This window comes from Akebia trifoliata, chromosome 7 (genome assembly GCF_017979445.1).
Source record: "Akebia trifoliata isolate Shusen 1 chromosome 7, ASM1797944v1, whole genome shotgun sequence".
NCBI lineage: Eukaryota > Viridiplantae > Streptophyta > Magnoliopsida > Ranunculales > Lardizabalaceae > Akebia > Akebia trifoliata.
In genome coordinates this window covers 3,521,134-3,593,222 of record NC_141381.1, presented here as the reverse complement: position 1 = coordinate 3,593,222, position 72,089 = coordinate 3,521,134, and the positions used below count along the sequence as shown (strand labels likewise).

Sequence of the window (72,089 nt, the reverse complement as noted above, 5' to 3'; positions counted from 1 at the left end):
TTTGATAACATAATGTATCAATTCTAAATCAATCATGTCTTGATTTAATAGGGGATTGGTCCAATAAAATGTGAGAAATATATAAAATCAAATAATAAAATTCAATGGTTGTCTTGCCCCAATGTTTATCCCCGAATAAGGAGGGATGTAGATTCAATCTCACACATATCTCGAGGAAATTTTAATTTTATTTAATTTTCCCTTCTCTTTTTTTAAGAATACCCCTTCAACTTTATTAGATTTTCTCTTCTACCCTTTTCCAATCATATTCTTCCAAATTTATTCTCTTTTCTCTAGTCCCTATTTTTTAATGATACCCCCTTAATTTGATTGCTTTTACACTTATATTATGAGGAAATATCAGGTGTGTCAACAGTTTGAAACACACAGGTGTTTCAAACGTCGACCACAACATGAATGGGCCACATGTTATATTAACAACAGTTTCCTCGATTGTTTGATGCAGGCTAGCCACTTCAAAGTTTATATCTTGAGTCATGATAAACTAACTACAAAAACCATATTTATCTTGACATGGCATGTTTATAGAACCATAGATTTTTTCCTCTAGATATAAAAGAAAAAAAATGAGTATTGATATTCTAACAAGTATGTGTGTGTATGTTTTCTCGGTATACACAAATGCATATTTTTTATGGGGATTTGCATTTGTGCGCACTAAGGAAACAATTCTATGATTTCGTGTTCGTAACATGTCAGTCGAGTATTGATCAAGTGAAAACTTTCAAGTTAGAAAATAATTATTAAAAAAAAATGTATGATCATGTGCACATTCCATGTTGATAGAGTATCATTTTTAAGTTAGTTTATCATTATTCTTAGAGACAGGATTACATGCACCAAAACTCCTCCCACAACTCAACACATGCCAAATAAGTCACAATCCAAAGAATTAATGCCTAAAAATTAATAGTAATTTAAGTTGAAAAAAGTCATCGAAATTCACTTTTTGGCGAAAAAATTTATGGTTTGGTATGTATTCTGAAGAAAAAGATTTATGATTCCGTGCATATGCCGCTTAAGTGGGTGATTTTTTCAAATCCGTTTATTGTGACTTGTACCTAAAATCTCTCTTTTTTAAATTTCCCTAAAATATGACTTACTTGTCATGTGTTGAGTGTGTGGGAGGAGAATTGCAATCCTCCACCTCGGGCACATGGGATCCGAACCTTAGTAACTCAAGCTGCCGCCTACTCAATTAGGTCACCCCGGTTTCACGGTTTAGGGGTGGATTCGGCATCTCAATTATTAAAAGCGCGTTTTTATCTTAAACCCCTCAAATATTTCTAAAACACTAATTGAGACCCCCCAAATCTTGAAATGGATCACAAGTCATCCGTTATTGTGTTCATGTAATATAAGACTTGCAACTATTAATCTTAAACCCCTCAAATATATCTATTATACTATTGAGGCCCCCAAATCTTTAAAATGGATTACACGTCATCCGTTTTGTGTCCATGACCGATGACTCCATGTGATCTAAGACTTCTTCTGGAAGTATCTATTGTAACCAGCCATATAAAACATTAACGTTATTGTCTCAAACTATTTCAAGATCTTTTTAGGCCCACAAATCAATCCACTAGTTTTTCCTAATCATTTTTTTAAAGTTTTTTTTTTTAGCTTATGACCTATTTAATTAAATTATAGGTTTACCGATTATGATCAAATAGCAATAAAAGAAATGGATGAATTAGATTGTCAAGTTGACTTGATATTGATATTAATCAACAAATCATAAAAACTAGGTTTATATATATACACACATACATGCTCTAGAGACGCTCTCGACATGAATACATTTTGGGATTCGATGCTCTCGTGCTTTTCATTCCCACTCTGGTCACTAAGACTGGGACTCTTCTTCCTATATCCTTGATTCACCTAACAAAGTTTTAGGAGTGGTGACTAGACAGTTGAATCTAACTTTAGATTTATAACATGGTTAATATGATTTTAGTCACACAAGTGTCACAAAGTCTTTGTAAGATGTATAAAGAAAGATTTTATTGGCACACCAACTTTTAATGGGTGAATCTCTATTTCATGTGCTAAATATGATCAAATTCCAAGTTCGTTGCACTGTTCATTTTAATTATCAAAACATGCATTTGTCATTTGTATAACCTACGAACTTTCAAGTTCATCACTTTTAATATCTACGAATTCGTAGATATACCAACAAATTCATTGATTATACAAGTGACAAATTCACTCGAAATGCATGTTTTGGGAATTAAAATGAACAATGTACCGAAATCAAAATTGGATATAAGTTACGCACATTTTGGGAAAAATCCCTTTAATAATTGTCTACCACACACACACACAAACAAACATATATATATATAGTAATAGATTCGGACCTATCACATCTATCATTTTAAGTACTAGTCCAATCCCATAGTATATATTTTTCTTGATTCAATTGGTGATCTGAAAAATCAACATTTACATAACAATCACAATCCAAGTCCATTCCTTTTAGTTAAACCATATGTAAAATAAAACATACATGATCGACATTAATAAATAATAAAACAAAATGAATTGTAGAAGCTTTTATTTTGGAAAATTAATTTTTTTTGTTTGATTACATTGGCAGGAAATCCCAAAGATATATATACCCTAAGTGTAAATTTTCAAAAATTGAAGAAACGATATTAACTTCACAAAATATTTAGTTTGGATCATCACTAGAAGAATGATAATTGTCTAATATGATTAAATTCAAGATAATATATTTCTCAATCGTTAACTTATTCTTAACACGAAAGGCAAACCTAAAGTTTTCTTGCATGGAACCAAACTATAGTCAATTAGTAATGTCAATAATTTTTTTGCTACACTTTTTCTAATAGAGAAATGTTGGAGTGACTTTGCAAGATACTACGTTCAACACTAAGCTGGCATGGTTGTGCTTAGAACCATTGATGTTTTTCGCTTGATTCTCGAGGAAAAAAATATGTATGGTTCTAAGCACAATTCAACGTTAGCTCAGTGTTGAACACAATGTCCTACGAAATCATTGTAGAACTATTCTTTCTAATAAGATTAGAAATGATTGTAAGATTAATTTATTTTTTTTGAAAAAAATAAGGTATCATCGAGAAGAGAATTAAAAATTATAATAACTAAAAGACATACAAAAAAAAATTCTTAAAAAAATATTTCTAACTTCAGCTCCTATCGAGGTGGAGTCGTCATGTGTGCTGGATGGAATGACAAGGGAATTGTGAGTTTAATCCCAAACCAGACAGAGGAACATTCAGAACAAAGCTATAAGGACAAACCATATCCTACAAAATTTAACATATTTTAAAGTCATGCGAATTTTGACCCAAAGTAGACAATATTGTACTAGTGTGGATCTGTGACGTTAAAAACAATATCATAGTTAATGACGACTCATCCTATTGAATGTGGAGAATGTTACAATCCTGTTGGTGTATGTCACGCCCCCGATTTAGGATTTAGATTTTTTCAAATCTCGAGGGTAGAACGAAAAAATAAAAAAAATCTAAATCAAGATCTTCAAAGCCTAAATATGATATGTATTTCTTCCAAATAATTTCAATGGAATTTTTTCTAAAAATTGAACTTATGAAAAAAATTTACTTATAAAAGTATACATGTATAATCAAAATCTATATATCCATTACATTTCAACCACTATATCATAACGAATATACATTATTTAAAAAAAAATAACTATAATTATAACCCAAATCTAAATAGATTAACTATACATCTCATATCGATTAATAGTTGTCCACGTCATAAACATTAACTCTCACTCTCTAGACATATACATACAAAAATACACAACACACATAATGTTATTATATATAAGAAAGTTCAAAACTACACAAAATAGTTCTACTAAATTTCAATCTCATCTCACATATAATATAAATGGTGTTCATTATCCTGATCTTACGATCCCTCTATATAATAATGTTCTCCATCAAGAATAGGCATCTCGATACTAGGACATTTGTAATGTTTTATTTGTCGGATAAGTAATAGGGAAGTTACTAAATAGTAAACTCACATTTCAAGTTAATAGTCTTAATATAAATGGATAAACAAGTTAGTATATTATAAATAATACAGGTTTTTAAATAAATAAACAAAACGAATAATAGTTAAATCAAGTTAATCTTTAATAAAACAGTAACAAAATATCTCCATCTCATTATAAAACAAAACAAATATAAACATGTCATAAAAATATCAATCCTAGTAGTGTATTTGATAAAAATGACAAGTTACATGACTGATACAAAACTATTGATATGCATATCGATGCTCTAGTACTTAAACAGTGTAGAACTCACCGTTAGTTCCTGATTTTATAGTTGGTCTGACAATTTATCATAATTGGTGAATCATGTTTTTCGGCTCAGGTTGGGTGTTGATCTCTAACAAATATCAATCGTTTGATTACTATAAACTATAAATAATCATTTGACAAACCAGCTTCATTACACCTGTGTGGTATGCATGTGTCCTCAATCAATCTTGTCAACTATAAATCATTTTTACAGTATAATTTATTATTTTTCAATAGAAATAAGATAAGAATTTTCTGAATAATAGGTATAATGATATTCTCAAGTAGTATCTCATACTATCAGAGAGAATTTCAAATCCCTATTTTTCCTCAATACAAACACATATCCCATTCTCGATTCCAACCAATCGAGATTCCTATTTTCGATTATGATCAATCGAGACTTTCATTCTCGATTTCAAATTTAAACTTAGACATTTTTGTAATAGATAATCATCGAATTTAAATACATTTTCAAAACATTGCATCTTAATAATTTTTTAAATAAACACTCTACGAAAATTAATTTGTTAAATAAATTGATTTTCTGGCTACACTCAACCAAATTCACTTATTTATATTTTTCGATATTTAAATATTAGATAAAAGATATAAAACGAATTATTCTACAATTCGATACATGAATTTTGAATTTAAATCATAATAAATTTGAAAGTAACTATCAAAATTGAAATAAAATAAATTTTATTGAAAAATATATTGCAAATTTAAAATTATAAGTTTTTTTACTTTCGCAACGGGATTTTACGTGTTTCTACGACATTAAAATGATTTTTCTAGCTAATTTTCTCGATGATTCAACCAAATAATCTAATGACTAAGTAGATCTCGACATTTTGGATATTTTATTCTTCAGTGTCGCATCTAAATTCACGTCCGAAATATGTTTAAATATCTATCAAAGATAACGTACACGAACCTACTATTAAAACCCACTTGTCTCTGTTTTTTTTTTCTATTTCTATCTTTGTTTCTCTCTCACAGTATGAATGAATATTAGCTTATATTATAATATAGAATAATATATTATATTACGTTATAATATATAAAATTAATACACCTAAGTATCTAATCTGTTAACACATTATAGCATATAATATATTATAATATAATATAATAATATTTATATTTATATTAATTACACCTTACCCCTTTAATACTTCAATAATGTTAAATCTATCCCTCTTATATAAATAATTATAATTAAATCAGATTTTATAAAAATACTTTATTTTAATATTTTATTAATATAAAAAATAATTAAATATATTATTTTTTATATATATATATATATTGTTATGTTCGTTACATTAGACCATTCGACCCTTGTGTCTCAAATTTTCAAAATTTCTCACCGATTTTTCTCTATTGATCAAAATACCTTTTATGCCCTAAGTTTTCTTGATAAAATTAATATTTTCATAACTTATCATATTAAATTCGGATTTAAATATGCTGACAGTCTAAACCATGATAACGTTCGTTTGATCAAAAGAACTTCTTATAAAATTTTGAGTTTTATCTACTTTGACTAAATGTTCTAATTCTTCGATCATAATCATGATAAGATCTTTCAAATTGTACATTTCATTTAGTAAAATTTTCTTCTAGAAATTATTATTTTAAATCAATAATATCACAATTTATGTTTGACAATTGTTTATTTTAAAACTTAATAGGAAAATAGGTCAAAACAGTTGACTTAATTTCTTGATATACATAATAAATTTCATGGCTACAATGCGTTTAACCAGGCTAGAGAAAAGACTACTAAGGCTTGAGATGGGGAGTCGAAGTAGAGCCATCTTGTGTGATGAATGGAATGAAAGGGGGAGTTGTGAGTTTAATCTCACATTAGATAGGAGAGCATTTAGAATATGGGCTATAATGACAAATTAGACCATACATGATACAACGTATTTTAAGTTGTGTGGGTTTCAACCCAAAATGGAAAATATTGTATTATTGAGGGCTTAAAGTGTTGCTTAGTCACATTAAAGAAATTATTTACAATTGCCCTCGTCTCATTGACAAGTTTTCTTGTTTTGAAAGCGTTGCACGCCTGATGTCCGCTTTGACAATACAACACTCATCCCCTTCAACTTCATCGACGTTGATGTTATTCAATTTTTCATAACCAAAAGAAAAAAAAAATTAAGACCAATAATCACTCCTACAATGAAATAATGGATTCTTTTCATCCTTAAGATACATGTTTTTTTAGACACTTAGATATGCCCATTCACGTTTTGGTCAATATTAGAAATAATCTTAGATATATTTTCAAATTAATGAAATATGTACACCAGAGTTTGCATATATACTATGACATGGGCATCATCTTTGGGGTTAAGGGGGTAAAAGACAAACACGATAAAATTGAAAGAATATTATTAGAAATGGGGGAGAGGGAGGAAAGATAATAGAGTAAGTTTAACCTTGCTATGTAAGATTCCAAATCTTACTAAGGGTCATTGAGCTCACCTTGTGGGATCCAGAAACCTGATTTGATGCCACAATAATGTATAATACGAAATCTATTATCTTTAAAAAAAAAATTGAAAAATGTCAATTTTCACCATTAAATTTTAATTTTATATTTGAAAGTTTGGTGGGAGTTTAGTAGCAATCTATTGTCAAAACCTTGGATCAAGCCCAAAAAAAAAAAAAAAAAATTATTTGATCTTACTTTTTCATGATATTTTGGGGGCTATGGTGTTGGATTGCCAATTTGGTAATCCATTTGAGCTCAATGACCCTAAGTAAGATTTCAAATATTACTAAGTTAATAAGGTAAGTGTTAATCAAAATAGTATAGGAGGTGGGGTATCTAAAAAGAGGAGAAGATGAAATGAAATATATAAAGTTGAACGTGTATTCTTGGAAAGACAATAAAAAGTTTTCAACAAGATACATTATTTATGTGGGGAATGAAAAACGAGAGGGGGGAGGAATCGACCCGTGTTATTATTAACTGAAGTTTGCCTGTAACCCCGAGGGGTTGGCTCAATGGGAATTTCGGATTGATAAGCGATTAATGCTTGTAGGTAGTGAATTCGATACCCAGCATGAGCATTAATTCCTTAGGAGCCACCTGCGAGGACACACCCACACTTACTTGATGAGTGTGATGTGCAGGCGTTACACATGCCCTGAGAGTTGTTCTTGGACAAAATCATGGTATGTGGACTAGGCAAAGTCCAACTATGGGCCCAATCCATTGTTTACAGGGATACCAGTTATAAAATAAAAATAAAAATTTGGCCGTGCCTATGATAGGGACATCCTCTTTGGGGTTAAGGGAATAAAAGAAGAAAAATAATAAAAATAGAGGGCAAAATAATAAAGAAAGGTAGTATTGAAAAGAATAATAATTTTTTGACACCTCTTCTAACATAGGCCCCCATCTCAAAATCGTAGATCATTTCCTCGGGATACGTAGAATCATAAATCTTTTTTGTGTATCTCGAAGTAAATGATGTACAGTTCTATGATGGAGGTGTAGGGGGAATAAGTCAAAGGGGAGGGGAGGGGCGTTAGATTATCACAACTCTATTGAAAAATGGTATAAGAAGAAAGAGAATAAAGAATGAGACAACTTTTAATTGTTATGAGATAAAATGGTAATCTCAAAGAAGAAGAAGAGTAAAGGTAAAAAGGTAAAACCTATCTTCAAAATGCATGGTTTTAAATCAATAAAAGATAATCAAATGAAATTTTTGGGCTTAGTCGAATGATGGAGTAAGTATTCTTAGGGATGATTGGAAGTGTGTAGGAACCATAGATGATTTTTCACTTGTATCTCGTTGAAAAGCATTTATGGTTCCTACACCCTTTCACGACAGAAACGTGTGATATGAGGTACAAACTAGAGGTCACTTCAGCACTAAAGAAGTTAAATTTGCAGTGTCGTCTAAACTATTTATTAAAGATCATTTGTTAGGAATTATCCTAAAGATTAATGCTGGAGTGATCTCAGTGGGAGACACACAGGTAACATCTTAATGTGGTGGCATATGCATATCCATAGATGCAATTTCTCCGAAATAAAAGTAAAATGCATCTACGAACATGCACACGCCACCACGTGAAGGTGTCCCCATATGTCCCTGGCTGAGGTCACTATTAACACGACTCTTATCTAAATATCTCCAGGAAGAATACAACGAAAAAAAATGAGGATTATTTAAGTGGTCACATCTGACACTAAAGTATTCCTTAATTATGTTATATTATCTTTTGTTGCTTTTTCCAAAACACAATAGTGTTTTGTGGCCTTTTTGGGACCTCCTTTTGATGGATGTGGAACCCCACTGTGGAAAATAGGTTTGATATATGTGCTCTTCTCCATCTTTGGGTCTAGACAGGACAAATACAAAGTACACCACACACGTGTGCGCACATTGGCCTAGGCTTTAAATGTGAAGACAGGCCACGGGCCTACACGTGGGTTTTGTGGATGCAACCCTAGTTGACCATTGGGTAGGTCACAAATCTTTATAAATAGAGATTCCCTTCTTTCTTCAACACAGTACAGTAATTTAAAAACAGTAATTTTCTTTAAAAAAAAAACTTCAATTAACGGACCAACTTTTACTTGTAATACAAAAATCTTTTCATAAATGTTGATTTAATTTCAAAAGGAATGATGTGTTGTAAACAAGAATTCGTGTGGCAATAGATTCTCTTAAAAAACACTTTTCAATTTTTTTTTTTAAATTAATATTTGGGTTGGGATTATTTGAATTCTAAGAATGACTCATGAAAAAAACACATGATCCCAACCCTTTAAACTCAAAATCGAATAATTGAGATTTATAAATAGATAAATCACAATCATTGGATGTTGCATTTAAAGGGTTAGGATCAATTTTTATCTTTGAGTAATTCATCATCTTTACTCTTTTTTTTTTCTCTGAATAACAATAGTACTATTTGTTTGAAAGATAGATCGTTAAATCCTGAGATATGATTGCCAAGATCCCTACATCACTCTTAAAGCTCGTGTCTAAACTTGAAATTCTAGCTGACAAGTCAAATCTCGATGAAGTATACATTGATTTGTATTGGTAAAAGGGACTCACATCATCAAATTTACATTGAAATTATATTTAAAATTGTTTTAATTTTAGTATAAATTAATTTGACTTTAGAGCTATTACACCTAATAAATTAAACACATGTCAATTAAAAAAGAAGAAAGATTTATATGACTTATCTATCGCAATTTTAGTACAAAAATTCTCTTATTTTATCAAGTTTATTAATGAACAAACCTTACTTTATGAAATGAGGCTTGCATGACTAACTTAATAAGATTTCAAAACCTACTAGGGGTCATTGGGTTCATATGGATTATGAAATTGGCAATCCAGCACTATAGACATCTATATTTCATAGAAAAACTTTAGGATTAAAAAAAATAATAATAATTGAGGTTGGTTGAAGGTGTTGAAATTGTATGGCTACCAAAACCCTAAATTTAAAATTAAAATTAGTCGATGAAATTCAACTTCTTTTTTTTTCAAAGTACTTAGAATTTTTTCCTTTATATAACCTGTAGCATCAAATCATGTTTTTGTATACCACAAATTGATGCAATTAGGATCCACTTTAAAGAATGTAAAGTAACAAATTATTTGCACCAATTTCAATTTATGACGTGGATCTCCAGTCTAAGGTTTGCAAGGTAACAAACTTTTGTAAAGTAAGGTTTGGTAGATAACATTCATAAAATAGCACACCCGAACCCACCCCTTTGTTGGTTCGTCTTTTAGGTTGAGAGAGAAGATGTTTTTAGGTTTAGAAAAAAGATAAAAATGGGAATGGAAATTAATTTTTTTTGTGTAACATGAAAACATAAGTACATAACATATATACTTAAATCGGTTCGGATTTATCGAATCTGATTTGGCAACATCTAAATCTGTATCTGAAATTCATTCGAATCTTAAAATAACATCTAGATATGAATCCGATATCTGAAAAATTCAAATAATATTTGATTTTTGAATCAAATTCAAATTCAGATCCGGATTTTTGAATATCCATTGACAGGCCTAATGTTATGGGGCTACCATATAAATTCTCGAAGCCCACTTATTTATTTTATTTTAAAAGAGAGAAAATTACACTAATACCCTCATCAAATTACTCTCCACACTCACCATATTCTCTATAACCCATTGAACAAAAAATTATTTTTCTTCTTTCACCCCCCCTCTTCATATTTATCTCCTTTTGAGTTTATTGAGAAGTTGAATCAATGGAGATTAAATTTTAGGACTTTTTTTTTCAAACTTTTATTTATTTATTTATTTTTTGCATTTAATCATCAAAGAAGATGGAAAATCCACCATTATAATCTTCAAAAATGAAGATTTTGAATCAAAGAACTCAGATTTTGTTATTTTTGTTTTTTACAATTTTGTTCGGTAGGTTCAGACTGAACTTGTTTTAAGATCAATCCCAAAATGAATTAATTGTTTTTCAATTTTTTTCATATCAATTTTCCATGAAATCTAGAGAATTGTAGTGTTAGATTGCCAATTTGATAACCATTTTGAGCTCTACAACCCTTAGTAAGATTTGAAATATTACTAAGTTAGTGAGGAAAGTGTCGACAACAAATTTCACAATCTACTTTGATACGTGTAAAAAGAGATCATAAATAATATTGATTGATTTTGATGAAAAATGGATATATAGATCACAATAAACAAGATCAAAAGAGTGTTTTTGCTCTGATTAACAATTAAGTACAAAAATAGGGGGACGGATCATAGGACATATGTAAAAACAATGTAATAATAAAAAATTTCAAAATATGGGTTAGAAGTTTAGGATTGATCTGATTTTTTGTGAGGATGATCTTTATGATGAGAAGATCATCCTAAAAAAAATCAGTCAAATCTGAAACTTCTAACCCCATCAAAACTGATTTAGAATCGATTTTTTACCAATAATTTGTAAACCACTTTTGATGGACTTACAAGTTTCAGATTGAGATGATTTTTTGTAAAGATGATATTCTCATCATAGAGAACATCCTCACAAAAAATCAGCTCAATCCAAAACCTCTAACCTATATTTTGAACAACCATTGTTTTTACATATATCCCTTGATCCACCCCTCAAAAATAGTGGTGGTCACATGTGTGTAACTTTTCTTCTCTCCATGCTTAATGCTTAATCAACTAAAACGGATTTTCTGACTTTCGAAGAAGGGTTTTTAAACTTTATTTTCTCTAGAAGTTTATCGTAGATTTTTTTTTTCCGTACTTCGTGTTTAATCGTTTGAGAGAGATTTATTGACTTTCGGAAAAAGGGTTTCTGGTTTAATCTTCTCTTGAATCGAAGTTCAAGTTTCTCTTAAAGAACCTTGCTTTATCTTTTGAGGATGACTTAAGAGCTTCTTCTTTTTTAAAAAGAGAACTTATGTCTTTTGAGAGAAAGTGACCGGATCTTCCAAATGAGGGAGGTTTTGATATTTATAAATTTAAGGTAGGAGAGTATTTCTCATTGTACCCATTTCTTAGATAGATTTTACGTAATGATTTAAATACGGTTCGGTATTGGTCTAATCCATTTTAGTGGATTTTGGACTTAACTATGAGCTAATCCGTTTGTTGGGGGTATTGGCCCAATATTTTATGTAGATCACTTAGATTTATTGGACTATGAGCTTGATCTACGAAAACCCAAAATCCAATCTTTAAAAGGTCTATCCCAACCAATGCATCTAATTTGGACACATAGACCCACTTATAACTATTAAGGGATTTATTTTGATTTATAAAATTTGTAAGGGTTTTCCCAAAATGTTGATGCCCCTACATAAAGTGTTTCGAGAAGATCACCATCCATCAACGATATTAAATCTTATTAAGTTAGTAAGGAATAACTATGAGAGCCCAACAAAATCTACAAAATCTGGACTATAAATCCATTATTTGATACACTATAAATAAAATTAAATGCAAAAAACTTTTCAAAAAAATGTATTTTATACCTATAAAAGCCTCAATCCATTCTCCATTGCAGCAATACTCTATCATCTGTAGTTGATAAACAAATTCAGAGTGAAGATGATGAAGTATTTCTCTTTCCTTTTGATGCTTCTGCTTCTAAACACATTCTCCTTAGGTACTCTGTCTCTCACTTCCTGGCAATTTAGACATACCCTTGCTACTTTTATAAATATTTGAAAAACCCTATATTTTCAAATTATGATATACATCCTCAACCTAAATCTTCTGAGGTTGAGGGACAAAGTGACCTAAATGCCCTCATATTCAACCTCTGAAATAAACTCTTGATTTTCCTCTCCAAAGCAAGCTATCATTAAAACCTCATATGTAAAGAATTCTAACCATCTTGTTTAATTCTATTTTTCTTTAAATTTTGTAAGCTTGGTAGCTGCCATTTTCAACACCTTCGATGAAGCTAGAAACGATGATGATTATTATTATTATTATTTTAAATTTAGTCTTGAGCTTTTAATCCATGTGGCCACAAGGAGATTTGTAATCTTACCAAGTTAGTTAAGCTAGTCTGACTCTACATTATTAACCTATTTCAACTGTTTTATGTGTATGCCACGTGAGCAACACATATGCGCGATGTGATGCTGTTTACCAAGGTGTTGATCCTCTTCAAGATCGTTGCACGAACAAGACTGTAGAGGTCCCTTTTGTGATTCTTCGCAGGTCGGTTCCCTTAGTAGGATGCTTGGTGTCCCTCGAACTCCTTCCATTCCATGTTACACAATGCCTCCGATGCCTAAGTTAGATTTTAGGTAAATCTATAGACAAGTAAAGTCCTTTTCTTAGAATTTTTTGCAAGTGTCTGCGAGTACAACTTTTATTGTTGATGTCAGATCGGATGATGTGGCAATGTTCATCCATGTTAGCACATCTTCTTGATGAGGAAAAAATAATATCCATCTAGATAAAACAAATAATTAGTGTTTTTTGCAAGTTGAAATAAAAATTAATAAAGCTGATGTGGTAATTTATTTTCTAAATAAAATTTGTTGTGTAATTATTTTTGTGTAGTGCTTCTAATTGAGTGTGATTTTGGAGACCCAAGATCTCTATCGATGACATCCCCATTTAAAAATAGAATAATGATATTATGACGCCCCCTCTTACATACGACCACCTACGCTCCCATTACAAAATCATAAATCATTTGCCTCAGGATACGCAGACATAAATCATTTTTTGAGTATCCTGAGGCAAATGATATATGATTCTGTGATGTCTAAAGGGGGCGTCAGATTATCACGACTATTAAAAAAAATACCCATATTATACCATAAGTTGGTGATCCAACTCAAAATCAATTGGTAATGAGCAGAGAGGCCCAAGAGCTTATAAGGAGAAAGACAAGGGTTTTCGACACAGGACTAAATTCAACACGGTGTCGCATTTATGGGCTGGGATTGGACAAAAACACTTGGAGATATGGAATGAGTGACATGGAGGAAAGAAAGGCCCACTGGATACCATGTGAAATTTTGGGGGTCCAACTCAATACCATTTGGCAATAAGTGGAGAGACCCAAGCGCTTCCAGTGAGATACAAGGCAATGGGTGTCTGATGTGGACAAAACTCAACAATACTCACATTGTGATGCATTCAATAAATGTGGACAAATAAAAACGTGGGGTTTCATTTTCGAATCCTCTTGGTGTAGCTCATGAATGAGTGAGATTTTCAATGCATGTGAATTGTCGAATTAAATGGTTTTATCTCATTTGAGACGAGATGATTCAGGTGAGTTAACTCAACATTGGTGGGTATGAGATAATAATAAACATTGGGATATCAAGAAACAATAAAGCTTGATAGCAAATTGAACGATCTTATTTAACTTGTATCAATACAGAAGATTCACAACTAGATGGATGAATTACAATACTATGTTTTCTATGATTGGATGCAGTCCTTAGGATTTTATTTTCTTTATGGATCCGAAGATCAAGGCCTTGATTAATCCTTAGCTACACGAATCGTATTCCTTCATTCCATTCTATTCAAAGTCAAGCTTTCTCTTATCGAAAGTGAGTTTGTATCTGCTTTTACAATCTCTATCCATGTTCTTTTATGTATTCCTCTCGTTTGTTTATAACTTTTCAATTTGAATCAGTTTTTAACTGGGACTATAATCAGTCTTTGTTGAATATGCCCAAACCATCTCAATCGACTTTCACTTGGTTTGTCACCTATTAGAATTATTACTACATTTTTTCTGAATGTATTTGATCCTAATTTCTCTCTTATAGTCTTTTCACTCATTCATCTCAACATCTCCACAAAGTTCAATTCAATAACACGATGAAAACTTTGCCTTCAAAGGAAACCAAAGGATTTGTGAATACTAGCCGATAATCGATACTTGTAATTCCCTCAAAATTCCAAACCTAATCAAACGATCCACATTTGGTTTAATAAAACACAACAGTTGTCTTCCCCCAATGTTTATCCATCATTAAAAATTGATTCACGCATCTCAAGGAATAATTTCAATTTTATTCACTTTTCTCTCTTCCCTTATCAAGATTACCATTTCAACTTTATCATCTTTCTTTTCTACCTATTTTTTAATAATTTCATTTTAATTTTATTCTCTTTTCTCTTCTCCCCCTTTTCCAACTAGAAATTATTCTTTCTATTTCTACCATCGGCATACTTCTTGTTTTCTGAAAAGAAGTAGAAGAGTAAAGGAAAGAGAGTTGGAAGATTTAGTATATTCCTAGAGCAAAGCAACGGTCACGCTCAAATGTTTCTTAGGGCATATACTTCCTCTATTTTTTATTTAAAAAGCTCCCTCACTTTATCAAGTTTGCTACTATCACAAACCTTACTTTATGAATAATGCTATCATGATAAACTTGGTAAGATTTCAAATCTTACTAAGGGTAGGCCCACTTTTTATGGATATCAAATTGGAAATTCAACATGATAGACTCATAGATTTTATTGAAGAAAGAAAAAAAAAAAGATTAAAAGAAATTATTTAAAGAAAAAAAAATCATTTTTTTCGCTTGGTCAAAGGTGCCAAAAACTCATAAACTACCAAACTCCCAAATCTAATGGTGAAAATTATCTCTGTTTTTTTCAATTTATTTTTAAAATTTTTAGAATTTTGTCCTTTATAACCCCATGGCATCAAATCATGGTTTCAATGCCAAAAATTGATGCGGTTAGGATCCATTGAAAGGTATGTTAAATAACAAATTAACCTCATTAATTTGAATCTTATGATGTTGATTTCCACTCTAAGATTTGTTGGATACCAAACTTAATAAAGTAAGGCTTGGTGGGTAACAAATTTAGAAAAGTAAGATTTCCTTGGAGTTGTTCTCTTTTGGTATGAATATTAAAGAAATATCACTTGTAAGTCTAGCAATACTAATTTAGTAAGATTTCAAATCTTATTAAGGGTGTTGAGCTCACCTTTCGCATGGAAAAACAAGATCCCAATCTACAGGACAAAATTCTGTGAATTAAAAAAAAAAAAAACTTAAAAAATATTGTTTTTCACCATTAAATTTTAATTTTAAATTTGGGCACTTAATAGCTGTTATTTTGGAAAATTTTCCATCGATATGAGTTTTTCCATGAAATCTAAAGGGCTGTAGTGTGATATTTTGCCAATTTGGTAATCCATTTGAGCTCAACAACCCTTAATAAGATTTGAAATCTTACCAAGTTAGTTAGGCAAGTGCTTCTCATTTTTATTTTATTTTTTGTGGGAACGAGTCGTTTTTTTATCACAGACTCCTCAGTGCTGGCCACGCCAAGCATGCAAGTGTTGTTTTTTAACTAACTAGGGTAATTAAGAATGCCATTCAATACACTTGGGTACATGTGATTGGTGGATCTCAAATTTGTGTGAGCAAATTATTTGTGGAATTACTAACCATGAGAGGCCACAAATCTGGACTATCAAATCCAGCGTTTGATACACTATAAATAAAATTAAATGCTAAAAAACTTACCCAAAAAATTTATTTTATCTATTATCTATATCTATTTAAATAAAATTTATTTATTTTACTCAAGTCTCCTCAGCTCCTCTTAATTGGACGAAGTAGTTGAGAAGATAGAGATTCTTGACTTCCATCTGATCCCATCTCTTGGTTATAGAAAAAAAAAAAAAAAACGGGAACACAAATTGGAGCAAGAATCTTGAAACCACATACAAGAATTTTCAAGTTTTGAATAAATTGAAGAAAAAATAATTTAATTTTTTGGTTTGTTTTATTTGGAACACAGATTTGACAACGCTTCGATCAATGGTTGCAAGTGTGAATCGTAATTCTAACTCTAACGGTTAAGTAGTTGCAGATGAAAGAGATTCTTCGACCTCCATCTCCATTCATTCTTCCATCTCTTGGCTATAAAACGGTATCTACAACCATATCCATATTTTTTGGATCTAAAGTTCTAAGTAACATTTTAGTGTGTGTTTGGTAACACTTCTGAAGTTTGAATAGAAGTGATCCACCTTTAAAATTTGGACTTCAGAAATTTTATTGCCGTTTGTTTCGATTCATATTTTAGAATTAAGTACCAAAATTCAAAGGTTTTGGTTCAACGATAGGAGGACGTTGGATGAAACTTCTTAATTCTGAATTTGTTTTTTATTCCTAAAATACCCTCCTCAAAATACTGATTTCTATCACTTATCCTTTCTTTATACAAACCTTAAAACCCTTACTTTTAACTTTTCTACCTCTTCTTCCTCTATGACAGTGTTGTCAAGGTCTCTCTCCTCTATCTCGTTTCATGTTCGAGAACCCTATATTTTTCATTCTGAAATTAACACAATAAGATCTCCCTCTATCTTTGATCTACCATTTTCATCCATTAATAGATATTTCTTTTTCTTCTAATATCACATGTTTTATATATGTAATTTCGATCATATGCTTGTAATTTAAAGATCTCGAGGGTTTTTTGAGTGTATGGGGTTTAGGTTTTGTTGATTTGAATGTTTCAAGAAAAAACAATTGAGATTATTAGTGTACTCATTTTGGTCTTGGACGATTTTTAAAATCATAGGATATTAGTGTTTATTCTAGGAATATCTCAGAATTATTTATTCCATGGATGATGATGAGGTTTTTTATTATAAAACCTAGAAACCATTGTTAATAAGCTCTCAAATTGTCATGTACCTGATAAGGGAAATAACATTACATGTGACACATAAGTATGTGTTAGGTGTTTGATATTATGTCAAAACCAAGAAAAAAATGAAGATTGATTATACATACTTTGGAATTAAAAAAATTTCCCAAATTCATCAAAAATTGATCATTGTTCATTACTATTCATAGGTTACAATGAAATGTTCTTACCGCAAACTCAAGCTAATATGATCACTTTACGCGATCAGATTGCAAATCAATTAGAAAATGCATGATTGTTTATTGTTTGAATATTATCTTGTTAGAATATAAATTTTTAAGTATAAATTCAATTTGAAAACAATACTTTTGGAGTGTTTGATTTATTAGAAATCAAAATTAAATGTGTGGATGATTTCAGTATGCATAACATGTTATGTTTTTTGGTTAATAATTTATTAGAATTATAAAAAGGTAATATTGTTAAAATAAGCATTATGTTTTAAAATTCTATTTGTAACCAAAAGCTTTTAAAAATGACAAACAAACAACTTTTCTAGAATTAGATTTCAGATTCTAAATTTCAGAAAACAGAAACTAGACATTAGAATTCAAACTTCAGAAATGTTACCAAAAGTGTATATGATGTATGCTTTAGTTATTTGATGTATGGGAAGCTTTACATGCCAACTATTTGATAAAATGTCTAATAGAGGAATTTTTTTTTTAATTTTTTAATTTTTAATTTTTTTTTAATTACTGTGATGAGAATGTTGTTTTGCGGTCCATGTGGTGAATTTTTTTGCAATTACATGATGGTGAATCTTGGTTCAATTTCCTTGTTGACTTGCAAATATTATTGGAGCTTTTGGAATTTTGTAGAATATTGGATCTTTGTTATTGATCTACTTTTAGAGGAGATGTAATTTTTGAGTTCAATTATTAATCAGAGTTGGGATTTACAAGTTCTATAATCCAACAGAGGGTTTTTTATTTTTATTGGGTGGTTGTCCTCTCCTTCCTAAAAGAACCTTCCACTTTAGAGCTTTTACTAGAATTCAAACAGGTTTATTTGTGTTGTCTCAAACACCTCTCAAATTATAGATGGAGCAAGTTTTTTCTTTTTGTTTTTGCTGCATGCTCAAGATTTTGAGTTTTTAACTCTTTTAATTAAAATTTAATTTTTTATGGGGTTGTAGGATTTTGTTTGGGCTTGTGGAGTGGAGCTTGCAATTTTTTGGGAAAATATTTTTGTTGGTTTAGTGTTTAGTAATTCATAGTGCCCTTTTCACATTGAGCTAGAGAATTTGGCACGTGTGGAGGAGTCTAATGCTGCTGCAAACTTGTAAATTAAGGGGTTGAATCCCTATGTACAATTCTTTTTCCCTTCTTAATACAACATTTTCACTTGCAAAGAAAAAAAAAAGATTTAGTTCAAGTTGAATCAATTTTCATAAATGAAGACTCCAAAATCATCAAGAAGGTTGAACCCCCTGGATAATAACAACTCTTTATTTTACTTTTTTTTTATAAATTAATTAATTTAATTTAGATTTTGTTTTTTGCTTGACAATATTTTCCGTGCTGGAACCATGTTTTTTGATATGTTCTTATTGACTTTTTTTCTTTCTCTCTCTATTTTTAATAGATTATACATGTGTTATACTAAACCCTATAATCCAAAGTATAAATCAAGCAAGAACACAAGAATCTCACACGACACAAAATATACGTGGTTAGATCAAAGGATCGACCTACGTCCACAGGCGAAAACGACGATATCACTATATTAACCAAAGAAGAACACGGTTACAATTTCTCTCTGTCTCTCGTATCTCTCTCCCCCTTTAGGGTTTCATCTCTTACCCTTTATATACTTAGGGTTACAAAGAGGTTAAACGGGTCGGATCCAAAATCAAACCACACATTACCAATTAAACGGGTCATGCGGATCGTTAACGGATCTCAAAAGATCCGGGTTGAATCCACAACCACCCTCCACATACAAGAATAGAAGACATCTATTTTTAATAAATTATGCATGTAAGAGTCATAAAGAGTATTTTATTTGGTGCTAATATGATTGGTTTTTTATTTTTCCCAACTTTCAAACTCGGTCCAATTGAATCACAATTTCATAGTGAAGACTCAAAAATTAACAATAATAATAAGGTATGCAACTACTTGAAAATAGAGAGTAACTTTGTAATACAAAAATATAGTGGGAAACACTCAATCAATAGTAAAAAAAATTTGTTATCTTAGACAATGTTTAATTGTTCTTTACCATATATGATTTAAAAGTTAGGTAAGGTGTTTGTCTTTGTAAAATTTCTTCCTCTTTGTAGTTTTATGTTACTCAATGCTTCAGGTTATCCAAATTAGTTTATAGAGATATGTAGCATTGCCATCCACAATGGTGACCAAAGTTCCATTCTCTAGAAAATTTAGTTTAAATTGTTTGAAGCTTTTTGGTCAGATCACTTATCAGGGAAAAAAATAGTATTTTGAAGTTTTCGTTTTGTGAATTGATGAAAATTTTGAAACTTTTAGTGGATTTTTGGTTGTAAATATAATTATGCTTGAATAGAAATAGTGGGGGTGTGTTTGTAAACATTTTTTGCTAGGAATTACACTTCACGCTGACGATGTGTGTTATTGGTCATAAAAAAAATGCATTACTCATAAAACCAACTAAGTTTTGTTTGAATTGAGATACGATTGCAATCCAACATAAAGCTCGTGTGGCATATGCTTCATCCACTTAGGCTTTAACATAAGTAAAATTTTCAAGCCTTCATAAAGTTCACACCTTTTTAATGCCTTGTTTGCTCCATTAGAGGAAGGGTGGGTACACAATAACATTTTTAAAAAAAGTTCTATCAACCCCATCCCCCCATTTATTCAAATTCAAACATACTGGATCAATGTGTTTTCTCATGCTTCTTTTGAAATTATTCTAGCATTTTATTTAATATTTAGGTAGAAACTCATCTTAGGAGGTCTTTTAGAATCAATGCATCAGATCATGAATTATCTATAGTGATAGTGGATAAAGGTTGGTTAGTGAATCCTCTAGAAATGAGGCAATGTGATGGTGCCCGTATGTGGCTAATAGTGGTTAAGGGTTCTTGACTTCCCAGAATATGTTGGACAAGTGCGGAAAGGAACTTCGTCCAAGAAAATAAAATTCATTTGGTCATTTGGAATTTTGATTTAATAAGAAGAAAAATTAACACATGTTTACAAGAGATATAAAGAAGGTAAAACCCTGATGCTTGGTGAGGGTGACTACAAGCTTTTATATCGGGGATAAAATACGAGAAAGGTGACATGTATGATTATAGAAAAAAGGTTTCATAGAGTGTTGTAAAACTTACAAAAAGAAGGGAGTGCGGATGACAAGGTTTGTAGAAATAAATGAGATGGGGGTTTATAATCTTTAAGTTTTTTTTCTCATAAGTTTTTATAAGTGATTAAATACTTTATAGAAAGAGTTGGAAATTTTTTTGATTCCTAGGAAGTAGATCAAGTAAAATTCAAATAATCCATATGTTTCTCCTAAGAAGACGTATTCCATTGTGAAGTTTGAATAGTTAGTCCTATGAAACATGGGTTAATAGTTATGGATGTGTGCAATAAAAGGTGGAAGGGAATGATTGAAAATGAAATGTGTCCTGAATTAGTTGAGAGAAAAGAAACAAAAATTCATATTCAAAAACTACGATGTTATGATATGAGAGATGTGACCAATTGCTTCAAGATGGTGGCAAAAGATATTATTGGATGAATAATGAAAGTAGGATAGACAAATTTGAAATGATGGCATTGAATGAAATTTTGGAATAACCTTAATAGATGATAAAACTAAGAAAACTTAATTAAGATGGTTTGCTCATGTATAGAGAAAACTAATAACTTGTGGTGCTCGAATACTTCAGTATGTCTAGAATATTTGTATCCACACAATACAATATTGGGACCAAAACTAAATGCTACATGGATATCTATGTCTTGGATTTGGGAAACGAGAAATCATATCCGTTTTTTTTTTTCTTGAATTAACACTTGTATCAGTATCCGCATCTTGATGGGCATTTTAGCCAATGAATGTTTGAAGAATGCAAGAGGAAACTTGAAAATGATGTGAATAGAGGTAGTAAGAAAAGATTAAAAAAAAAATGTGTCTAGAATGGCGAAACTAGATTTATGTTGTTGGGGAATAGATGGTGGTGGTTTTAAAGTATTTATTTTGATAATGACATTTCAAGTTTACAAAACTTTGAGTAGCTATCGATCGGTAAATATGGATTGTTTAGGAAAATCATTAAGAATCTATAGAGTGGATGCTTATGGCATATTTTCTTGTTGGTTTATGGCTTAGGTGATCTCCTATTTCTTGGTGGGACCCATTGTTCATGCAATAATACTTTCATAGTTTTTAGTCCATTTTGATGGATACATCACAAACACCCAAAATATTGAGTTAGTTTTTAGTTTGCAAAAAAAGAAAAGTAAGAATAATAAAATGGTGGAGCAGTTCACAATATGAAGCCAGTAGACTATTATGATTATTTAACTTGGAGCTTAAATGTCCTTCCTCTATCCTGATATGAAAATATAGAAATGATTCTTTTTCGTATTGCTTATTCATAACAATATGTTTTGCATACACTTGTATACAAGCGATCTGCATTTGTCTAAATTTTTGTTTGCATATGTGCATTTATATTGTCATCTATCTATTAATCTCTCTTTCTTTTCACATAAATATGAATTAGTTCAAATTTGATGGATCTTAGGTCTAATTTAAAATTTTTAAAGGAAGCGATAAAGAAAATTACATTCAGGAACCCAAATCCCGAGTGCTCAAAAAATATGCCAACTATAACCTCCAATTTTCTCATTGGTTGCACATTGATTAAATTCACTTGTTTAGGATGCTCTCTCTCTTTTGGACTTGAGGACATATGTGCTGATGCCTTTTTGGTTAAACATTCAATCAAAAGAAATGTAGGTGAATTCTTTATATTTTTTAGTATCTATGTTTTGAATAGAGCTTAGGTCAGTATAAGTTTTTAATACAAGAAGTTTATTGTTGAATGAATGTCAAATGTTGGTTAACATGGAAGTGATACATCTCAACTATAAAAGCTTATATAACTTATTTTCCTTTAAATGTATTAGCATTCCCCTTACCAATTATGTCCAAATTGCAATTGCAAGTACAAGAAATAAAAATATATAAAATAGATGCCTTTTCCATTAATTTTTAAATAATGAATTTAAAAGGGAGAATCCATCGTACGACTTTTTAATTTGACGAAATACCCTTCTTTTCTAACAAATTCCTTTTTATATCCCACGCATATTTCAAATCTGTCTCATCTTCTTTGCAAACCCCATTCAATATCTTTGTATTTTCATCAATTCTTAGTCTCTTGAGCTCCTGTTAATTGAAAATCCATTGATTGGATTTGTGACCTGTTTTCTTTGCAAATCTTTTGATGTCTCTATTAGAGATTAGAGATCTATTCTTGGTAAGGTTACGGATTTGTTTTTTTGTTCCAAGAAGAAATAGTTTGAAAAAATAAGGAGTTTAGGAACGATTTTGAAACACCTAGATGATTTCTTACCCACTTTTGAAATTGAAGATTGCAGTAAGGTAATGCGGAGAAGCAGATCCACTGGCCCTCATTAGATTTTTTGTTATATGATGCTTCATAAAATCTCTTGTAGTTTCTCCTTTATTAGTCAATAACTCGGTATCAACCTTTGCATCTCTATAACCTACTTTCTCATCCTCGATTGATTTTGTGAGTTATGGAAGTTAGATTCAGTTTAAATTAGTATTATTTGTAAAGATTGTATGTGAAATTTTGAAGTTCAAAGAAATGGACAACTGGATTTTGTGGGAGGATTCTTTATTTTTTAGGGTTCATAATAAAATTTAATTTTTCTAAGTTGATTTTTACAAGATAGATGAATTTGTTTAGGTAGTTTAGTTCGACTAAGTGCATTATTGGATGATTTAGTTTAGGTTCATAATTGATGCCAAAATGAAATCATATTTGGAATATTTGTTGTGATAGGTGGATCTTCCAATGCAAGGAAAATTCATTATGGTATCTTAAGGGTCAAGAGTTTAGCATCTTCTCAGCACGTCTTGTATATGAGATTCTTGGTTAGGATGGTGATTTTGTAACTTGGAAGTCAATTTTCTTAGGGAATCCCTAGGGAATATCTATTCATCTCAACCGTTTGTTGAAAGCTCTGTGTCCACGCTCCATGCCATAATTTTCCTTTCCAGTTAGGTTGGGGGAGGTACATTAGTCCCAACAATTATTTGCATTTTGGGCTGATTTAGACTGGTTAGTTTAGTTTATGTGAAATCTTATATCAATAAAGTGAATTTCATGATATTTCTGATGATTCTTCCAAATTTACAATATTAGAGGAATACAAATAATATATAAAACTTGAGAAAACAATATATCAACTATAGTACAAAAAATGTGATTAAAAGAAAAAGAGCAAAGCAAAGTAGTGAGCAGTAAAGTATCATATTCAAACTAAACTTGAAAACCATAATATTATAGCAAGTCACTACCAACAGACAACTAAGTGTTCATATTAAGTCAAAGTTTCAAACAACCCATAAACTTAATGACAATTTATTATTATTTTAATGTGATAGGGTGTCCCCACCCTCATTGAAAATATGATTAATTCTTGTGGATATGTCCTGTTACCTCAAATAAGTATATTTGGCAAAGTATTGCTAGCCAGTCTGTACCTCTCATTGTAGAAATTTCTTCAACTTTTTACCCAAAAATGTCTTTCTCATCCACCCTCTTCAACATCTTGTAGAAGAAAAACCTTTGATTTTCTTCACAAAATCTTTCTATCTCTCTCTCTCTAAATTCCATGGTCTCCAACCTCCAGTAGAGAACTCTTGATTCTTCTTCCCTATCTATGAATTACAATAGTTTAAGATATTTGTTAATTATTTGTGTTCTTTAAGTTTGTATTTTAACCTTAATTATTTGTTTTAATTATCTTAAATCTTTGTTTTCTTTTCTTGTTAAAGTTTGAGAGTTCGTAACTTTGAGTTCAATTCTCATGGAAATTGTGTTGAGCACTTACAGAATTATTTATAATACTTTTAGTGACAATCTATTTCATTAGGCCACTCAAATTATTCCTTATGGATTTAAAAGATTTTCTACTTTATTTTGTTGGAAATCCTTATTGTCTTGTTTTATTTTTTCTAAGAATAATTCATGTTTCTTACTGTAGACATCCCATTTTTGCATCCGCCTGATTAATCAACTCGTCAACCCGATCGCAATGATTCCCAATGATGGATGTGCATTCTATTGCTTTATTTTGTTACCAGATATGTTTCAGAAATCCGGATGAGGTATCTCGAATTGACAAAACCTTAGAAACCACGCTACGCTAGGAAAATACGACCCCAGAAACATAGAAATCATCATCTTGCAGACCAAAAATAAACTTCACGATAAAAATCATTAAAAAATTACCAAATTATCAAAATACCCCTAACCTCAAAACAACCCTAGAGCCTACGTTACACTTAGGAAAATCCATTCGAACACATAAAATGACAAATCGGAATCAAATAAATCATTTCACCAGTTTTAACAGAATTTGACAAAATTACGAAAATGCCCCTCATAAAGTTCACAATCATTTCACATAAAAATTTTCATAAATGACATAAACCAACATTCTCATTGAATTCCTTACGAAAAATCGATTCTAAAACATCCTAAAACATTAAAAACCGACTTAAAACGTGAAAAGTCCTCTCCGGGGGCAAAACGGTAATTTCACAATTTTCATAATTAAAAAATTCGAAATTAATAAATAAAACATTAAATAATTAAAGTGAAACATTAATGAAATTAATTTAAAATTTTAAACCTAAAAAATCGATTAATCGGACTCTCAGGCAAAATTGTTGAGGGTTCGTGGGATATTTCTTTAAGGACCCCTCCATTTGGGGGTCCAAAGAATTAAAGAAATAATGGAGGGGGGTTCTCCAAAAATTAAAAATAAATCAAGCAAGACTGAAGTCAAGGTATTAAAGTCAATCAAGTGAAACTGAAGTCAAAATTAAAGTCAATTAATTAAGACTAAAGTCAAAACATTAAAAGTCAATCAAATAAGACCAAAAGTCATAATAGAATTCTAATTAAATAATAACTCTATCTAATAGAGTTCTAACTTAAAAATAATTCTACCTAAAACAATTCTAACTTAAAAACAATTCTACCTAAAACAATTCTAATTAAAACACAATTCTACCTAAAACAATTTTAACTAAAACACAACTCTAATTAAAAGATCTCTAATTAAACATTAACTCTATCCAAATCAACCCTAAAAAACATCTATAAATAGAGGTGCTCACACCCTATTTTCGTATCAAAGAAGAAACCCTAGGAAAAGTAGGTGAAGAAGCCTCCACAACTTCTCTAAAACCCTAATTTTGGAGCACCAACTCCTTATTTAACACCCCTGCTCTGATTTTAGCCTAAAAAACACCCAAAAACCTCTCAAAAACATCCCAAAAATCCACAACAAATTCGAAGCACCCAGATCCAAGAAGGAGATACCTTACCTCGGAGATCAGAAATCAGATCCGGAGATAGAATTAAGTAAGGAATACGGTACAAGGAACCATTTTCACCAGATCTTAGGGAATAGTACTTTTACAGATCGAAGGTAAGTTTTTTTTATTTTTATTATTTTTTTAATCTAGGTTTGTCATTAGCGATGTAGATTTATTTGGGATAAGTAGAGACCGGCCATGGCCGGGCGGGGTTGGTGCCTAACACCTTCCAACCCCGTAACATGATCCCCGGATCCAGATTTTTTATGGTAGATTAGTTCTTTTTATCCATGTTAGAGTCAGTTTGGTTCCTAGACCACAATAACTAGGTGGCGACTCCCAAACCTCAAGGGTCAAAAGCGGATCCGCGTACCCCGCGGATCGAGGGCGCTTTCACTTACATGGTATGAATACTTTCTAAATTATTTCTTTTAAGGTTCCTTTTTCTCAAGTGATTCAATTCTTTGAAAGCAGTTCTTACCCATGTGTGAGCTCTCAAACAATTGAGTCAATAAGAATATTAGATAAATTTGTATCAATAGAAAATTTAAATTTATCCTTTTATGATAAAAAAAAAAACATATATTATCTAATTTATAAAAGTGGATCTCTTCCTATCATATTTTATTAGATGGCGTCCAATTAAAAACTTAAAATTTTCATATGTTATTGAAAAATACATTTTTAATTTTCAAAATAAATGCATTTTATATCCTAAATATTGGGCTATATAAAAAGAGAATAAAATGCTCAATTTTTTTATATCATTTCCTGAGGCTAGATCAACCAATACCACATCAGCCTCATTCAAGTAGCTTTATCTTGGCAACTGCACATCCATTCGCCAATCGCTTCCCATCCCTTCTCTCTCCATCTTCAACTCACAAAGATATCTACATCCCTTTCGGAAGTAAATTTTCATAATCAATCTTTTTATCTCTTCTTCAATGGATGAGGAGGAGATAAAGAGTTGTTAAATATTGCTTTTGTTTTGTTAGAATTAGAATTATTCGGTTGTCTTTGGTATTTATGTTGCTGATAATAAGCTTTTTTATGACATGCATAGTGGTTGTATCTCGAGAGTTTGTCTCCTCTTCGTATTTGATGATTACTCAATTATGATTTCATTTATGTTTGATTCAGATATAAGTAATGTGAATAGTGTAAGACACTTGAAATTTGATTTTTAATTATAGGAAAAACTTGATTTTTAGTGAAGAGTGTGGTGATGCCATTAAGTCTCTTCATATGCAGATGTTACAAACATTCATTAAGTATATTTTGCTAGGGCAACGCAAAAACCGTAGGTTCATATCTTGAAAAAGCAAACAACTTATTTACAATGAACATTATAATAAGATATTTGTATCTATTTATTCCCTCTCCATTTTGTTTACCATACTAATTTATCTTTGTAATGTTTAGATCGTCATAATAGTAATTGTTACTTAGTTTTGTAATCTGTAAATTTTGATTAATCTAGAATTAATGGATTTTTTTAGAACAATGGAGATAATGGTTCAAACTTCAAAAAAAAGGGAAAAAGTGGGACATAAATGTTATTTTGAAAATATCTGATAACAAAAGGCCCATGGTTCTCTCTTTTATTACAGGGTTATGTATATAAGATTTTTTTTTTAAAGAAGTATTTTCTAAAAATCTATTTTCTTTATAATCATAAGGGGTATTCTCCCAAGCCAGCTATTCTGATATGTGGGGGAAATATGAAAAACATTTCTGAAAAAACATATGTTTTTTTATAGGGTCAGGATCAAGGGCCATATGGAAAAACATATGTAAAAACAATGTAACATTAATAAATTTTCAAATATGGATTATAAGTTTCGAATTGAGCTGATTTTTTGTGAGGATGATCTCTTTGATGGGAAGATCATTCGAAAAAAAAATCAATCAAATCTGAAACTTCTAACCCCATTAAAAGTGATTTAGATGGTGGACCGTCGATTTTTTATCAATTTTTGTCAATAATTTGTAAATCACTTTTTATGGATTTAGAATTTTCAGATTGAGCTGATTTTTTGTGAGGATGATCTTCTCATCATAGTGACCATCCTCGCAAAAAATCAGCTCAATCCAAAACCTCTAACCCATATTTTGATAAAACCATTGTTTTTACATATGTTTTTGCATATGTCCCTTGAACTGCCCCTATATATATTATTTTTTATTTTTTATTAATTTTCAAATGTATGTGGCAAATTACTACACAAATTCCAATTATTATTCCATACCATGCAAAAGATCTAACAAAATATGCATCCTTTCCAGCATGTGTGGATGGTTTGTTAGATACAAACTTGTAACTCAACATCAAAGATTCATAATTGTCTTATTTCATGATGAAAGCAAGGGAAAACACCATGATTCCAAGTTTGATCATGTGATTACTCAATTTTCTACATATAAAATGTATAGAGATCCATAAAGGAGACATGATCTAGCAAAAATTGGTACTCGCCAATCATCTTAGGCAATTGGAGCAATAGAAATCGTAAATGAAACCTGAGTGATGGACATGGTGAAAATTAAGAAGTGCAAGTTCAAAATCAAATCCTATCCAATGTTTAATCTTAATCATGAAATAATTAGTATTTTGGCTCCTCACAAATTTCGTGTTGGATAGAGCTTCTCACAAATTTTGCTTCTACGGGAAGTCAAAATAGTCCAACACGGGCCCGTGTGGATACAGGAGTCAGAAGTACTTAAAACATAAGTACTTCCAGAAATATTTTCTGAAGTACTGTCTCAAGTAGCTGAATACGTGTTGTACGTTTGGATGCAGGATCTGAGAAGTACTACCAGAAGTACTTCTCACAGAGTTTTGTGTTAGGAAACTATTATGTATTCTACTAAAATGACAAGAATACCCTAATATGTAATAATTACTGTTTTTAACATTATAACTCAACAACATATTCTAAAAAAAAAGTAACAGTTACTGTTTTTATTAAATAAAAACATTATAATATCATTTTATACTCATAATATACTTGTTCTTATTTTTTTTTAATTCGACAGAATTTCTCCTAAATATTGGACATATGAAAAATAAAACATGTATAAAAACATAACAACTATCATATAATAAAATCTGTATCATCATACATAAAATCATATGTAATAAATACACCAATATATGTAAAATGAAAAGAAAACATTCATAAATAAAATTTATATGTTATCGTCATACCAATAAACAAAGATGTTCATATAGTAGAAACATACTAAATTTATCTAAAAATATAATTTATTCAGTTAATAGTAACTTTTAAATCATAAAATTATATAATTATATCACGTCGATCCTAAGCTTCTTTTATAGCTTCAGTTATGACTTCTCTCCTACGTTCCATTTCTCTATGTCTTTCCCATTGTGAACATCTCGAAGGTCCAGGCTCATCTACACTCCTAGGGACAATTTCATATATATAATCTAATTCTTCGTATATAGCAAATTCAACATCTGCCAAAATTTCATTTCGAACGAAATTGTGCAGTCCCATGCAAGCAATGACGATATCCCTTTGAGTATCAATGGAATATGTGTGTATGTCCCTTTGAGTATCAATGGAGTATGTGTGTATGTCCTTAAGAATTGCCCATCTTGCTTTTAATACCCAAAAATACTTCTCTATAATATTACGCAATGAGGAATAAAGATGGTTAAATAACTCCTTCTTTTCCTTCTGTCATGTACCTCGTCGAAAATCTTGTAAATGATAACAGACACCCCTATATGGTGTCATGTACCCATCCATCAATGGATAGCTAGAGTCAACTAAATAATATTTACCTACATATGAATAATTATTTTATTATTATATATATATATATATAATTGAATGTATTTTTAAGTAAAATTTTGAATACCTACCTAACGGAGGGTGAGGAAATCCCGAATTAAGATTATTTATGATTTTTATGAATACGTTCGCATCATTTGCTTGTCCCTCCCAACCAGTAACTATATATATGAAGAACATATCGAAAGAGCATACAGCCATTACATTTTGTGTTATACCTTTTCGACCTAAATATCGAAGTTGATATGCTATTGGAACTCGTGCCCCAATATGAGTACCGTCAATCACTCCCACACAATCCTTCATATAAAAAGAAATTTAATTTTAAAAATTAAACATTATAATTTTTTTGAATTTAACTTTAAAATTTCCTTAAAGAAAGGTCAAAATCTTTGATTTGTGCGAATTTGATGAGGGATCTCATTCAAAGAACGAGGCACAATGAGAGTTTTGCACAATTCAAGGATAGCTTTCAAGATTTTATGAAAGTGTCTACTCACAATTTCTTCAAAACGTTGAAATCGATCACCAACACTTCGTATGCCCTCATTTTGTCATAATATCTTTAAGAACATTCCTAACGATACTTCCAAAGAAACGTTCCTTGTTCTTTCAAGACCCATATATTCATGTAAAGTATTGCATAATTTCTCAAATACATGTTTTTCCATTCAAAATTGTTCATGACATATTGCATTATTCCCAGACAAAACATAATTCATATAGTTTTGTCCAGTAAAATTACAATTAGTCTTGGGTTGTCGAACTAATTTATTTTTACGAGCCGTGCGATAATGATTTGCTGCAGCAAGTGAAGCCATACATATAATCTCATCGTCTGAATCTGAATAATCCATCTTGTTTTTGTTTACATTATTAATAAAAAAATATCATTTAATATTTCATATTAACAATCATATAAAATATTAAAACAAACATTTTTAACAATTAAACCATAATCCATAATTCATAATTCATAATTCATAAGATATAATCAATAATCCACAAACCAGAAATAAATAGAAACTTAATCCAAACCATAATCCATGAAACAAAATTTTATTTTATTAATCATATAGTTCACAAAAAAATGATTCATAAAAGACTGACCCATAAAAAAAAACTATGCTACCCTCTAGTGATCACCATGATAACGACGGTATTCAAAATCAATATACGATAGACGAGCATTATTTGTCGGCAGGTTATAAAAGGCATTCCTAAAATCTACACTCTCTACGAACTTGGATACCACATAACAATATCGATCGCTACCTATAAGAATCTCATCCACTAATTCATTAAGAAGTAGCAAGCATTCACCGGGAGTAAGCTTTTTTTACTTGTTTGGAAGATCATCCTTATGAATTTTTTATTGGAAAAAATCCACCAAATGACTGAATTCAACTTCGAATAAATCATATTTTTTTCTCTTTTTGTGTTTTGATCTAGAATTCCCACTTATTGACGACCTTCTCTGTGATAGTCTTGAATTTGGTGACTCATCAATATCATCATCAGGGTGAATTGGGAATATATTTTCTTGTGTCGCTGGAATGTATTCAGGAGTATCATCATCATCATCATCATCAGCAATTGACTCATTCATCATGTTTGTCGTTGTAGAATATCGAACACGAGATCCGGTAGCTGTGGTACCACCAAATAACTTGTCCAACTCATCCATATGTTCCAATGCCTTATAATGAAACTTATTATCTCCAGAATGTTACCATAAAAAAATGATAAATAATATTAATAGATATTTATTGACATCTTTATAAATAAGTGAAATTAAATATATTAAAAAATATGTATTACCATTTTTCGTTCAATCCACCATTCATCGCTCATGATGATTGAATAGCCGTTCCAACTGATTCCACTTACACTCATTAGATTGGACCAAGCCTTCCAATCTAATTTTGTTTTATTCCAATGATTTTTGAATTGTTTTTGTTCGAATTTAAATCCTGTTTTCTTGAAAAATTCATTTCGAACAAACTTTCATCCTAACTTATCTAAAGTTAGTCCATTTCTATGACCTTGCGCGACTGCTTCAACACATAGCTCAACAAAGGTCTTGTGTATATACGGACTCCAATTTGTTTTACCCTTGTCATTTTGTGTTGCAACTTGTTTGTCATTTTTCATATTTGTTGTTTCAGAAGGCATCTTAAATTGAAAACAAACAAATATGTGAAAAAAAAATTAAATAAATGTTTAAAATAAAAAAAAATAATCATGTGTTAGAAAAAAACATAAATAAATCATATGTGAGAAAAAAATTAATCACAACAAACTGATTCTGATATGATTTAAAACCAATAGAAGAGACAAGACAATGTATGTCTGATGTAGGACTTGTATTAAGATTGTTTACAATTAGGATAAAGCTTATATAAAATTCTAGCAAATAGAAATATAATAGAGAGAGAAATAATACCCTTAATGTTAATAATGCACCCAGAATGCACAAAAAATTATCAGAATACCTTAATAAATATATAATTACACTAAATATATATATAAATATAAAAAAATTATATTAAAAAAATTATAAAAATAATTATTTTCAATTTAAATAAATTTATAAATTTTATAATTCTATCGAAATTTCGACAGCATCTCCTCTTAAAAATGGATGTATGAAATTTTTCTGATAAAAAAATACCTGCATAATACACAATCTAACATCCACGCAACAGTTCATATAAATATTATCAATTCAAGCACCCCAATATGTCATCAAAGCCTAAAACACGACCTCGAATGAACATGAGACTAATTCTAACATAAATTCATCCCAAAACATTAGAAGATTTCCAACATGAGCAAACCATGAAATTTTATTTTCAAAAGCCAAAGCGTATGAGGTGAAAGCTACCAATTCACTTTGATTAGTGTCACCAAAAATGCTTTGCAATGAAGTTGTCCATTGGAAAGCACACACAAGTTCATCCAATTAATAAAAATTTAAAGTGGAGAATTTTAAAAAGCACAAGATGGACGAAATAATGCCATGCACATTACTAAAAAGGTTTAAAATCTCTTTTTGATGCAATGTTTCAATCAGAAGAAAACAGAAATGGTCTCAATTAAAACATTCCAAGACAACCTGTTCAATAATTTTATGGATTTAGTTTGTTAAGGTCTAATGAATTGGTTAACAATCCGAAACAAAGCTCTAGATTAAGATAATTGCAGGGTTGGTATAGAACTCACCAAACATTCTTACTTTTGGGCTACACCCAATCACTGTAAGGTCAGCGATGTTTAATAATCTACAATTTTTATATTTTTTTTATTATTTTAATTGTTAGTAAACCAAAATTAATAGAAAATTTAACTTTAGATATAATTAATCCGAGAAACAACTCAACTTAAATTTTTAAGACAAGACTTTGATGATGGTAGACACTTTTTTTGGAACAAAATTCAACTTTCATCATCTTAGGTGGAAAATTAGCAATCACCAATCAAATTGAATTTTGCTACTAATGTCCAAGAAGTGGACCAAGATCCCAAAGTTAATAGGGCCCAAAAGTGGACTCACCAGATCGTGGACCCAAAACAATATGACCCAACAATTGAAACATTTTATATAAATCTCTTTGCATGAATTTAAACAATTAAAAATCTGTATTTCATTCTCTTTGTATAATTCTGCAAGCATCAAGACACTATTGAGAAGGTTGGAAGGAAAAAATTTCATCTTCACATAGGTGAAAGAGAGAACCATCTAAAGGAAAGAAAAACTAGCTATCATTAGGTAGAAACCAAGGCACCTAAAAGGGTGCAGAGGCTATATCCCTCAAGTAACCTATAGTAAATACAATATGACCACAAAAAAATCATCTAAAAACCTGTTTAGCATCTCAAAGTTTGCCATGCAAGGATCAAGCTAGACATAACATTCTTTCCTAGATTATCCATATCTATCAACATGGAACACAAAGGATTCACAGTCAGACAACCCTCAATTGAATAGAAGCAGATATTTGCACAAATTGTTTCTAGATATGAACAAAAAATACCAAGATTGAGTGAAAATTAGGAGCTACAAATGATAATTACTGGAAAAAATATGAGTGCTTACATTTGATGCAATATCATGTAACAACTTATCAATCAGTTGGTTAAATTATTTGTTAATATCTATCAATAAGATAAAAATGACCAACTATGATGAGTTTTACGATAGATTAATGGGTGGAAAATATAATAAGCAATCCATATGGTTAAAGAAAGTAAATAACAAAGAGGAATATAAAGATGTGTCTAATGGCCACCAACCACCTGAAGTTTGCTAAGCTAGGTCTGCACCAGGCAAACAAAATCTTCACAAGAGAGATTTCAATATCTTTCAATTTTTTACAAAACATAAAGTTTACCCTCTTTTTCGAGGTTTAGTCGAAAATTTCAAAGAGTTTCAAATGAAAGTTACCTCTCTCTGTTGAGGTTCAGTCGACAAATCAGTTATAGAAGAATATTGGATTCAATCCATTGAAGAACAGAGGGTTACCTCTCTCTGTTGTGTTTTCAATCGAGAACTTCAAAGAGGGATAAAAAAATCAGAAAAATTACCTCTCTCTGTCGAGGGTTTCAAGGATAAGAATGATCTCGCCACCGTTGAGAGTTTCGTTGAGGGTTTCTGCTGAGGGTTTCCGTTGATGGGGTTAGCCACCGTAATCGCCGGAGGGAGAAGACAGTCGGAGGAAGAAGACAGCCGGAGGGAGAGAGATGACTCTCGGCTCTATCGAATGAGTTTCTCTCGATCTCCTTCGATAATGTACTGTGGAGAAGACAGAGTTCTTCTCTTTTACGTTTTGTTAATTTTGGATAAAAAACCGATAAAATAAAACGAGGGTAAAATTGGAAAATTACGAAAAATTTTGACGGGATAATTGTTATCCGCAAAAACGAAATTGAGAAGTACCAATTACGGTACTTCTCATAAAAGCACTATTTTGACTCTTCGAAAAAATTATTTTTTCAAGTATCAAATGCCCAAATGACAAAGTAAGTACTTCTGACTCCCTGTAAAAGTCAGAAACACTTTGAGAAGTCAATCTAAACAGGCCCGGAAATTTTACTCCGCACAAGAACGAAAATCACTCTTTGGTGAGAAGTACGAAAATGGTTGTCCTCTTCAGATCTCTCTTGTGCGGAGCGACCTTTTGCGTGAAAACATCAATTGAAAACCCGAAATTGCCCCTCACTAATTTAACTAATTCCGTTAGGATATCTCCATTTTTACGGATCATTTCGTGATCAAAAGCATCGAGGGCAGCAACACAGTTGGTAAAAATGGAGATTTCAGGTCAATCTCTACGACTCTACCTTCGTTACTTTCCATTTATAAATCCATCGTTTTGTTTTTTGGTTTCGGTAATGGAGATTTCTTTAGCATTCTATAGTTTTTTTTGAGAATCATTCATTTTTGTTTCGTTAGGGTTTTATCAGGTTCTAGGGTTTGACACCTGCTTCTTTCATATTTCAGTGCTATTGATTTTCGTTATCTTCACTGTTCTTTATGTTTTACCGTCTGGACAAGCTTGTGCGATTCAATGTTCTAGGGTTTTTAAATTAGTCTTTCAATGCTTAAGATTATACAATATTATGCTTTTATATATATATATATAAAATTATGGTAGAAAGTCGGTTTATATTTGGAAATTTATCTCACTACAATTTCGTGGTTGTGCATCTTTACTGGTTTTGATTTGGGAGTGCTAAGATGTATAATCTATAATCGGTGAACTTAGTGGGATTCAAAACCTCTAGAAATTTTAGATGCTTTTTTCTAACCAATAGTCCATTTTTTTACTCTACACATGATCATGTTCAACATGCTCTTGAAATTCAACTTGGGTGATGGGAGCCTTTGATATAGTTTCAGAGTGCAGGACATTTTTTTTCCAATTTTTTTTTCAAGCATTGTGTTGCTTCTGTTTTCTTCCTGCTATTGATTTCAGGGTGGATGCCACATTTTCTCTTCAAATACTTCAAGGTGCTAATGTTCAAGTTGCTAATGCTATTGATTTCAGGGTGGATTCAAAACAAAGTCTTATCCCAAAGATTTGGAGGACCTCTATCTCAGAAAAAGGGGGCACATTTTTCATTGTGATCTTGATCAGGTTTTGCGGTTTTGCCTTTAATATTTATTAAGTGTGATTTGAGGCTGTGATTGTCTTTTACAAGGCACATAGTTACAAGAATTCCATTGTACGTACCGGTCAAAAAAAAAGATTCCATTGAACGTATTATGATTGTTTACAATCTAGAAATAAGTTCATCACACGATATATATATTGGTAGTTGTTGGATTTTAGTTGGTTTGTGGTGTTATATCTGTCTTCAAATAGGTTATAATCAGAATTGTGTTAGTGTGGTTATTATCCTAAACTTTTGATTTCATCAAATTTCTCAGTTGTGCCATCATTGATCATAATTGTGCATGTCCAAATCCAAACAATCTCAACTTAAAAAATGGTGCTCTAAACTCCTTTAAAGATTAGCACCAATGTTGAAGGAACACGGGTCCTCAAGATCCTCTCTTTGCTCCAGAACACTCTATGATCCCACTATTGTTCGATCTTGTTTCTTCTTCCTATGTAATAGCAAATCTGTTAGGTTTTACATTTTAATACCTAATGACACATTCAATTCTGTTTCTATGCCTTGTTTGCGCTTTTATTTAATTGCTGTGATAGAGATAGTTGTCTACAAAACTACAAATGCCTCACATAGCTCAGTTGGTTTTACACATTGCGAAAAAACTGAGTTCATGGGTTCAAACCTCAGAGTTGGGATTTTTCAATATGTCTAAATTTTAAACTGTAGCTAATCGAGGTGAATTATCCTTTTAGACCATCTAAGTTTCTCGAACATTCGAGCTATGATCTTCTTCAGAAGCCTTAGAGAAACCAAGTAATCTACAATGGGTTTGATCTTGGTTCCCACTCTCATTCCAAGAACATAAGGGTATTGTGTGACCATCGGCCTGATATATCTCGGATTGATTCCAATGCTGACAAGATATGCAATTGAAGTGCTCATTGTCCCTTCGAGCTTAAACCCTAACAGCTCTGGATACTTTTTCAACACATAACCAATGTCATGCTTCTCGACATTGAGTCCACAAAGGAATTTCACAACGGGAACAAATTCGATAACCACACTTGCATGGAAAACTTGAGGGTAGTTCTTCACGAATTCTCCAAGATTTGATCTTGGAATCCCAATTTTCTCCAAATAACCTAAAACAGGGATGATATTCTTTCGAATGCTAAACCCTAACATTAATGGGTATTTGTTAATGTCATCGATTGATAACCCTCTCTTTCATCAGTTCGATCGTCGAAGGTGGTTCTAATTGCTCCAATTCATCTGGAATTATTCCCAAACTCTTCAAGTAATCGAAGATTATGACACGAGAGATGAGCTTCTCTTTTTGGCCTTGAATGACACCCCAAGTTACGTATGGCATCTTGTATTCGGGGACTTTGGTTGATTGAGTCGAGAAGACGTGATTTGGAGCTCTAGGGTTTGAAATTTGTGTCGTTTTGAGTGGTTGAATCCATGGATTTTGAAGGTCCGGAGAGAAATCGATGGATTGTGGGATTGAAGCATGTTTGAGATAAATCTGAGTGGATAAATTTCTACTTCTGAGTACTAACCTCATTCCAGAAAACCCTAAGTCAGATACGAATAAGGTTTTTCTAGAAAATCAAATTGATCTCCTTATTTTCCAGATCAGTGGTCATATTTATTTATTAGTACACAAGATAACTCACATGACACGTGGCGTATTCACACGGACTGCAACAGAGACATGGGTTGGTTATAAACTGAATACCGTTTGTGTGGTGCAGGGTTATGGTGTATGCAGATGTTGTATTAGAGTTAACTCGACCAGCGAAGTCAAAAAATGCAGACACCACTAGTTCACAAACATAACCTGTTTTTGCCTTTTCGATAGCCCAAATCCATCTATTTTACTGTGATTTGAGAATCTTATTAATAACCAATTCTTGCAAAAATCAAGTAAGTTATTTCCAATCTAACCGTTTTTTCTCTCTTTATTTAAAAAAAACAAAGAAATAAATTAAATTTCAATGGATGTCTCGTTTATAACTATGGTGGATATAAACTGTTTGATGAAAGGCCTAAGTCACAGAATAAAACAAGATCGTTCTCTCAAGAGAGACTATACTATGATACCTAATAGTTTGTAACATAAACATGTTTTCTTTTCTTCTTTTTTCTGCGTTTGGTGCATTAGAATGAAATTTGTGTTGACTGAGAAGAAATGGAGGAATTTAGCACAAAATGAAAAAAAAATTATATAAAAATCTGGGGGTGGCCTCATTTTAGGTTTCAATTCTGTAGTTTGTTATTATATTTAGATTAATGAAAACTTTAGAAATTGATTCATTTTTCTTTTTCGGTATATTGTTATTTATGTCTGAATCTTATGATTAGACTTAACATCTAATTTCCTAGATTTATTTTCTTTTATATATGAGTTGTGATAATCTGACACCTTCTAACATCCATGTATCCCGAGGCAAATGATCTATGGTTATGTGATGGGGGCATAGGGGGTGTCAGAAAATCATTATTCTTTGAGTCGTGATGAATGCAAGCGGTCATGGTACACGACTGACGTGTTAAGGATACAGAACCATATATCATTTTCATTGGGATACACAGCAGTTCTGTGCCCTTGCCACGTCAGCTGCGTGCATTCATCATTACTCTCATTCTTTATATATTTCTGTCCTTAAATTGATGGAAAACTTAGAATCTGATTCTTTTATGTTTGTGGGTATGAGCAATTATTTTATTTTATTTTATTAATCTCCTTCATTATGTTTTCCTATTGTTGATTTTTTTATATTAATTTTGAATGAAACATTTATTTTGGTCTCAATCAATAACATTGTCTTTCTGTTAAATTGTGTAATTTTTACATGAATGTGACTTTAGGCCTTCGCCATGGATACAAAAAATGGATTGGGGTCTCCACAGGAAGCATTGGATACAGACATAAAATCATTTTTTGATTCAGCTCCGCCTCTAAAAGACGATTCCAATGTTTTTACGAAACTAAAGGAATTTGTTGAACGAAATTCTTCATCATCAGGCATGTTTTTTTATCAACTATAGGTTTATTTTATTCATGCGTTCAATGTATGATCTTTAATATGGATTAGTCTGGCATGGATCTTGGTTTTGAGACTTATTTACAGGAAATGGAAGACCCAGAAGGTTTGTATGTGTGACTTCTGGAGGGACCACAGTTCCTTTGGAGCAGCGTTGCGTTCGTTACATTGATAATTTCAGTTCAGGCCATCGAGGAGCGACATCTGCAGAGTATGTTCTTACACCTTATCAAAAGATGTTATAGTGGGGATAATGCAAACCGATCTCCGCAAGATGGACTGACGGATAATATTGCAGGTATTTTGTGAAGGCCGGATATGCAGTTATCTTTCTCCATCGACGGTGAATTTTCCATTTAAAGCATTTTTTAATAAATTGATTTTAAGGAATATTATTTACATATTTTTTCCATGATCTTATTAACAATGTAAGGCTTCTTTGTACAGGGGAACCTGCCAGCCTTATTGTAGATCTCTTCCTGAGGATTCATTCCTTGAGTGTTTGGAGCTTATTGGGGAATCGGCTGTTCAAGGTTTGTTGTTTATGTTGACCACTTGATAGTTCTTTAGGGGAAAATAATGTTTCCTAAAGGACTCAAAATTTGTGGTCCCTTCAGGATTTACCATGTGCATTGCACCCTTAGAATAGACTTTCATAATTTGAATAAAACTTTCTCAAAATGCTCGAGACCTAGGCTTGGACCATCCATGCTAAGAATTCAATTCCTTGATATTTTTTGCTTTTTGTTTTGTTTTTTTTTGTAAAGGGGAAATTATTAAAAAAAAAAAATTCCTAAAAAATATCAATTTTTTTAAAAATTATAAGTACGAATCTTTTTCGGCCATTAAAGGGCCGGAAATTTGTTTAAAAAAATATATAAGTAAAAAAAAAAAAATCGGATTTTTGGCTTTTTAAGGGTTGAAAATTTCTCTCCTACTTTCACCTCTTTTCCCTTTGCTTTCCCTTGGTTTCATTTGTCTTCCACTGACAGAACAATTTCTTCTTCTTCTTTGCTTCTATTTACTGATTTTCGGTTTTCAACTAATAAAATAAAAAAAAATTTACTTACATTTACATTTACTTAAATTTAGTTTGATCTTAAGATCTTGATTATAAGATCTTAATCAACGTGATCGTGATCGTGATCGTGATCATGATCATAATTGTGATCGTGATCCGCATCGTAGGACAATCATGATCACGATCAAATATCACGTGGCAAACATAAAGTTACGATTTAGTAAATGGTTTCTTTCTAAATGGTCCCTGAAAACCAGTTTCACCATTTTTTAGTGTGAAATACCCAATCTACCATTTTTAAATAAAATGTGGTGAACTCAACACTAAGGTAAAAAGTGGTGAACTCAATATTAAGTTAAAAACTAGTGAACTCACTACTTAGTGTATTCAATGAATTCATGGGTTATATATGGTCTCACCCTAATACAACTATTAGAAAATAATCATTTAATTTTTAAATCGATTTCATTAGAAGACTAAACTATTCTTTAAGAGTCAAATAATTCGAATCTAAACTTAATTTCGTGGCAAATATTTTGAAATCTAAACTTAATATGTGACAAACTTAAATATGTGACAAACTTAATTACGTGGCAAATATTTCGAATCTAAACTTAATCACGTTGCAAACAAACAATAAATCATATTGTATAATATAATAAATAACTAATAACGATAGTACTTGCCTCGACTATAATTACCTTTTAATAACTCTTGAGCAGATTTTTTAGGCACGTTTTTTCATGGATTACGTCTAGGTAAAACAATACCTAATTCTTCAGTAGATGGGACTGAGATGATTGAAGATGTGGAGCCTGTGGACTTTGTGGAGTCTGTAGGTATTGCATCTAATATTCACGTGTAGGCTAAGATGACTGTGGATGTGGACTTTCTGGAGTCTGTGAGTATTGTGTATGATATGACTCTAAAAGAAAAAATGGCGAGTGCATGTCATAAGGGAGACCTAACAAAGATGAAAAATAACCTGTTCCGAAATTTGCTCGCATCATTTCCTCGTCCTGATCGAAGTGTACTGAAAGATAATCACCCAGACTGATCTGCGTGTAATATTTAGTCACATCCTCCTGCTGCCTTCGAGACTCCTCATCTTGCTACTCTCCAGACTTTTCATCACCACCCTCCTCCTCATCTTCATCGTCATCATCATCCTCATCCTCAGGTAGACGACGTCGACATTGTGAAATTGTATAGACTGGCTCACCTAGTCTAGGTATTTAAAGAGGCAAAAACGGTAATAATGTTAGGGTTGAGGCAACAGCTTCCAACGGATTTATGATTCGTCCATAGACATCCATGTCACAGATCTGTGAAGTCAGAATTAAGAACACCAACCTAAAAAATAATACATTATGTTAGATACAAATTTTTATTAAAATAAATGTTATAACTTACCACGTTATAACATCTGTCTCTCTATAATGCGTACAAGTCATCCGCATAATCACGAGACATATATCGTGGCTTAAGAAAATGCAGCGTTGGATTATGCATCTGAAGGCAATCATACCATCTCCGAAATTCTTCGGATGACCAATCAGCTAAATATTTTTAAAATTACTATGCTAGTTTTAACATAATTAACATAATTGACATAATTGAACTCATTTTTTAAAATTACCTTGTAAGTTTTGACATAATTGACCATGTACGCGAAATTTAATAAATCTTTTTTCCCAATCTATTATTACTATAGTATTTATTGTTCCCCTCCTCCCTATTGTAGCCCACTATTGGACAGGATCCAGGATAAATTGCTATAAATCGAATTATCACATACATCTATCCGCGGGATGATACAATACAATGTGTAAAAATATTACACAAGATCGGTGCAGGCTTAGATTACGAGATTGTATGTATAATCTCTATATCTCCATCTACAATATGAAGAAATGGGGTTCATACAACCTAAAAAAATAATAATAATAAAAAAGAAATATCATAATAACAATTTAATTTATCATATAAATTAAAAATGTTTATATTTACCATAGGAAGAAAAAAATCCAACTCAGTTCGATATGATAATACATTATGATGCGGATCATTAATATGTCTTATTATGCGTTATCAATCTATACGTTTGAGGGATTGAAAGATCGTCACTCGTAAGTATGGGCCTACTTATTGGTAATCGTTCGTATGACCATATTTGTAATAACGATGTATATCTCATAGGTCTCGATGGTCGTTTCCTCTAGTTCCTTACAAATTTGCTAAGAGAATAATATAAAGATAGAAGAACGGGGACACCCCAAACATAACATAACGTAATAAATAGATCCCTAAATAAATGAAGTAGACTACTATCGGTAGTATTATTCGATGCATTTAAAAATAGTGTGACTTTACATAGTGCCAATAGATATCCACGAGTATAATTATTTACCTAATATAAAGTAAAATATTAATAAATAATATAAATTTTAATTTAATATTTTATTATAATAAAAAAATTAAAATTTACCTCATTTGTAGACATATCTCTATTTGACAATCTCCTAAATGTATCACGTAGTCATGTAAGGCTAATAGATTTGTAAGAAGAGTTTCCATCAGCAGGAGGTAGACTTCCAAGGCACTTATAGATAAGATTGGGATACTCTTCTCTCGTTGTACGTTATATAACAACAGGATACCCATCAATCTTCAATCCTAAATAATAGAAAGTGTTCTCTAATGTGATGGTCATCTCTCCAAGTGGAAAGTAAAGCATACAAGTCTGTAACCAAAATTTCTTAGCTAATGAATAGCAAATGTATGTATTATGATGTAGTCACCAAATGCCTTGATAATGCTCAAAACCAGCAATAGCAAAAAAGGTATTTCGTTGAGCACTAATATCCCAATCCTTAAAAAATTACACATGATATCACAATCATAAATGGTACTCGTAATCAATTTGCATAGTTATAAAATTAATTATTAAATAATTATATAATTGTAATCTATCTATATTATTAATTTTTAAGTACAAATTCTAATTTTTTCCATCTATATATCACTCGATATATGATCCTATCAATCGGTTAAAACATTTGTAGTTGGACCTCCATGAATACGTCCATCATTAGTTGTCATTTATTACAATAAATTATTTTTATATAAATACAATATTTAAATACTTATTTTACTTATTAACTTTGTTGATCGATTATAACAACACAATCATAATTATGATCGTGAGATCATAATCATGATCAAGATCGTGATCTTAATCAACGTGATCATGATTGTCCTACGATACAGATCATGATCACGATCGTGATCTTAATCAACGTGATCAAGATCGTCCTATGATGTGGATCACAATCACGATCATGATTACTATCTTGATCAAGATCATGATCACGGTCACGATCTGCATTATGATCATGATCATGATCATGATTACGATCTTGATCACAATCACGATCACGATCTTGATCATGATCAAGATTAATATATTAAGATCAAGATCAAGATCATGATCTTAATCAACGTGAGCAAGATCGTGATCGTAATCATGATCATGATCGTGATGAAGATCATGATCTTAATCAATGTGATCATGATTACGTTCAAGATCTTGATCGTAATCAAGATCGTGATCTGTATCGTAGGACAATCACGATCACGTTGATTACGATCACGATCATAATCGTGTTGTCATAATCGATCAGCAAAGTTAATTAGTATTTAAATATTATACTTATATAAAATTTTTTTATTGTAATAGATGACAGTTAATAATTGACATATTCTTGGAAGTCTGACTATAGATGTTTTAACCGATCGGCAGGGTCATATATTGAGTGATTTATGGGATAGGTTATAATTTTTATTTAAATTAATAATGCAGATAGGTTACAATTATATAATTAATTTTATAACTATGCAGATTGATTACGAGTACCATTTACAATTGCGATATTATGCGCAATTTTTTAGAGATTAGGATATTAGAGGTCAACGAGAGGCCCTTGTTGCTATTACTGGTTTTGAGCATTACCAGCGCATCCAGTGGTTGCATAATGATTTATGTCTTTGATATGCATTAGCTGAGAGATTTTGGTCACAGACTTGCATATGTCATCTTCTATTTGGAGAGATGACCATCACATTGGAGGACACTTTCTATTGTTTGGGATTGAAAATCGATTGGTACTCTGTTGTTGTGTCACGTACAACGAGAGAGGAGTATCCCAATCTTATCTATGAGTGTCTTGAAAATTTACTACCTACTGATGGAAGTTCTTACAATTCTATTAGCCTTACATGGCTAAGTGATTCATTTGGGAGATTGTCAAATAGAGATATGTTTATAAATGAGATAAAATTTAATTTTTTTATTATTATAAAAATATTAAATTAAAATTTATACATATAAGTTTATATTATTTATTAATATTTTACTTTATATTAGGCAAATAATTATACTCGTGGATATTTCTTGGTATTATGTAAAGTCACTATTTCCAAATGCATCGAGTAATATTGTCGATAGTAGTTTACTTCATTTATTTAGGGATCTATCTGTTACGTCATGTTATGCTTAGGGTGCTACCGTTCTTGCATTTTTATATTATTCTCTTAGCAAATTTATAATGAACGAGAGGAAGCGACCATCAAGACGTATGAGATATAAATCGTTATTACAAGTATGGGCACATGAATGATTACCAGTACGTAGGCCTATACTTACAAGTGACGATCTTTCATTTCCTCGAGCGTGTAGATGGATGATGTATAATAGGACATATATTGGTGATCCGTATTATAGTGTATTATCATATCGGACCGAGTTGAATTTTCTTCCCTTTATGGTAAATATAAACATTTTTAATTTATATGTTTAATTAAATTGTTAGTATGATATATATATATATATATATATATATATATTTTAGGTTGTATGGACCCTATATCTTCATATTGTAGATGGAGATATGAAGATTATATGTTCAACTCGTAATCTAAACCTGCACCGATCTTGTGTAATATTTTTACACATTATATTGTATCATCCCGTGGATAGATGTATGTGACAATTCGGTTTACAACAGCTTATTCCAGGTCTTGTCCAACAGTGGGAATGAGGGGAACGATAAATATTACAGTAATGATAGATTGGGAAGAAAGATTTATTAGATTTCACGTACATGGCCAATTATTTTAGAACTTTCAGGTAATTTTAAAAAGTGAAGTTCAGTTATGTCAATTATGTTAAGACTTAAATGATGATTTTAAAAATATTTAGTTGATTATGGCCATTCGAGGAATTTTGGAGATGGTATGGTTGTTCTCGGATGCATAATCTGGCGTTGCATTTTATTGAGCCGCGATATATGCTTCGTTATCATGCGGATGACTTATACATATTATACAGAGACATGTTATAACGTGGTAAATTATAACATTTATTTTAATAATTTAATTTTTTTTAATAAAAATTTATATCTAACATAATGTATTATTTTTCAACCCTGTGTACTTAATTCTCTGACTTCGTAGATCCATGAGATGGATGTCCAAGGACGATTCACAAATAAGTTGGAAGTTGTTGTCTCGATCTTGACATTGCTATTGCCTTTGCCTCTTTAGATACCTAGATTGGCACCCAGTCTATACAGTTTCACAACGTTGATGTGAGCCTGTGCTTGAGTCTGAGGATGATGATGACTATGAAGATGAGGAGTCTGGGGAGCAGCAGGATGAGGAGTCTCGAGAGTAGCAGGATGATGAGATTGAAAATTACACATAGATTAATCAGGGTGATTATCTTCCAGTACATGTTGATCAGGATGAGAAAATGATGCATGCAAATATTGGGACAGGTTAGTTTTCATCTTTGTTGGGTCTCCCTTATGACATGCACTCATCATTTTCTCCTTTAGAGCCATATCATAAACAATACTCACAGACTCCAGAGGCTCCACATCTTCAGTCATGTCAACCTGCATGTGAATATCAGATGCAATACCCACAGACTCCACAGGCTCCACATCTTCAGTCATCTCAACCTTCATCTACTGAAGAATTAGGTATTGTTTTACCTAAATATAATTTAGGAAATGTGTTTAAAAAATTTGCTCGAAAGTTATTAAAATGTGATTCTAGTCGAGACAAGCACTGTCGCTATTAGTCATTTATAATGTTATAGATTAAGATTTATTGTTTATTTGTCATATGATTAAGTTTAGATTCGAAATATTTGCCACGTAATTAAGTTTGTAACGAAATTAAGTTTGTCACGTGATTAAGTTTAGATTTCAAAATATTTGCCACGTAATGAAGTTTAGATTTGAATTATTTGACCATTAAAGAATAGTTTAATCTTCTAATGAAGTCGGCTTAAAAAAATCAAATGATTATTTTCTAATAGTTGTATTAGGGTGAGACCGTGTATAACTCATGAATTCATTGAATACCGCAAGTGGTGAGTTCACCCAGTTTTTAACTTAGTATCAAGTTCACCACTTTTTAACTTAGTGTTAAATTCACCATATTTTATTTAAAAATGGTAGATTGGGTATTTCACACCAAAAAATGGTGAAACTAGTCTTTAAGGACCATTTAAAAAGAAACCGTTTATTAAATCGTAATTTTATGTTTACCACCTGGTATCATGATCTTGATCTTAATCAACGTGATCATGATTATCCTATGATGCGGATCACGATCACGATTTTCATCACGATTACAATCATTGATCACGATTTTGATCATGATCACCTTGATTAAGATCAAGATTTCACGATCACGATCTTGATCATGATCATGATCTTAAGATTAAGATCATATGATCAAGATCAATGTAAATTTAAGCAAATGTAAATGTAAGTAATTTTTTTTACCTCAGTTGAAAATAAACAACTAGTGAATGGAAGCGAAGAAGAAAAAAAAATTGTTCTGTTGGTGGAAAAAGAATGAAATCGAGGGAAAATGGAGGGAAAAGATGTGAAAGTAGGAGAGAAATATTTTTGGCTCTTTTAAGGGCTGAAAATTTCTCTTTCATATTGTCTCTCTCCTCTTGCACATATTCGACCCTTAAAAGGGTCGAGAATCCGATTTTTTTTTTACTTAATTTTTTTTAAAACACATTTTCGCCCCTTTAAGGGTCGAAAAAGGTTCCTATTTATAATTTTTTTAAAATCTGATTTTTTAATAATTTTCCCAATTAAAAATGATTCTAATTCTTGAATAGATGCACACATTGATTGAGTAAAATCAGTTAGCTTAGAGAATAAATGGGAATAGAAGTGAAAGAGGAGTTTTTGAAGTGAGCACATTGAGAGGAAATAAGTTGGTGCAAACATCAATGATTAGGTGCTTGAAAAGGGAGGGGGGGGGGGGGGGGAGGGGAGAGAAAGCTCTTTTTCTTTGATTGGTTATGTTAAAGAAGCTTCAATTGTATTTCAATATTTAAGCTGGGAGTGCACTTCGATTGAAGAAGATAGGATCCAAGATAGTCAACATTTCTTTATTCCTTTTGCAGTGTCTGCAGTCTTTAGACCCAAGTGATATGGTTTACATTTCTATTGTATTTCTTTGGAGTTTAGTTTGGTGAAACCCTTTAAAAAGGAGGAGATTCTTGAAGAGTTGCTTTTCTCTCTCTCTCTCTCTCTCTATATATATATATTCTTTAAGAATTGTTGGGTTATAATATGGGATAATAAAGTTGATGGAGGAATTTCCCGATAAGATGTCCTAACACTACCTTGTTGAAGGTTTTGAGTGCAAGAGTGGTGTTATTAAAACTAGACCCTATGATTATTGAGAGGGGGTGTGGAAGTACTATGCTAAAGTTTGTTGGAAAATGTGTATATAAAACTTGGAGAAATTCGATGAAGGAAGAAAAAGAACTTCTAGGCTTGAATCATATTTAACCTCTTTTAGACAAATATTCTCTCCTAATGGTTAAAATCACAATACACAAATGGTCAAAGAATAGGTGTCTTCAGGATACAGAGAAGTCTACACTTAAGTTATTAAATTGGATTATGTATGTGACGCCCCGCCGAACACTAACACAAATCCCCATGTCAGATCTCGAGGTATTATGTAGCACCTCGAAATTTCGGCATGGTCTCCTCTGTTTATGTTAGCATTCCAAGGCGTTCAACCTGCACCTGATAAATGACATACAATCCTCCATACATATACAAAATATAATACTAGCAGAAGCCTATATAGGTCTAATAACGTACGAATTATCAGAGTGCGGAAGAAGAAAATTTACGGGATTATACAAATTTTTCTCACTCTAACAAGAGTCCTAACGCTCAATACAAATCTATAATACTCCTAGACAAATGGAGTATAACTCCAATACTTACCAGGTGACGGGCTCTAGTTGTCTATCTGACCAACCAGATGATCCTCATTCATTTTTTTACACTTGTTTCGCCAAGCTTCAGATCTGAAACTAAAAAAAATGGAGGATGAAAGGGTGAGTAACAATGGTTACCCAGTAAGGAAGCAACAATTTCTGCCAATAACCTCTCCTAACATGAACGAATAAACATACTGAATCATTTTAAAATAAACAAAGTTTTACAGAAGAAAACTACGATTAACTGGTACATATAGCCAGGGATGAGCAACTAAACATTTTAAAACTCACATTACATCGATCAGCAGTACTCACTATAACATTCTCTTTTTATACAAATCTAATTGATCAAATGGAAACAATAAACATGCATTTCATTTTATATATCAAAATAAGCAACAGATACATAATACACGATGGTGGAGTATTGGAATTAGAGAGTTGGGATTCACGACTGGATCGCTCCCAGTCGGGACATGATGTTACAATTCCTTTCTGGCTTTTAGTTCCTGATTTTTGTGGCCGGTCGCTGCCCTTACCACGCTTGGTTGACCATTTATCCGGCTCAGGCTGGCCGTTTGACGTGACCGTAAGCAATGGGTCTCTTTTCGATGTGTCAGAACGTTCGACTACTATAGATTGTTAGTGATCACTGACTAATCATCTTCGTCTATGCCTATCAGGCGTACATGTGATTCCCAAAGATACAAACCATTCGTATACGACCACCTTTACATTACAAGTTCACTGGTAAAGATAGAGAGGAATATCCCGGATTCCAGTTGTGACTCCACTCTCATACGCGTCCCATACCACGTATGAGTTTGGTGGTCCCTACCGTACATCCCAGGATAGTACATCACTCCGGATGATATGATGCACTATCCCTTCAGGCATTCACAAACTCTTTAACAACTCACAAAATAGCTACATATATATATTATTTTCATTTGAAAACAAAAGAGAAATTAACAATACAAGGTTGAGAATAGATATCCAGTTTCCTACCATGCAAGTGTGGCCACCCGGCCTAAAATAAATAACATAACAGAGCGCCTCGCGCTAACAGAAAGTAAATAAACATGCAACCAGTAACATTATCCCTGGATATCCGTTCACCAACCTGCATACAACACAACAACGTAAAATGCAGACATCACCCCTCGGGTGTGACTCTGACATTTTACCATTTCATACCCTTTTTCCCTTTTTTCGACTTTTACAGTTTTCAATCTCTTCATAAAATATCTATTTTCTGATATTCATCAACTCAATATGAGTTCATTGAATATTAAATCACATTTTTCAACTATAGAATTTATTTCTATCAATAATATTGAAAAAAAAATACAAATTTCATATCAAAACGGGGTCCGAGCAGTGCACAAGACCCAATTTATGGCAATAACCCGTTAAAATACTCTACCCACGTATAATTTGTTAAAAATACAATTAAACATATCAAACATGCAATTTCTGGCGTGAATTTTGAAATAAACAAAGAATTCTATATTTCGGAAATACATTCAAATTTTTCCAATAAAATCCTAAATGCAATTTTCACAATCTATGATTACTAATAGAAATTGAGAGTTCCTTACAATGTCTAGGCGAAAGGATCGAAGCACGTGCGCGAAAATCGAGGCGATTGGCGCGATAATCGAGATGGACCGAACTTCGAAGCGGCTGATTTTCGAAACTGGCTTGGTGGTTTCGAAGATCTCGACGTGTTCGTCTCTTCTCCCTTCTACGGCGAAAGGTGGTTTGACCCCGAAATCGATGAAAACCGAGGTCGAAGTTACGAAAATCTCCGTATAAAAATACGGCTGATTTTTGACTATACGGGGTGAAAAAGACGAGAAAACGGAAGGAACTTGGTTGGGTTATGTAAAGAATGAGGCTGCGGACGTTTCTCCCTTCTGCGTCGGAAAGCGATTTGACCCCGAAACGGACGAAATCCGAGGTCAAAGTTTCGAAATTTTCGTATCCAAATACGACTGATTTTTGACGATATCGGATGAAATAGAAAGTGAAACGAAGAAAGGTTGGGTGGGTTTTGTAGAGAACGTAGCTGCGGACATTTCTCCCTTCTGCGTCGATCGTCGACGGCGAGCCGTTTGTGAGAGATCTGAGGTGGAAGAATCGGAGGAAAAAAATCAAATTTTTCGTTTTATATGTCTCGGCCATATGACGCGTTGGGGAAGATGGGTTTAAAAAAAAATTAAAATTTTTTTTTTTTTTTTTTTTTATATAAAAGTTGGGACGAAATTGGTATTTTGTCAATTGTTTGGATCGTCGATAACTTGATCATTCGGACTCCAAATCTGACAAACGAATACTCTATTTTGTCTAATTTTTCGTTCCGGATCTAATGGTATAGTCAATTTCTACAAATTATGTCTCCATCAAAAATTTACATTTTTGGCCTGACGTGACCCCTAAACTTGATGTCGTTTTCGTTTTTGGCGATAATTCGACTTCCTGATCTCCAAAAATGACAAATAAATAGTCTATGTTGAATAATTTTTCGTTATGAACCCAATGGTATAATCGAATTTTAAAAATTATTGTTCTAACAAAAAGTCACTATTTTAGCCTGGTCCGACCCGGTAATCGAGGATTTTGCAACTTTTATATTCGGACTCGCATTTGAGCGTGCTTATAGGCTAAACTATGTTTTTCGATCATTTTAAATCTAATGGTGAGGTCAGATTCCATTAAAAATGATCAGAACAAGGTCGCACAGTTTTACCCTAAGTCCCACTTTCAAGATTTTCTTAAAATTCCACTATTTATTTTTCCTCAAGATACGAATTAAAAATTTGGGGTGTTACATTCTCCCCCCCTTAATAAAAATTTCGTCCTCGAAATTGAAATCATTCCTTATTAAGCTTTGTCGCGATTCCACTAACACGACATAAATAAGAGACAACGCTTATTTTCGATTACCATCTATTGTTAGTCTCAAACCAATCTGATTTATAACTCGTAGACTTATGTCTCCCATATTCCGTCAACCCAACACATTCATTAATTAATCACTCTAATTCAAACTTGTACTCCAACTAATCCATTATTTGTATAACCACAAGATAACAATCAGTTCACATTGTATCACTTCCCCACCAATGTCTATCAACCACAATCCTTTCATATCTTCTTTATTCTTTATCTTTACTTTTATCATCAATTACATCGTCTATTATGTTTTACTCATAATTATTATGAATATTACTCCCCAATGCATAGTCTTACCGTAAGACACCACTATCCTTATATTCAATTCAATATTACATTTCTACTTATTGCGATATTTCTTCAAAACCTCTGTCATAACCTTTATAATTTAAAATCTTACTCGAGGGGATAAATCATACATTTATTTTCTCACAATTCCATTAAGTCATCATTAATGCAACATTGTCACAAGATTATTCTTTCTCACATTTTACATCGACCCACCTCCTAACTTATACTCTACTAAATCTCTTTAGGATGGATGTGGACACTGACAGGTGGTAGTCGCTGCTTCTATAAAATCATTATCTTTACTTATAGCGCTTTCGTTTCGAGGAGTGAAAAGGAACCACGATCGAAGTCTTGAAGTGAGTGCTTGTCTGTATAAGGCATTGATCACATAACGAGAACGATAATAACGAATTCTTCTACTGGAAGGCGATCGTGAAAGGAGAAGGCAAAAGAAGAGTTAGAACCGACACCGATGATAGAAAGATAAAAGGAAAAAAGATGATCTATCTTTTCAAAGGAGGAGAATCGATTCAAGAAGTCGTAAAGCAAGAACTGTTTTATCTAATAGTTCAGTCGTTAGGCCTCCCAAAGTTAAGCCATCTTCAATCGAAAGGAAAGATAAGCAACTCCATGTGTTGATATTCGAGGAAGTAGCTCTCGACATGAAAGATATACAAGAAACACCTACTTATCTACTAGCGTAATATACGAGTAATTGACTAGACTATTGAGATAAAGACTAGCGTACCAATTGAACATCACTTGTCTTTTCACACTTTACAATTATTCTAATACCTATTTTGCAAGTTCTTAAATGATCTTCCAAAAATCGTATTCTTTTTTCGCAAGGCCTCCCAATGGTATAAATAATTTCATTACTTGAACTGTGTCAGTTGTTTCTAGCTCTAGCAAGTGTGCAAACTCTTCACAGAATTATATGATCTAGAAGAACCAGTATTGAATATAATTTCAATTTCTAACATTATAATTAGAGATCGTACTTTCCAAAACTTCGTCGGAGACATGTACTTTCTCCTAGGTCACAATCCTTGCTCGCGACTGTGATGAGAGCATTATTTCCTAATATGTTCCACCTGACCATATGCGTAACAATGTCAATGATTTTGTTTTCGTAGATCTCTGTGGAGTAGGTAGTTGGTAAACTGGGGTTTGTAGGCTCTGAACCTACCTTCTTGATTCCTTTGGCCTTGTTGGCATCATTGGAGCTCCAACTGCTCTATAACTCGGCGATTGGGGAACTCTACAACTTGATAGTGGAGGAGTTCTATATTGTGGATGCACTAATCCGGGGAAGATTAACCTCGAATACATCGGCCTCTTAGCCGAATCTGATCTGGGAAGAAAAGAAATCTAAGGTCAACTCATTTGCCCCTTGGAGGTCTGAAACTCTATCTCCTCTTGTTTTATCCTTTAAGCTCGATTGACTGTATCTCTATAATTGGTAGTCTCAATCATCGACCTCCTAGCTCTTAGGTAAGTTTATAGTCCTCTAAAGAATTTACGGCCCTTCTACAGATCTGTCAGGATAAGCTCGGGCGCATATCGTGACAACCTAATGTTCATCATATCTTAGTCTTTGTAATTGATAGATTACCCTACACTAATCTCAAAACTCTTAGTATTTGATTTCTCGAGCAATCTCGGATATAAATCTATCGAGAAATATCCTCTCGAAGTTTACCCACTCAAACAATCCATCTCCCAATACATTCACCTCAAAATGTTACTAATGATTAGTATTCTCGTCCAACTAGAATGTAATCACCGTCACCCATTGATTTCTTCGGCATTACATGTCACTCAAAATCTCTTAAATCTTCAAAATCCACTTATTGGCCTCAATCAGATCGAAAAAGTCCCCAAATCTTGATAGACGTAATCGTTAAAAATTTTACAACCACATCCTTGGATTTACCTGTCCTTTGGGCTAGGAAATTCTCTTATTCTTCAAAGGCACGATCTTGTGGTAATGGTCTTTAAGGTGGAATAGTATTTCCCTTTTGCGAGGAAGTCCAACACTTCCTCATTTCTTGGATTTAGTGGTAAACCTTCCAATTGTGGTAAGTCTTATACAATTTCTTGCTTCCAATTGGTAGTCTTGTCTATTCGGGGTGGCACGAGTACATTATCAACTTTATTGAAATCTGGTGGCCTTATTATTCATTGAATTGATTTGTCTAACATCTTTCTGAGCCACGCATCATTAATCGGTTGACATCAACCCGAACCTTGCTTTCCTTTATGTCCCGATTTACCACAGTCATAACATACTACAACTCTTTCTTTTAACTGATTTAGTAGTATGTGTTGTTGTTTCTTATAAAATTCTTCTATCCATTAAGTGGGTATGTCTATCATCTCACTCTTCAAGTATGATTATGTTTCCTATGAATTTGCTAGTTTCGTAGTTATTTATCTCTTATTAGATACTAATTGTCTTATTTCCATTTGGTTTCGGGGTGGTGGTAGTTGTATTATTCATATTTCTTCTCTAAACTTGTCATGAGACTTAACCACCTATCCAATGAATGATATTAGTTGTGGTATCAGGTCAAATGTCTGATCCAGAACCTATCTTGTCTCTGTTGCGTTTTGGCCTCTACCTTGTCTATTCCTCTAGCTTATGTTCATTCGTATTAAGACACTTATCATAATAAAGCCAAAGCTACTCTTACGTAACTATGAATTACTATTATAGATTGGAACTTAGTAATGGACTCCATTTCCATTACTAAAGAATAAACTTAGAATCCTATCTTAGGCTTACAAGGCTCTATAAACATCTAGACACGGAAGAACTCATAATTCCAATACGGAATTACTAATGAGCTCGGATACCGAATTCCTAGTGACACTCTATGATTATCGCTCTAATATCTGTGGTATCAGCTAACTCTTCAAAACATAGCAGATCAGTATTCCATACGGATCTAATACTATGCTCTGATACCATCTGTGACGCCCCGCCGAACACTAACACAAATCCCCATGTCAGATCTCGAGGTATTATGTAGCACCTCGAAATTTCGGCATGGTCTCCTCTGTTTATGTTAGCATTCCAAGGCGTTCAACCTGCACCTGATAAATGACATACAATCCTCCATACATATACAAAATATAATACTAGCAGAAGCCTATATAGGTCTAATAACGTACGAATTATCAGAGTGCGGAAGAAGAAAATTTACGGGATTATACAAATTTTTCTCACTCTAACAAGAGTCCTAACGCTCAATACAAATCTATAATACTCCTAGACAAATGGAGTATAACTCCAATACTTACCAGGTGACGGGCTCTAGTTGTCTATCTGACCAACCAGATGATCCTCATTCATTTTTTACACTTGTTTCGCCAAGCTTCAGATCTGAAACTAAAAAAAATGGAGGATGAAAAGGGTGAGTAACAATGGTTACCCAGTAAGGAAGCAACAATTTCTGCCAATAACCTCTCCTAACATGAACGAATAAACATACTGAATCATTTTAAAATAAACAAAGTTTTACAGAAGAAAACTACGATTAACTGGTACATATAGCCAGGGATGAGCAACTAAACATTTTAAAACTCACATTACATCGATCAGCAGTACTCACTATAACATTCTCTTTTTATACAAATCTAATTGATCAAATGGAAACAATAAACATGCATTTCATTTTATATATCAAAATAAGCAACAGATACATAATACACGATGGTGGAGTATTGGAATTAGAGAGTTGGGATTCACGACTGGATCGCTCCCAGTCGGGACATGATGTTACAATTCCTTTCTGGCTTTTAGTTCCTGATTTTGTGGCCGGTCGCTGCCCTTACCACGCTTGGTTGACCATTTATCCGGCTCAGGCTGGCCGTTTGACGTGACCGTAAGCAATGGGTCTCTTTTCGATGTGTCAGAACGTTCGACTACTATAGATTGTTAGTGATCACTGACTAATCATCTTCGTCTATGCCTATCAGGCGTACATGTGATTCCCAAAGATACAAACCATTCGTATACGACCACCTTTACATTACAAGTTCACTGGTAAAGATAGAGAGGAATATCCCGGATTCCAGTTGTGACTCCACTCTCATACGCGTCCCATACCACGTATGAGTTTGGTGGTCCCTACCGTACATCCCAGGATAGTACATCACTCCGGATGATATGATGCACTATCCCTTCAGGCATTCACAAACTCTTTAACAACTCACAAAATAGCTACATATATATATTATTTTCATTTGAAAACAAAAGAGAAATTAACAATACAAGGTTGAGAATAGATATCCAGTTTCCTACCATGCAAGTGTGGCCACCCGGCCTAAAATAAATAACATAACAGAGCGCCTCGCGCTAACAGAAAGTAAATAAACATGCAACCAGTAACATTATCCCTGGATATCCGTTCACCAACCTGCATACAACACAACAACGTAAAATGCAGACATCACCCCTCGGGTGTGACTCTGACATTTTACCATTTCATACCCTTTTTCCCTTTTTTCGACTTTTACAGTTTTCAATCTCTTCATAAAATATCTATTTTCTGATATTCATCAACTCAATATGAGTTCATTGAATATTAAATCACATTTTTCAACTATAGAATTTATTTCTATCAATAATATTGAAAAAAAAATACAAATTTCATATCAAAACGGGGTCCGAGCAGTGCACAAGACCCAATTTATGGCAATAACCCGTTAAAATACTCTACCCACGTATAATTTGTTAAAAATACAATTAAACATATCAAACATGCAATTTCTGGCGTGAATTTTGAAATAAACAAAGAATTCTATATTTCGGAAATACATTCAAATTTTTCCAATAAAATCCTAAATGCAATTTTCACAATCTATGATTACTAATAGAAATTGAGAGTTCCTTACAATGTCTAGGCGAAAGGATCGAAGCACGTGCGCGAAAATCGAGGCGATTGGCGCGATAATCGAGATGGACCGAACTTCGAAGCGGCTGATTTTCGAAACTGGCTTGGTGGTTTCGAAGATCTCGACGTGTTCGTCTCTTCTCCCTTCTACGGCGAAAGGTGGTTTGACCCCGAAATCGATGAAAACCGAGGTCGAAGTTACGAAAATCTCCGTATAAAAATACGGCTGATTTTTGACTATACGGGGTGAAAAAGACGAGAAAACGGAAGGAACTTGGTTGGGTTATGTAAAGAATGAGGCTGCGGACGTTTCTCCCTTCTGCGTCGGAAAGCGATTTGACCCCGAAACGGACGAAATCCGAGGTCAAAGTTTCGAAATTTTCGTATCCAAATACGACTGATTTTTGACGATATCGGATGAAATAGAAAGTGAAACGAAGAAAGGTTGGGTGGGTTTTGTAGAGAACGTAGCTGCGGACATTTCTCCCTTCTGCGTCGATCGTCGACGGCGAGCCGTTTGTGAGAGATCTGAGGTGGAAGAATCGGAGGAAAATCAAATTTTTCGTTTTATATGTCTCGGCCATATGACGCGTTGGGGAAGATGGGTTTAAAAAAAATTAAAATTTTTTTTTTTTTTTTTTTTTATATAAAAGTTGGGACGAAATTGGTATTTTGTCAATTGTTTGGATCGTCGATAACTTGATCATTCGGACTCCAAATCTGACAAACGAATACTCTATTTTGTCTAATTTTTCGTTCCGGATCTAATGGTATAGTCAATTTCTACAAATTATGTCTCCATCAAAAATTTACATTTTTGGCCTGACGTGACCCCTAAACTTGATGTCGTTTTCGTTTTTGGCGATAATTCGACTTCCTGATCTCCAAAAATGACAAATAAATAGTCTATGTTGAATAATTTTTCGTTATGAACCCAATGGTATAATCGAATTTTAAAAATTATTGTTCTAACAAAAAGTCACTATTTTAGCCTGGTCCGACCCGGTAATCGAGGATTTTGCAACTTTTATATTCGGACTCGCATTTGAGCGTGCTTATAGGCTAAACTATGTTTTTCGATCATTTTAAATCTAATGGTGAGGTCAGATTCCATTAAAAATGATCAGAACAAGGTCGCACAGTTTTACCCTAAGTCCCACTTTCAAGATTTTCTTAAAATTCCACTATTTATTTTTCCTCGAGATACGAATTAAAAATTTGGGGTGTTACAATGTACTTTGCAATTTAATCTCGAACACTTGAGAATAATTAGGAACTGAAGCTGACAAGTATTAGAGCTTAGAAAAAGGCGAATATAGAAATTTTCAGTGAAGAAATCTGATTTCTGATTGGCTTTATATAGTCATTTATGTCTCTAATGACCAAGAGTCATTATTCAATGTCTATTGGTTCAGGAGCTGTTGAATTGTGTCTGATCTCAGATCTAATGATCCAGATTGCACCCTATTGAAGGTATGTATCTCATGCCTATTAATCAACACCTATTGGTTGAATTTGTGTAATTTAATGCTTCTGATCGCGTTCAATCTGTCAATACTTAATTTAATGGATCTGATCATCCTTGATCGGATACTAATCACGAACCAACACACCTGATTGATCTTGATCGGGTACTAATTTGATCCAACGCACCCATTCATTTTCGATCAAGTATTATTTTGATCCGTCGTATTTGATCGAGAACCAATCGAATACTAGTGTAATCGTGCGGTGCAGATTGCATCCTATCTATTACATTTGACGGATCAACCACTACTGTTGGATGCTTTCGAATCTCGAAGTTCCAAATCAAAGTCTTAAAGGTGTGACAAATACAACTATGTCGACTTCATCTTATAAGGTACCCCACATTCTTACTTGGGAACAATGTGGGACTAAACCTTGCACACAAAAAAATCCCCAAATTTCTACTAAAGAAAAACAAACAATAAACCACAAAACCTATATTTGATTTTGAAAATATTCAACAAATCCCCACTATTTCAAAATATAAATAAGATTTGGAAAAATAAATATATATTAGTAAAACAACAGTACCACTTAAGTGGCTGCCTATGTACCTAAATAGGGATCAAGCTTCCATAATTCTTAACAACTAAAGAACGATTAAATAATTACATTCGATTATAAAATTGGCATCATCGTAGAGACTAGTACATAGATGAGAGGTGTCTTATGGGTTTGAACCTTCATTTAGTATAAATAATTAGAGTTTTGTCAAGATACTGTAGTAAACTTGTCTTGAACCAAGGATCCTAAGAAACGAGTCCGATTCTTAACACTTACTTTTCTCCATGAGGTTGAAGTTCTATTTACTTTGCACATTAATGACCATGTGCTATAATCTTATTTTCATTAGCTTATTATAGTAGAAACACTTGTTCTTCTTATTCTTGTTCTTGTCATCTTTCTTCTTGAAGGAGGCAGTCTTCTTAGGTTTTAACCTATGACCATCACTCTCAATCATGTTCATTTTGATTTTCTTTGTTTGGTCATCTTTATGTTTCCTATTACGGGCATCTTCTTCTATACGAAAGTGACGTTGTAGAGACTCCAAAGTATATTTTTTCTCCTTATGTTTCATCTTTTTCTTGTAACCTTTCCAGGATTGGGAAAACTTTAAAATGATAGCCCCCACTTGAAAATCTTCTGGAAGATCAATCCCGACAGTCTTAAGATCCTCAACGATTAATTGAAGTTTATGTAATTGTGATAGAACCAGTTTGTCGTTGGTCATCTTAAAATCGAAATAATTACTAATAAGAAATTTTTGGTTACTTGCATTTTTTATTTTGTACTTATTTTCCAGAGCTTTCCACAGTTCCTTGGTTGACTTGGAAGTGCGGTAGATATTGTAAATCGAGTTGGAGAATGCATCGAGAATATGGTTTTTGTACAAAAAATCATTCGTTTTTTGCTTCTTATGCCTCTCTCTTAGTTCAGTGTTGTCTTATGGAGTAGCATAGGGGAATGGGTTCTAGGTCATCTTCTAGAACTTGGACAATGTTCAAAGTAGTAATGAACAACAACACTTTTTGTTGCCATCAAGTGAAGTGTTGTCTATCAAAGCGGTCAAGGTGAGATAAATATCGGTTCATAACTTGGAGAGAAAAAAATGTCGAAGCCTCCATCGAACTAAATATTTGTCTAAAACTGTTGGAAAATGTGTATATAAAATTGGGAGAAATTTAATGAAGGAAGAAAAAGAACTTCTAGGTTCAAATCAGAAAAAGCTCATTGTTTTTTCTATTTAAATCACGATTTTTAAAAAAAAGTCGAGATTAAATTGCATTTAAATTGTGATTTTTGTTTAAATTATGACTTTTTCAAAAAGTCATGATTTAATTGACAGTCTTTAAAATCATGATTTAAACACGATTTTTTTAAAAAGTCAGTGATTTTGGTGACGATGGTGGTTAGAACCATAGTACACAAAGGTCAAAGAACAAGTGCTTTTAGGATAGAGAGAAGCCTACACTCAAGTTATTAAATCGTATTATGTACTATTCGATTTAATCTATAACACTCGAGAATAATTAGGAACTAAAGATGTCAAATACTAAAGTTTAGAAAAGGGAGAAAACATATAAATTTTTAATAAAGAAATTTGATTTCTAGTTGGTTTTATATAGCCATTTATGTGTCTGTTGACCAAGAGTTATGATTCAATGTCTATTGGTTCAGGTGCCGTTGGATTGTGTCTAATGTCAGATCTAACGATCGAGATTGCACTCTATCGAATGTATGTGTCTCATGCTTTTTAATCAATAACTATTGGTTGAATCTGTGTGATCTAATGGTTCTAATCGCTTTCAATCGATAACCACTTGATCTAATGGATCCGATCGTCCTTGATCGAGTTCCAATCACAAACCAACACACTTGATAAGGTACTAATTTGATCCAACGCATCCGATTGTGCTTGACTAGGTACTATTTTGATTCATCGTATCTGATCGGATACTAATGTGATCGTGTGATGTAGATCGTACCCGATCCATCACATGTGACGGATTGACCACAACTGTTGGATGCTTTCGAATCTCGAAAACTTTAAGGCTCCCCAATTCCTTACGACGATGCGTACATGCGAAGTGCAAAGTGCCCTAAACCCCCAATCACCCTTTCACATGAAAGCAACACCTCGAAGCACGGGATCAAAGCCTTAAAGGTGTGACACAATACAACTAACTATGTTGACTTATTCTTATAAGGTACCCCACATTTTTAGTTGTGAGTAATGTTGGACTAAACCTTGTACACACAAAAATCACCAAATTTCTAACTAAAGAAAATAAAAAATAAACCACAAAATCTGTATTTTATTTTGAAAATATTCAACAAAGTTTGAGAGTGTTTAATTGTTTCCCAAGTGAAAATGGTTACATGAAAGATAAAAAAAATGAAGATTCTCAGCTATGATATGGTTTGTAGTTGCTTTATCAAAATATTTTTTATTCTTAGTGAAGGGAGATTGTTTGTTGATTCTGTAATATCTTTTTCTATTTAGAGGGTTAGAGTTTAGGAAGGAAAGGGAAAGTAGGGAAGAGAAAACAAAAGAATGGAAAAGGGAGAAGAGAGGGAGTGCAGGGGAAGAACTTTAGCTTGTTCTTGTTTGAGCTAGCCACAAAGGTTTCGTCAAGATTCAAAAAAATGTTTTTATTTTAGCAACAGTTGATTGCCTTCTCAAAATTTACATATGCAGAAGACTGGCGCGAGAACTGTTCCTTTTTCCCCCTTCAGCCCTCTTTTTTGTTTTGGAACTTTTAGGGGTTGGTCCCCTTGATTATATCAACAAAAAATGTAATTGCGTTATATAACTTGTCAGTGGTTCTATTCTACGTATATAAAAAATATATATTATTAGTGGTTCTTACATAAATCAATGTGACATTTCAGTGCGCCAATCACATTCTGAAGTGGTGAAGAAGTCAATCAGAGATCATCATGCCGTATGGATGACCAAAAATCATATTATGTTTTTCTGCTGTTGTGGTTTCTGACCTTACCTACTTCTAGTTTGGGATTTTTTTAATCCTTATAAAGAGGAATTGTATGCAACATTGAGAACGCATTAAGATTCCTTTTATTGCAGGCTGTGCAAGAGGGCCTGTTGCTGAAACTTCCCTTTACCACAATCTTTGAGTATCTTCAGGTTAGCTGGGTTCTGCACGTAGCAAAACATGTTATATAATGTCTGAATGTTGCAATTTTAGATTTTCCATCAGACATTGTTTCTTCGGGTCAAATATATTTTCTCAACTTTATTTTTAAGGTAGAATCGCAAAAAGCTATAATTTTTGGAAAGTTATTGGAACCAAGGATAGTGTACTGAAAATATTACAACTCAATTGCCTTTACAAAAATAATTTTCCTTTTTTCCTGAAATAGTCTTTTTTGGTTCCAATTTTTCCCTTCTATTCAAACTTTGTTTACGAAAAAGGACATAGTTAAAAGGTAGATTTAAAAAAAATAAAAAGAAAGAAAGAAATACCCAAAGGGAGAAACAAGATCCATTTTTAAAAGTATAGTTTGAAATATGCTTGGTTTGAGGAAACATGACACTACCTTTCAGTGTCTACGTATTATGTATTATATTTTTCACAAAAGTTTGCATAGAAGAATGGCAAAATGGGAACTGTAAGGAAAATTTGGGGAAAGAAAAGGAGTTAGGTGCATTATTTGTGCAAAGGCTATCCTTTAAATATAATTTGAAATAAACTTGATTTGAGGAAACATGATTATTATTACTCTTTGAACAACATACTACCTTTCAGTTTCTACAAAAATATATTATATTCTTCACAAAAGTTTGCACAGAAGACTGGCAAAATGGGAACTATTAAGGAAAATTGCCAAGCCTAAACGTTCTATAGAGCCGCCTTGTCTGATTTTCTTGACATTTGGAAATTCTTCCATCCAAGCGTTGTCCCACCTGTCGGACTGTTTGGATTGATTCATGACTAGGACATGCATATACTACAATATTGCACTCCCTACATGACTTCCTTAGGACCAAATGTCCATGAAGACCGTAATGGATTTGTTGTCCTGATTTGCCCTTTTATCTTTTTATTTTGTAGAACATCAATTATACCCCTGAAGAATAATTTTCATTTCTTCTTGTATTTTTAGTTTTCTATTCTCAGGGCTTCTTAATACTTTGAGATCCAGCTTGGCAAGCTGATAAAGACTCTGGGTGTTGATACCAACGACATGGATTCAAATCCCATCTTTATCGACTGACCACTAAGCACAACCTGCTTGCCTCTAAAAAAAGGACTTATTACTTTGAGACAATTTTGAGAAGTCTGGATTATGGTACCTGTGAATTCCCACTCTCAACGCACAAAATTACTGGTTTTTTTTGTTATAAACAGATTTTACGGTTGGTGGCAATATCAATGAAGAGTCTTGGGTCACATGGGATGTTTTATCTTGCTGCTGCAGTTTCCGACTTCTATGTTCCTTGGGAGAGCATGGTAAGAAATGTCTCTAGTCTATCAATTTAACCCCATCTAACAGTTATGGTACATCAACTCATCCCAAAAAAGAAGAGGAATACCTCCATTGGACTTTTGCAGCGGTCCTAAATATGAAATAAGAAGTTTTCCCCATCAGCTTGACAGATACATACTTTCATACATTTACATGCACATCTAAATTTATCATACATTTCTATGTATCTATTTACGAAAAATCTGCAATGGGGAGCCCCACGCTTCATGGGGCATTTGTTTTTTGTTTTGGATGGGTAAGTTGGACTTGAACCTACAACCTCAAAGTTGCTTTGCAGTGTGTCAAACCAACTGAGCTATGGGTCTAAGCCCTTCCCTATCAGCTTGACAGATACACACCATACATACTTATGAATGTACATCTAAATACACCATCCATATTTATGTTTACCTAGGAAAAGTCTACAATGGGAGTCCATGCTTCATGGTGCATTTGAGTTTTAGTATACTTGTACTCAAAAGCGTGGTCCCACCTTGTATTGATTGTGCAGGCCGAACACAAGATTCAGTCAGCTTCCGGTCCTCTGGACATGCAACTCACGCAGGTGCCAAAAATGCTCTCAGTACTAAGGAAACAATGGGCTCCCAAGGCTTTCTGCATATCTTTCAAGGTGAGACACCTTAGTCCCTCTTTATCTTTATGTTATTGGTAGCCTGGCATATTGTTTTGTAAATACAGATTGGAATGCTTGCTATGATAACTTCTAGAGTTCCAATCACATCCAGGGGCGGAGCTAGTAAGGATGCAGTTGGGGCAATTGCCCCCACAGAACTTTGAGAAAACCCTGCATTTTTAATTAATTACTGTCCCACTTGCCCACACTCTCTAACCTCCCTCCCTATTTGCCCCCACCCCCAACTTTTGAGATACCGTTGCACTTTCAACTAATTACATGCCCCATTTACCCCCATTCCCTCATCTCCCTCCCCATTTGTCCCCATACCCTCACCTCCAAATCCCCGCCCCTCAATTTTTTGAAGATGACATTGCCTCTTGACTGGGCCTTCTCTCAGACTTTGAACATTACCTATATGTCCTTTTTTTCAACTTCTAACCAAAAACCTAAATAATTTGCCCCCCATTACGAAAAAATCCTGGCTCCGCCCTTAATCACATCCATGCTGGTAATGAAGTATAAAAGTTGTTGTAGTACCAATAATAAGGGAAAACAAGGATATATGTTACTTAGGAATGTGGGGAAAAAAATTAAGAGGACAGACTAGATTGATGTTGTTTGTTATGATAGGTTCTTATCATTTCTCTAGTTTTGATAGGTGCCTTAGTTTACCATAGAAAAGTAAGATTTAAGGTATCATGAACTAAAAAATATTTGCCACAAAAAGTAAGTGATGTGTTTTGGAATTTGGGAGGTTCTGTGCTTATAATTTCTACCATTTTCATTGATTTTAAGCTTAGATTTTTTTAAGGGTTAAAAAAAAACTAGATAAATTTAGAGAGCTGCTATTGCCATGCCAACTTTTGCTATTACCACACCAAGATCTGTGTTAATCTTTGGTGATTTACATATGAATCAGGGTGGTGTTAGCAAAAGTTGGTGTTGCAATAGAATCTCTCTAAAGTTAAGATGACATGAAAATGCAATTTTTTCTGAAGGAAGGCATATGGTAGTGCACAATTAATCTCTATAGTCATATGGTAGTGCACAATTAATCTCTATAGTCGTCTATCAAATATAAGGCATCCCACATGACAAGAAATCCCATTATAAACAGAGTGAAGTCTGCGGTGACAACCTAAGCCACATTTTTGCCTTTTTCTTTATAATACACCCATTCTTTTACTGTTTCGTATAGTAAAATTAATTGGCTACTGTTTAGTTGACACTTGCAATAACAGAAGACATCACTTTGGACAAAATGAAATGGTGGAACATGATTTGTTCAACTGACCCTAGATTTCTAGTCGATAGTCCAAAAATAGTTATATATTGGATGTTGGGATCATTCCATCAATTGATTTATATTTTCTTGCAATATTAAGATTGATATTCCTTTTTCAACTTGGCAGCTAGAGACAGATTCAAATATTTTATTGAAGAAGGCTGATATGGCCCTAAGGAAGTACAAGATGCATGCAGTGGTCGCCAATGAGCTTTTGACTCGTAAAGAGGAAGTTACGGTTGTCACATCTGATGGAAATATTAGGGTTTGCAGAAACACGGATCGGATAGACAGCGACGTAGAGAATCCGCTAACTGAACTCATTATAGAGAAACACAATGCTTACATCAAGGAAACCACGGCAGGAATTCTAAGTGAAATAGCATAAACCATATGGATGCAACAGTGATAAATTTTCATATTACGCCTTTTAATTTCTCATCGCAGTCTGCCCTTTTACCCTCGATGAAAGTGTTATACAGATAAATTAATAAAGATTTGGAAAACAACCTTGTATCCTCGAAAAATTATACGTGCAAGGGAACATCCCCCCTTCCCACCCAAAATACTTCACCAGCTATACTATTAAGCAAATTGATGTTCTCAGTGGTTATTTGGTACTAGTAGCATGCATGTGAGTTTAGCAAATGAAAAATGCGAATCAGAGTGCTGAAGCTTCAATTTATCTCACAGGTTTGTTGTTTGTCATTGATTAATGTCCAATGAATGATGTTGATTGAGGACACAGTATGATTCAACTGATCTGTTCGATCTGGGATCAATCTAATAAAGATTGGATCGGACACGAAACAAATATGGTAAGCATCATGTTCGACCCTTGTTGGATCAGGTTTGCTTGGATCTCACAATGTTAAAATTCAAATCTGATCAATAACAATGGGGTCAGATCAAATCTAATTTGATATACAAAATCTAAGTAAATTGTATATATTTAAACAAAGTATGGGATACGGCTCATGACGAATGACTAGAATGAGTCAAATTATGTTATTTTGAAAAAGAATACATAACCCTGATCGTTAAAACATGAAATCCAACTATCAAAATCTAATATAAGATAGGACGATAGTTCTCCCATGCTTTGTCTCAATCTTTATAACATAACATTGGGCTTACATTGAAATGTGAGTATGTGAGCCAACATTCACTCTTCTCTAATCTCACTTCACTTTCTCGACTTTTCAAAGTTCCTTGTTTCCTTTCCTTCATAGATCCTATTTCATATTTTCTACTTCTACCTAAAGCGTTTCAGACTTTCCACACAATAGTCAGAAGCATTTAGAAAAGTCAATTCACAAAGGGTTCCTTTGGAGTTGTGATAAGTGACAACTCCAAAAGAGTTTTTGTAATAAAAATGCAACAACTAGGTCTGGTCAAGAGTCAGAAGCATTTAGAAAAGTCAATTCACAAAGGGTTCCTTTGGACTTGTGATAAGTGACAACTCCAAAAGAGTTTTTGTAATAAAAATGCAACAATTAGGTCTGGTCGATAAATCTCTTGAAAAAAAAAAGTCCAAGATCATAAATATTAATTAAGAGATACCGATTTTTCATCAGTACATTGGAAGAAACTCATTAATGTCTTGTCACTAAGATATGACTATAAATAAAGATATTCTATTGTCACATTAACTTCAACTTTTATTTAGAGCACCGGGAAGATGTGATGGTGTAATATCAATTTGAGTGCTCTAAGTAAAAGTTGATTTGGTCGTAGATCTCTCATATAAATTATCGGACAATATATTCTTAGACTTCTCAGGCTTTAAGTAAACCCAAGCCCAAGTACACTACTCAGTAATAAAATTAATCATAATGAGATCAGTACATGATTTTGAAACCCTGTAACTCTTCTCGTCTTGACATGATCGAAACAAAGTTGTTTCATTCGAGTCAAATTATTAAAATTAATTGAAAATTATGTAATATATATTAATAATTAATTATAAATTTTCTTATTATATAAATGATTTTTATCTCCTAGGTAAGTTGAACTTGAATTACGATATCAATGTTCCATCACATATGTCAACTAACTGATTTAGGGGCTTGTTGCTTGATAGTCTCTGATTTAAGAAAATTATTTTGGCACTTAAAAGATCAAGGCTCAAAAATTGAGACATAGAGTTTTAAAGATTTCAAATTTTCATTTTTTGCAAATTCAAAAAATGTAAGGAATGTTGACTTCCAAGATTTTATGGGGTCGTTAGCATTGTTCAACACTTTTTTCTTTTTTCAATAATAACCCTCATCGTTATCTTTTAGTAAAAAAAAAAAGATATGCTAGTCTTTTACACAATAACTATATTTATTATGTCATTAATAAATGCATTTATTATATTGACATTGATTGTCAAAGCCTTTATAAAAAAAAAGATATTTAATTCAAAATACTTAAACGTTTATAGTATTTATTATGTAAAAGATTAATACACCATTGTCTTTTTCACTAAAAGACAAAATAAAGAGGGGTATTATTGAAAAAAAAATATTGGACAATGCTAACGTTCTCATGAAGTATTGGATGTTAATATATATATGTGTGTGTGTGTGTGTGTGATTAGTGTCTCAAAACACTGATTTTTCTGTATTTTTACTGGACATTTAGCTCGATTTGTATCATTGTTTCTTTTTATTAAGTTAACAATCTTGTTAAACCTCAAAATATCACGTTGCATACTGATTAGGCTTAATTGTATATAAATAATTGTATTTGTCGAAAAACTCTAATTACGCATGTTTACTATGCAGATCAAAGATCAAATCTTCAAATCCTAAACCTTACTATTACGTCTTCAACTACACCTTTAGAGGTATTAAGGTGAATATCCACACTTCTCACTACCCAGATAAGATGCTAAGTTTAGAATTAAACCCAAAGTTGGTCCAATTATTCTTTAATTAGTTAGAAGATTGAAATTCATCCTAGGAAATCAAATCTTTATTTTCTTGAGTGGAAGAGAGAAAGGTCAATTTCTCAGTCAAACTATTCCTAACCCTACAAGTCAACTTATGGTTCCAAATAAATCAAAAGGTCAATACAATATAGGAAATCATTATGGAGCTCCACAAGATTCCGTTCAAGCTATCCACACCTTGTGATTAAGAAAGAAAGTAGACAATAAGATTCAACCTATTGATGAAGAAGAAAATGTTCTAAGGAAGGAAAAAGTTCAAAAAGAAGAAGTAGTAGAATCTCCTAAGGAAAAAAAAGAAAGATTTAGAGAATTTTCTCATTATTCCACCAATTTCAAAAGCTTGATCGCCCAATATGCATGATGTTCAAGTTCTATAGGAAGATGACGGACCTTGCCAAAAACTAACCGGTAGAGAGACATCCCTATAGGTAGCTTAAATGCAGTTCTATAGGCTCAGAGTGAACCATTCAATCTTAAAAACTATTCAGTCAACTAAATGAATAAGGAAGTCAAAGTTCATGAAACCCACTTTTTCCTTATACTCTAGGCAGTGACTGAAAAGTTTTATATTTAACTGATTTTTTGTGAGAAGGATCTTTATGGTGCTTCTCATAAAAAATTAGCCCAATCCAAAATTTTTATATCGGACAAATTTTGTCAATCAACATTGTCGGCCTAAGATATTTAACTGATCGCTACCCATACATATAAGTGGCAAAATTAACACTAAAATAAAATGTTATGACTAATTTTTTGAGTATGATGATACTCTTACCCGTTGTCATTCATTGTCACAAATCATTAAAATAGATCATAAATTAAATCTAAATCTTTGAAATTCAAACTATTAATATATCATTCTCCATTCATGATTCACTATAACAAATCGTCATAGTGACTTGCAATCACCATTAAAAATCTTACATTAAAAAGGCGAGAAAAGGGTATATTAGGCAGCCTAAAATTTACTAATTAGATCATTAAGATGATCCAAAAGTTAGGTACCATATATTTAGCAAGAAGTTCCTAAATCAAAGTTTATTTAGTAATATTCCATTTTAAATATAATCCAATCACATTTATGGGTTCTACGACAATATCTATTTTGACGTTACATTGAGACAGCTATTTGTTTCGAAAACAAAAAAAAATTTCCACTAAAACCCAAAAAACAATTAATGCTTTGTAAGAAAGCCAAGTGAATCATCGATCAAATTCGAAGCCAAGAATTCCAAGTCATTAAGAGATAAAGCATTTTGAGTATAATACCAACATAGCTGTCCTTATTTCAAAATCTCTTTCTTGGGTTTGGATCATTATTTTTTTGGCTTTTTTACTTTGGAGAATATGAAAAGCTGATTTTCTCATGTCCTAGTCCCATAAAGCAAAATAATAAGCAACACATAAAAATAGAAAATAGAGACTGAAAAAAAATAAAATTTATCGTTCACATATTCACTTGAAAGAGTTATCGAATGTAGGGCTATAAATGGATTGAATCCAGACTAATTTTAGGACCAATCTAATAAAGATATCCAAATTAATTCCAATTGGAATATAAATGATTAGATACTTATTAATTTGGATCAGGGATAAAGTCCAAATTGAATCGGATCCAATTTGATATACAAAATATAAATAAAACTTCATATATTTAAACAAAATATATAATATAATTTACATATTGGATCAGACTTTTTATATGGATCCTTATTAGAACTCGAATCAAGAAAGGGTCAGGTCACCTTGACTCATGAAGTATGACTCCTCGAAAAAAACACAAAATCTAGGTTGTGTAAAAGCAAAATTCAATGGTTGGTATCTATACTTGGGACAGCTATCATGGAGATGTAAATTATCAAGATATTTATAAAGCCCTACCATTGGATTTCGTGTTTACACAGTCAAGATCATGTGTTTTTTTTGTTTTTTTGAGCATTTTTCAAGAGAACAAAACCTGACCCAAAAACTAATTATAGAAACACTTATGCCGGGGTGACACATGATTTATTGTGATTCTCACAATTCTGACGTGGAGGTGCGCACATAATAGTAGATGTGTTTCCTCTCGATATGAGTAAAAACCGTCTACGGTTATGTGAACAAAATCTGACCCAAAAAGTAACTATAGAAACACTAATGCTGGGGTGACACGGGATTTACGGCAATTCTCACAATTCTGACATGGAGTGTGCACACAATTGTAGATGTTATTCCTCGCAATACAAGTAAAAACCATCTATGGTTATGTGCACATCTCCATGTTAGAATTGTGAGCATCACAGTAAATCTTGTGTCGCCTCATAAGCATGCGAGTCTTGCAAGAGTGACATTCAATCGACATTGTTTCACACATTGCTGACATGGACGTGCGTATAAAACAATAGTGGTGTCAATTGAGCCTGCTAGCCTGGCCTACCCGACAAAAGGAGGGTTAGGGTTTTCATATTGAGTCTGCTAAGATAGAGATGGGTTTAATTTTTTAAATGTTTGAAATTTTTTTCCAAATTTCGTGACAATGCCTCAACCTCCTTGGCTAATTCCTTTGGTCAATACCATAGAATGATTCCCAACAAAATAAGATCTTTACGATTGAGGAGAATTCATTTTTAAGGAATTCTTTAGGAAAATAAATTTTATATAAAAGTTTAAACTTTGGTCATAGAGAAGTTTGGTTTTTAGTCTTTGTCGGGTGGGGGTGGGGGTGCGGGTGGGGGATCGGGATAAAAAATCACTTTGGGCAAGAAAATGAATTCTGAAAATCATACTTTTTCGGGAAAATCATTTTGACGACCATTTTGCATGAGCAATTATGCAGAGCTAATGAGAATGTACTCTCAAGAAAAAGAAAAAAAAATTCTGTTTTAGTTTTTCTTAGGAAAACAAACAAATATTTTTACTTGAAATCAGATTTTCAGAGAAGATAATTTTGCTACTAAATTTCTATAAGCAATCATAAATAACCGAGGAGAAGGTGAGAATGTGCTCTAAGGAACGGGAATATGCTTTCGAAAAAAAAAAGACTTTTCTTACTAATTGATTAAGATTTCAAATCTTACTAAGGGTCTTTGACGCACATGGATTGCCACATTGACAATCCAACAAAAATCCTTTGTAGACTCCCTGAATAAACTCAGATTAAGAAAAAAAAATTCTAATTTTTTTTTTTAAAGAACTTTATCCAAGTGTTGAATATAAACAGCTATCGAACACCTAAAATATAATATTAAAATTAAATAGTGAAAATAATAATTTTTAAAAATAAATTGATTCAAAGTTCTATAAATGTTTTCTATACAAGTGTGTGGAATAATCGGATCATGTTTTTAGATGTCAAGATGTGAGCTCATGACCATCCCTAGTGAGATTTGAAATCTTATTAAGTGTGTCAGGATAGTCTAACTCTTTTGTAAAAACAAAGGTTCTCAGTAGTGGGTCCCAATACTATTCTCCAATGGAAGGACGCCCACGTCGGTTAAACCACGTGCCACTATCTAACCTTTGCGTGACAGAGGCGCCATTCATTTCTGCAACTAAAGCGTCAAAACCACCTTAGCTTAGCCTTTAGCTATAAACCTGAAGGTTTGACGGTTTTTTGTTCTTCTTCTGGTTTTACGAAGCTCACTCACTCACAGTTTTTTCTCTTTAAAAGATATTAAATTTTACAATCTCCTTCACACTCTCACCGCTCTCTCCATCACTCAAAGCTCCATCGATCATTAATGGCGACTGCAACTTTAAATCCTACTGAGACCGAGAAGATCGCGAAGCTTCGATCTGCAGTTTCAGGCCTCGATCAGATCAGGTGGGCTTGATCTAATTTTCAGATCACTTATTTCTGCTTAATTATCCTTATTTTTGTAGTTTCAGATCATAGATTTGAGCTAATTTCGTTTTTTTTTTTTTTTTAAATATTTGTTATAGTGAGAATGAGAAATCTGGATTCATCAATCTTGTTGCTCGTTATCTCAGGTTAGATTTGAACCTTTTTATCTAAATTCTAAACATTGTTTTAGGTATCTCAATCCGTAATTTGAATTTTTTGAT

At 32.6% G+C, this 72,089-nt stretch overlaps 2 protein-coding genes across 4 annotated transcripts in view; both read left to right on the top strand.

The window, feature by feature from the left end:
* The first annotated feature begins 35,136 nt into the window (after window positions 1-35,136).
* Window positions 35,137-65,717, top strand: LOC147398011 (phosphopantothenate--cysteine ligase 2-like). 3 transcript variants are annotated; one of them, XM_086447122.1, is made up of 12 exons: window positions 35,137-35,310; window positions 36,038-36,127; window positions 37,865-38,036; window positions 38,982-39,138; window positions 39,245-39,368; window positions 39,456-39,500; window positions 39,605-39,690; window positions 61,584-61,636; window positions 61,780-61,839; window positions 63,065-63,166; window positions 63,694-63,813; window positions 65,232-65,717. In XM_086447122.1, exons 4-12 carry the CDS (start codon window positions 38,991-38,993, stop codon window positions 65,490-65,492), a joined length of 999 nt encoding a protein of 332 aa, XP_086303248.1. In that variant the 5' UTR covers window positions 35,137-35,310; window positions 36,038-36,127; window positions 37,865-38,036; window positions 38,982-38,990; the 3' UTR covers window positions 65,493-65,717. The 3 variants fall into 3 exon arrangements, with proteins under 3 accessions (XP_086303248.1, XP_086303246.1, XP_086303247.1); XM_086447120.1 differs by lacking the exon at window positions 37,865-38,036 and having other exon boundaries at window positions 35,138-35,310; XM_086447121.1 differs by lacking the exons at window positions 35,137-35,310; window positions 37,865-38,036 and adding an exon at window positions 35,435-35,453.
* Window positions 65,718-71,585: 5,868 nt separating this feature from the next.
* Window positions 71,586-72,089, top strand: part of LOC147398010 (UTP--glucose-1-phosphate uridylyltransferase) — an 11,208-nt gene continuing 10,704 nt past the window's right edge. The window contains exons 1-2 of the mRNA XM_086447119.1: window positions 71,586-71,847; window positions 71,967-72,014. Coding sequence (XP_086303245.1) covers window positions 71,765-71,847; window positions 71,967-72,014 — 131 coding nt within the window. The 5' untranslated portion in view covers window positions 71,586-71,764. The remainder of the gene's footprint in view (window positions 71,848-71,966; window positions 72,015-72,089) is intronic.

Coding starts and splice junctions, on each gene's coding strand:
- LOC147398011 (XM_086447122.1), top strand. CDS start 38,991: ATGGATACAAAAAATGGATTGGGGTCTCCACAGGAAGCATTGGATACA. Junction 61,840..63,064: donor CAATCTTTGAGTATCTTCAG/GTTAGCTGGGTT, acceptor TGTTATAAACAG/ATTTTACGGTTGGTGGCAAT. Junction 63,814..65,231: donor CTTTCTGCATATCTTTCAAG/GTGAGACACCTT, acceptor TCAACTTGGCAG/CTAGAGACAGATTCAAATAT.